Genomic DNA, 72,089 nt, shown 5'->3' with positions numbered 1-72,089 from the left:
TTGTATCAGTGTGTCATCCATATTTCCATATTTACCATCAGTATTTTTCCAGTATGGATATAGAAAGAAATAAATTACCAAGCTTCTCGTATACTGTTATTCATCACGAAAAACATATGGATGGCACGCGGATGCCATCTGTGTGTTGTACTTATTTTTCACGGACCCATAGATTTGTATTTTCCCCTTATACTCCATGCTGCAGGAGAAAAATGGACGTCTCTGTGTGTTTTGCACGGACACACGGTCCATGTAAAATCATGAGCATGTGCATAGCAGCATAGGGTATAATGAGTATATGAGTACAAAAACTGGACACCACATGTACTGGAAACATGGACATATGAAGGAGGCCTAAGGTTGTACATGGGATAAGGCCCCCATACACATAAGACTAAGGTCAACCCCTCGACCAAGCATTTCAGTGCAAAATGCACTTCTGGTGTGGTGGGTCCCCGGTTTTTGGTCTCCAGGTAAAAATAACATTGTCTGCCTTTGACCTGTACTATAGGCTCATAACTGTGCCACATCTCTCCGCCCCCCTTTATACATGCATACATTCCATCCTATTATTGCAACTGTGCCGTTATGTTAAAAGATGCTTTGGCGGTGGTTCCTTTCCCTCTGCCTGTTGTCTGCAGACATGCTGAAGATTTCCTCTTCTATTTTAGAGATGGTTATTAGACTATGAGATCAGAGTAAGGCTGAACAAACTTAATGTATGAAAACCTTGGATATTTATTGTGATTAAGTGTACATGATGGTAGGCTATAATTATTCTAAGGAGACCTTTACCCTTTAAATTGTTTAACTTATCCCAAGTGTACCCACCTATTTTTCTTGCACCTGTGGTATATTGTATCTACTGTTACTTTGTTTTTAGATTATCTACTATACAATTGTCTAAGGGTCACTTCCGCCTGTCCTTCTGTCTTTCTGTCTGTCACGGATATTCATTGGTCGCGGCCTCTGTCTATCATGGAAATCTAAGTCGCTGATTGGTCGCGGAGAAACAGCCACGACCAATCAGCGACAGGCACAGTCTGGAAGAAAATGGCCGCTTCTTCCTCCCTGCAGTCAGTGCCCGGTGCCCGCATACTCCCCTTCCGTCAGCGCTCACACAGGGATAATGGCAGCGTTGACTGCGGTGTAACGCACTCGGTTAACGCTGCTATTAACCCTGTGTGACCAACTTTTTACTATTCTTGCTGCCTATGCAGCATGAATAATAAAAAGATCTAGTGTTAAAAATAATAAAAAAATAGTTATATACTCATCCTCCGGTGGCCTCCCGGATCAGGAACCGGCCTTTCCTGCTCTTCGCGACGCCCCGGTGACCACTCCATGCATTGCGGTCTCGCGAGATGATGACGTGCGGTCTGGCAAGACCGCTACGTCATCAACTCACGAGACCGCAATGCACTCTTCAGACCGGAGCGCACAATATACAACGTGGGCTGCGCAATATACTACTTGGGCTGCGCAATATACTACGTGGGCTGTGCAATATACTACGTGGGCTTTGCAATATACTACGTGGGCTGAACAATACACTACGTGGGGTTTGCAATATACTATGTGGGCTGCACAATATACTACGTGGGCTGGGCAATGTACTACGTGGGCTGGGCAATGTACTATGTGGGCTGCGCAATGTACTACGTGGGCTGCGCAATGTACTACATGGGCTGCGCAATGTACTATGTGGGCTGCGCAATGTACTACGTGGGCTGCGCAATGTACTGCGTGTGCTGCACAATGTACTGCGTGTGCTGCGCAATGTACTGCGTGGGCTGCGCAATGTACTGCGTGGGCTGTGCAATTTACTACGTGGGCTGTGCTATACACTACACATACATATTCTAGAATACCCAATTCGTTAGAATCGGGCTGCCATCTAGTGTTGTTAATAAAAGTGTTTACATTTTTACTGGATTTTATGACAGAACGTAAAGCGTATTTTTTAGAGTCTTAAAAGACTAACATCTGCCAAACTTACCATTATTGATGGGTTCGTCCCACAGTCTAATGTATTTTGGAGCCTCAGACAGATGACCTTTGGGAGAGTTAAGGATCCGATATGTCCAATTTTGTGCTTCTGATCCTTTTGCTCTCCCTAGTATAAGTGGGAACATAGGATAACTTGACCAAGTGAGTACCCCTGTTTATGGTAGAAATGGCAGCTCAAAAAATGATCATCCAAACTATCAGACAAATAAAGAGCACTGGAGAATTAATTTGCACACACCTACCATTTATGAGGGGGTGGTAAATTGGTATTATATTTTCATGTAGATAAGTCTTCTAGAGGGTGCTAATCACGCTGCTGATTGCACTGCACCATATTGGTTGTCACCTGTGAAATGACATCTTACTAAATTGTCACAGTTGATAAAGCATGCTGAGTCTGATAACAAAATATCAACTTATCACCATTTTTATGAAAAGTTGCAAGCAGTACAAAAAATCTTAATATTTCAATAAGTTAAAGATAATATGAACATCATTGAACTTTGCTGCTGTAATTTTTTATACACTAATACATTTTATGTTTTGGATGAAAATGCTATTCTGCAAAGTAATCATTCTTGAGATGTTCCGATAACATTGTTTAATATCTTTCCTTTTGATTTTCATATCCCAACACAGAACTAGTAACTAGGTAACGGTGTTAAAGGATGTCAAGTGGGAGAAATCAAGATACAGATTATTCCTGTTCCAACTCATCATTTCCTATTCCACGTTTCAGGATGTTTCCGAGTGAAATCTCAGCAGATTTATTTTATCAAAACCTTGCACTGATCCACATTTCATTCAGGTATGCAACATGATAACATTTATATGAATCCTGACCTTCTGGTCCAAAAGCTTGATATTTGCTTTACCACTACTCTCTCTACATGCTGGGTTGGGGCGGAACGTAACATTGTCATTTTTAGAACTTCACAGTGTGAAACAGATCATGATGGAAAATACAGATTCTCACATACTGGTGGAGTCATCTACAAATGGACAAACGTCACAAAAGAGAATCAAATGTTAGATTTAGTTCATAATGCACAGAATTTGGATTTACATTACAGTAAAGCACAAACATTTTGCTATTCCATCATCGGTATCTGTAAACAATATTTTATAACTATTGCAAATGAAGTGGAGATGTTGTCCACAGCAAGCAAGTAGGTTAAAGCTTTAATTCAATAAAACAATTAAAAGGTGCCTCCAACAAATAAGTGCTCCACTTTCCTTTGCATCAGTTTTTGTCACTTTTTCTTGTAGAATTTTTCCATAAACAAGAATACAATACAATAGGTGCCAGTTTATTCGCAAGTGAGATTAACAACAGTGCCCCCTACAGGATGAACAAAAACAGCAATAAAATAAGACGAGAGTTAAAAAGTAGTGATGAGCGAATATACTCGTTACTCGAGATTTCCTGAGCATGCTCGGGGGTCCTCCGAGTATTGTTTAGTGCTCGGAGATTTAGTTATTCTTGCCGCAGCTGAATGATTTACATCTGTTAGCCAGCATAAGTACATGTGGGGATTCCCTAGCAACCAGGTAACCCCCACATGTACTTATGATGGCTAACAGATGTAAATCATCCAGCTGCGGCAAGAAAAACTAAATCTCCAAGCACTAAAAAATACTCGGAGGACCCTGGAGCGTGATCAAGAAATCTCGAGTAACGAGTATATTCGCTCATCACTATTAAAGAGCTTAGTTGTAATGAAGAGAACTCTGAAAAAAATGCAGAGCTTTAGAGCACCAGAAAAGAAAGTGAGAGTTCTGACAGTTTCATATCTGTAGCATGTCAATGCTTGCAGCGTTTTTGCAGCATTTTTCACACATTCAAATAAATGAGAAAAAAAGTACATATTTTATGCAGCGTTATTGCGGCCAACTGTCCAGCATTTTTAGCAGATTCTTCTGCTGCAAATACTTGTGTGTACGTACCCTTAAACGTTCATTGCAACAGTTTTAGTAAATCTGCCTTGTGTTTAAAGACTCGCACCTAAGGTTTAATAATAGTGATGAGCGAGCACTAAAATGCTCGGGTGCTCGTTGCTCAGGTCGAGCAAATTGGAATACTCGGGTACTCGGCCAGAACAACGAGCCCAATGTAAGTCTATGGGAGACCCGAGTATTTTTACCGTGATCGCCCCGAAGGTCCTTTTAAGGTCTAAAAGCGTCTGAAAATGATGGAAACACTGCTCAAATGACACAGGGACCTCATGGGGATCGCCCCTGGAAGCATTCCTGACTCCTACTTCACAGCCTTAATCATTTTTTTTCTAGATTCATGCCATGTTTCCCGGTTTCACAAAAAACACATAAAAAAGAAACCAAAACGGATTTTGCCTGGAAATATGTCAAGGTACATCCTTTGCAGGTTAATGACTTGCCTGTAAAGCCAAATATTTTACCCCAGACCGAAAATTTCCTCCCCCACTTAGGCTTAGTTCAGACGCAGCATTTTTGAAGCGTTTTTCAACATTAACCCCTTCATGACCCAGCCTATTTTGACCTTATTGACCTTGCCATTTTTTGCAATTCTGAACAGTGTCCCTTTATGAGGTAATAACTCAGGAATGCTTCAACGGATCCTAGCAATTCTGAGACTGTTTTTTTTTTTACATATTGGGCTTCATGTTAGTGGTAAACTTAGGTCGATAATTTTTGCATTTATTTGTGAAAAAAATGGAAATTTGGCAAAAAAATTGAAAATTTTGCAATTTTCAAATTTTTAATTTTTATTCTGTTAAGTGAGAGAGTTTTGCGACACAAAATAGTTAATAAATAACATTACCCTCATGTCTACTTTACATCAGCACAATTTTGGAAACACAATTTTTTTTTGCTAGGAAGTTATAAGGATCAAAATTTGACCATAGATTTCTCATTTTTACAACAAAATTTACAAAACCATTTTTTTTAGGGACCACCTCACATTTGAAGTCAGTTTGAGGGGTCTATATGGCTGAAAATACCCCAAAGTGACACCATTCTAAAAACTGCACCCCTCAAGGTACCCTCAAGGTACTCAAAACCACATTCAAGAAGTATATTAACCCTTCAGGTGCTTCACAGCAGCAGAAGCAACATGGAGGGAAAAAATGAACATTTCACTTTTTAGTCACAAAAATGATCTTTTAGCAACAATTTTTTACTTTCACCGCGTGCACATAGCCTAATTCTAAACCTAACCCTAGTTCTAACCCTAATTCTATCCCTAGCCCTAACCCTAGCCCTAACCCTAGCCCTAACCCTAACCCTAGTGGAAAAAAATATATATATTTTCTTTATTTTATTATTGTCCTTACCTATGGGTGTGATAAAGGGGGAGTTCATTTACTATTTTTTTTATTTTGATCACTGTTATTTTATCACAGTGATCAAAATGTACCCGGACCGAATCTGCCGGCCGGCAGATTCAGCGGGCTCACTGCGCATGCGCCCGCCATTTTGAAAGATGGCGGCACCCATGGAGAAGACGGACGGACATCGGGAGGCTCGGTAAGTATGAGTAGGTGGGATCGGAGCATGGGGCGTAGATCGAAGCATGGGGGTGGACAGGAGGATGGGGGGAGCAGACAGAAGCAGACCACAGTATGGGACAGAACTGGGGAGGAGATCGGTAGCGATGGCGGGGGGCACATCAGGATTTCCAGCCATGGCCAATGATATTAAAGCATTGGCCATGGCTAGATTGTAATATTTCACCACTTTTCATAGGTGAAATATTACAAATTGCTCTGATTGGCTGTTTCACTTTCAACAGCCAATCAGAGCGATCGTAGCCACGGGGGGGGGGGGGCGAAGCCCCCCCCCTGGGCTGAAGTACCACTCCCCCTGTCCCTGCAGATCATGTGAAATTGGAGGTAACCCTTTCACCCGATCTGCATGGACACGATCATTCTGTGACACAGCATATGCGTCACAGGTTGGATTTGCACCAACTTTCATGAAGCATACACTGTGTCACAGGTCGGGAAGGGGTTAACATTGCTTTCAACCACTACAAATGCATTCACTGGGAAATGTCATTGTAACATTTAACACCCCTAGCTGGCCATGTGGTGTGTGACACATAAGCAGACCCATCTTGTTTCATTTACGAAGGAGGGACTCTTAACATCACAGAGCCTATTTTTACTGGTGCATCAGGGGGTATTAATCTTCTTAAAGGGCCATTATGAAACAGTGGGTTTCCTAAAGGTACCTTCACACATAACGATATTGTTAACGATATCGTTGCTATTTGTGACGTAGCAACGATATCGTTAATGAAATCGTTATGTGTGACAGCGACCAACGATCAGGCCCCTGCTGGGAGATCGTTGGTCGCTGAATAAAGTCCAGAACTTTATTTCGTCGCTGGACTCCCTGGAGACATCGCTGGATCGGCGTGTGTGACACCGATCCAGCGATGTCTTCACTGGTAACCAGGGTAAACATCGGGTAACTAAGCGCAGGGCCGCGCTTAGTAACCCGATGTTTACCCTGGTTACCATGCTAAAAGTAAAAAAAAACAAACACTACATACTTACCTACAGCCGTCTGTCCTCCAGCGCTGTGCTCTGCACTCCTCCTGTACTGGCTGTGAGCCGGAAAGCAGAGCGGTGACGTCACCGCTCTGCTTTCCGGCTCCCAGACAGTACAGGAGGAGAGCAGAGAAGCAGAGCGCAGCGCTGGAGGACAGACGGCTGTAGGTAAGTATGTACTGTTTGTTTTTTTTACTTTTAGGATGGTAACCAGGGTAAACATCGGGTTACTAAGCGCGGCCCTGCGCTTAGTTACCCGATGTTTACCCTGGTTACCGGCATCGTTGGTCGCTGGAGAGCGGTCTGTGTGACAGCTCTCCAGCGACCAAACAGCGACGCTGCAGCGATTCGGATCGTTGTCGGTATCGCTGCAGCGTCGCTAAATGTGAAGGGGCCTTAAGCTGTTGTAGCCTAGTCTGTTAGTGGACGGGCTGCCAAGAATTACAATGCACCACAATACCCCTGTCATAAGATGTCCAGGGGGGACTCCTGAAAAAGTGTTGCATTGAATTCAAGGCCTGCCCTGCTACCAATTCATATGCACCCTAATAAGCCTTTGAACCCACATAGTGGATGGACCCCTGAAAATCCACTTCACAATATGCATTTTGTACTCCATACTCCTTTGTTTTACACATTGGCAGCAAGGCCAGCCCTGCGGCATAGTCAGTCATATGCACCCTATTAGGCCTTGGAACCCACATACTGGATGTGCCCATGAAAATCCACTTTACAATATAATAATAATAATAATTTTTATTTATATAGCGCCAACATATTACGCAGCGCTTTACAAATTATAGAGGGGACTTGTACAGACAATAGACATTACAGCATAACAGAAATACAGTTCAAAACAGATACCAGGAGGAGTGAGGGCCCTGCTCGCAAGCTTACAAACTATGGGGAAAAGGGGAGACACGAGAGGTGGATGGTAACAATTGCTTTAGTTATTCGGACCAGCTATAGTGTAAGGCTCAGGTGTTCATGTAAAGCTGCATGAACCAGTATGTAGCAGTACAGACACAGAGGGCTAATACTGCATAAAGTGTATGAGAACATGATGCGAGGAACCTTTTTTTTTTTTTTTTTTATCATCTAATATATAATTGCCTAGAATACTACTTCCTGCAATTTGTGCCAACTTCCGTGGCTTTGTCCGGAGCTAATGTCCGGAGCTAATGTCCGGAGCTAATGTCCGGAGCTAATGTCCGGAGCTAATGTCCGGAGATTAATTGCCTAGAATACTACTTCCTGCAATTTCTGCCAACTTCCGTGGCTTTGTCCGGAGCTAATGTCCGGAGCTAATGTCCGGAGCTAATGTGCGGAGATAATGTCCGGAGATAATGTCCGGAGCTAATGTCCGGAGCTAATGTCCGGAGATAAGTGACGTCAACAGTGTCCAGTGTCTGATTGGTTGCCGCCTGCTGCGAGCGACCAATCAGAAACGTGCCGTACTGTGACACACTCCGCCCGCAATTTTGGTGTGATTTTTGAATTTTTACCTCACAGCAAGTTTCTACTGCATGGAGGCGGGCCCAGTGACGTTGCTCTTCAAGCTCCTGCCGAATTTCGTCAAAAATATGATAATACCATTTACCAAAACTATATATATTTAGTTGTGAAGTGGTTCAGTGACATTTTCACACCAATTTTGAACTTTTGTTTGGTGTTTTCTCCATATACTGCCTATTATTTTTGTTCTTTCTTACTATTATTTATTAATTGTATTATTCTTACATTTGAATAAATAAAGTATATATGGATTCTAGACTCCCGATTCTTTAGAATCGGGCTGCCATCTAGTTATAAATAAAAATATATATATATATATGCATTTTTTACTCCGTACTCCTTTGTTTTACACATTGGCGGCAAGGCCAGCCCTGCTGTATAGTCATATACACCCCATTAGGCCTTGGAACCCACATAGTGGATGTGCCCATGAAAATCCACTTCACATTGTCAGGAAGGCGAGCCCTGCTGCATAGTCAGTCATAGACACTCCATTACGCCTTGGAACCTACATACTGGATAGGCCCATGAAAATCCACTCGCATTTTTTAATGGTATGATGGTTCGTTGTTTGCATAATTATTTACAGGAGAATTTGACCATTCTGTTTGCCATGTTTTTAACACTAAGGTTCAGATGCGGCTTTAAAAAAGTCTATTCCTTGCAATACAAAGCAATTTCATTGCAAACTACAAAATTCAAGGAATATTAAGATTGGATAGTGTGAGTGCATACATTTTTGTATATGTTAACAATAACTTACAAAGGTTAATAAGTACATTTAATAATTACATAAATATTCTAATTACATATATATGAAGATTAACTTCATACAGTCTACTTAGATCATCACCAAGAGGCTGTTAAATATCATCCGTCTGGAATATCCGAGAAGCAATACCAAAACAGAGAACCCCTGGGAGATTACCTACACTGCATGGGCATCCCCAATTATGCACAGATGTGAAGTGTTTGCCATGAAGGATGTGGTTTCAACAATGGAGGGGTACCTTTTTTAAAAATATACTATTGCCATCACAGCCCCCCTTGCCCAAATTTCCCGGGCCTATAACAGTACAAAGCATGTTCACTCAGGTCATGTCATCGGAGATAAGGAAGAGAACATTGCAGGAGACCGAGTTAAGAATTAGGGCCAATGTAGTGGTGTGGGTCTCTGAGATTTGTAATGCAGTGCATGATCTGCCAAACAATTCCCCAATGGGGGTACCTTTTTAAAAATACACTAGGGCCATCGCATGCACCTAGCCCAAACTTTAACGGCCTATAACAGTACTGAGCACGTTCACCCTGGTGATCTAGTGGCAGGTACATTTCATATTGCAGGAGACCGAGTTAAGAAGTTGGCGCAATGGAATGTCATGTCCAATTCACCATTGTGGAGTCCATTTTTTTAAAAAGTAAAAGAGTGCCATCACAGCCCCCTTGCCCAAAATGCAGCGTACAGAGCACGTTAACCCTGGTGATCTAGTGGCAGTTAAAGGACACATTGCAGAAACAGAATGAAGAAGTAGGCCCAATGTAATGTCATGTCCAATTCCCCAATGTGTTGTCCTTTTTGGACTTAAAAAAATACTGCCATCACAGCCCCCTTGCCCAAAATTCACTGGACTATAACAGTACAGAGCACGTTCACCTTGGTGATCTACTGACAGGTGCAGGACAGATTGCAGGAGACAGAGTTAAAAAGTCGACCCAATGTAATGTCATGCCCAATTCCCCAATGTAAAATCCTTTTTTTTTTCAATAAAAGAGTGCCATCACAGCCCCGTTGGCCAACATACACCGTAAAGAGCATGTTCACCCTGGTGATCTACTGGCAGGTACAGGACAGATTGCAGGAGACAGAGTTAAGAAGTCGGACTAGGGTTGAGCGAAACGGATCGGACAATTTCAAAAATCGCCGACTTTGGTAAAGTCGGGTTTCGTGAAACGCTTTCAGTGCCATTTCTCAATGAAGGAGGCAGCGTGATGACATAGGTCTCGGTCCCCACCATCTTAGAGAAGGGCATGACAGTGATTGGCTTGCTTTCTGCGGCGTCACAGGGGCTATAAAGGGGCGTGCACGCCGAACGCCATCTTACTTCTACCGATCTTAGCATAGGGAGAGGTTGCCGCAGCTTCATCAGAAGAAAGGATATAATTAGGGAGGGAAGATTAACCCCGTAATTGCTTGTGCTGTAGTGATTTCCACTGTCCAACACCACCTTTTCTTTGCAGGGACAGTGGATTTTTTTTTTGTGTATCAGCTCTGTAGCTAATTAGGCTGCCTTATAAGGCTTCCTGATAGCTGCATTGCTGTGCAAACAAACTGCTTTTTTAAAAGCAAAAATCCTGTTGCTCCTTTCTGCACAGTTCTCTTGTTTCTTTGTCCACACTTTTGCGTGCAGCAGTCCTTTTTATTGCTGCTATACTTGTCCTTTGATCATTGTAGGGAGATTGAAATTGTACTACAGCGCTTGTATTTTTTACTATATCTGCCAGCCACGTTCTGCCACAGACATTGTGTAGTGTAATACACAGGGCCTGTTTTTTGCTGCAGTCTCCCCACTAGGGTTGAGCGACCTTGACCTTTTTAGAGTCGAGTCGTGTTTCGCGAAACCCGACTATCTTAGAAGTCGAGTCGAGTGGAATCGGCCGATTATGGCGAAAAGTCGGGTATCGCCCGAAACACGAAACCCAATGCAAGTCAATGGGGGAGCATAGTCGGCAGTGAGTGGAGGCCAGGAAAACACCTACACTGCCCATTTTAATGGCAAAAACATCCATTCTTGTTACAGAAGCTTGTCAATCGTAATTTAGCTTATAATAATTGGAAGGCATTTGAAATTGGGGGTCATTTGGCTAAAGTTGTGGGGGGTAGGGCTGGTTCAAGTAATTAGTGGGCCCAGTAAATCTGGACCACGTCACGGCAGTGGAGCAGGGAGAGGTAAGTATTTCAACTTTGCAAGTGCTGTGATCCTGAGCAAGCAGGGGGGGCCCACTCGTTGGCATTGGCACTGGCACAGGGCCCCTCAAAGTACAGCGGTGTGTTTGCACGGCGGGGGCGCCTCCCACCGGCAGCAACACTTTTGCGTACTATGAGAGGCCCTGTGCCAGTGACGTCGCCAACTAGTATTCCTCCCCCCACCTGATGAAGGAACCTGCACTTTCATTTGCACCTTCCTCTTTGTCCCCGTGTAAGGTGGTATGGTATGCAGGAAGAGGAACCTGACTTTCAGCAGGGTCACAATCTTGCTGTGTAGCGTGCACGGGGAATTTTGCGTTATGGGTCAATGTACCAGCAGACTCATCTATCACTGGCTGGGCAATGGGCAGGATGAGGAGGAAACACAGATATAGGCCCAAAGAATAAAGTTGGCTAAATGCAGTTCAAAATTGGTAACACAGGACTAACCAGGGGGCATTGCAGTGGAGGACAACTGGAATGAGAGGCTGACACAGAGAGTAGGCCCAAATCAGTAAGTAGTCGAAATGCAGTTCAAAATTGGCAACCGTAGTAAACAGGCGGCACAGCTTTGTTCAGTGGAGGAGAACAGCAAGGAGTGGCAGACACCGATAGTAGGCCCCAACCCAACTAGTAGGCCAAATGCAGTCTAACATTAACAACTACTTAACGAGAGCCTGAAAATGGAATTTCAGGACAGGAAACCAGGAGAACAGCAAGGAGTGGCAGACACCGATAGTAGGCCCCAAATCAACTAGTACGCCAAATGCAGTTGTTCCATTTAACCACAATTTAATGAGAGCCTGAAGATAGAAGTTCAGGAAAGGCAACCTGGAGAACACCTTGGAGTGTAACACACCATCTCTCTACACCCCATACCCAATTTGTAGGCCTAATGCAGTGTAGTTTTCAACAACTACTAAACGAGAGTCGGAAGATCGAAGCAATGTGGACGAAACCTGGGGAACACCTTGGAGTGTAACACACCGTCTCTCTACACCCCATACCCAATTTGTAGGCCTAATGCAGTGTAGTTTTCAACAACTACTAAACGAGAGTCGGAAGACCGAAGCAATGTGGACGAAACCTGGGGAACACCTTGGAGTGGAACACACCATCTCTCTACACCCCATACCCAATTTGTAGGCCTAATGCAGTGTAGTTTCCAACAACTACTAAACGAGAGCATGAAGATCGAAGCAATGGACAGGAAACCTGGGGAACACCTTGGAGTGGAACACACCATCTCTCTACACCCCATACCCAATTTGTAGGCCTAATGCAGTGTAGTTTCCAACAACTACTAAACGAGAGCATGAAGATCGAAGCATTGGCGAGGAAACCTGGGGAACACCTTGGAGTGGAACACACCATCTCTCTACACCCCATACCCAATTTGTAGGCCTAATGCAGTGTAGTTTCCAACAACTAGTAAACGAGAGCATGAAGATCGAAGCAATGGAGAGGAAACCTGGGGAACACCTTGGAGTGTAACACACCATCTCTCTACACCCCATACCCAATTTGTAGGCCTAATGCAGTGTAGTTTCCAACAACTACTAAACGAGAGCATGAAGATCGAAGCATTGGCGAGGAAACCTGGGGAACACCTTGGAGTGGAACACACCATCTCTCTACACCCCATACCCAATTTGTAGGCCTAATGCAGTGTAGTTTCCAACAACTACTAAACGAGAGCATGAAGATCGAAGCAATGGAGAGGAAACCTGGGGAACACCTTGGAGTGGAACACACCATCTCGCTACACCCCATATCCAATTTGTAGGCCTAATGCAGTGTAGTTTCCAACAACTACTAAACGAGAGCATGAAGATCGAAGCAATGGAGAGGAAACCTGGGGAACACCTTGGAGTGGAACACACCATCTCTCTACACCCCATACCCAATTTGTAGGCCTAATGCAGTGTAGTTTCCAACAACTACTAAACGAGAGCATTAAGATCGAAGCAATGGCGAGGAAACCTGGGGCACACCTTGGGGAGGCAGACACCGTTAGTAGGCCCTACCAAAGTTGTACCCCCAATGCAGTTTTAAAATTCCTAGAGGCTGAAAACAAGACTATTGACGCTCAGCTTTTTTCAAAGGAACACAGCTGAATTGAGTGGCGCAGACAGACACAGGTAGTAGGACTTAAACCAAAAATGTGGCTCACTGCAGCTTAAAAAAGTTACAGGGGTACACAAGCAGCAGTGCTCTGGGCAGTGGAGGACAATTTCAATAGTGGACCGCAGACAGACTTTGTACGCCTACTATTAAAAAAAGGATGCTCTATGCAATTAAAAATAGGTTCCAGGGGTCCACGGGCAGCAGTGGTGTAGTCAGTGGACGAGTATTGGAAGGAGGGACCGCAGACAGGCGTAGTAGGCCTAACAAAATTAGGCTGTAGACACTGTAAAATTGGTTCCAGGGGTACACGGGCAGCAGTGGTGTGGTCAGCGGAGGAAAATTGGAATTAGGGACTGCAGACAGACTTTGTAGGCTGTCCCCTGTGGACCATGCATCCAACACATTAACCCAGTGCGCCGTAATGGACACGTAACTTTTTGTGGATATGCCTACTGGTCCATGCGTCTCTTGTCAGGTGCACCTTTCTACTGTTTGATTGCCTGAGTGCTATGACAATGCAGACTTTTTCATGCCGCTGGAGGGCTGGGATGGCTTTTCTCGCAAAAGAAATGTCGACTGGGTAGCTTGAACCGTTGCACAGCGTAGTTCATCTGGGCTTTCTAAATATAAAACAATGAAAAAAAGGAGGCTACATGCACTTTCAGCTGGGTTCCAGGGGTACACGGCCAACATTGGTCTGGTCAGTGGAGAACTATTGGAAGGAAGGACCGCAGACAGGCTTCGAAGGCCTAACATAATAACAGATGGCTGTAGGCAATTTTAAATTGGTTCCAGGGGTACACGGGCAGCAGTGGTGTGGTCAGTGGAGGCCTAGTGGAAGGAGTGACCGCAAACAGGCATCGAAGGCCTAACATAATAACAGATGGCTGTAGGCAATTTTAAATTGGTTCCAGGGGAACACGGACAGCAGTGGCCTGGTCAGTGTAGTAGTAGTAGAAAGAACGGACCGCAGACAGGCTTCGAAGGCCTAACATAAAAAAATTGGGCTGGCTGTAGGCAATTTTAAATTGGTTCCAGGGGTACACGGGCAGCAGTGGTGTGGTCAGTGGAGGCCTAGTGGAAGGAGTGACCGCAGACAAGCATCGAAGGCCTAACATAATAACACATGGCTGTAGGCAATTTTAAATTGGTTCCAGGGGAACACGGGCAGCAGTGGCCTGGTCAGTGTAGTAGTAGTAGAAAGAACGGACTGCAGACAGGCTTCGAAGGCCTAACATAATAAAATTGGGCTGGCTGTAGGCAATTTTAAATTGGTTCCAGGGGTACACGGGCAGCAGTGGTGTGGTCAGTGGAGGCCTAGTGGAAGGAGTGACCGCAGACAGGCATCGAAGGCCTAACATAATAACACATGGCTGTAGGCAATTTTAAATTGGTTCCAGAGGAACACGGGCAGCAGTGGCCTGGTCAGTGTAGTAGTAGTAGAAAGAACGGACCGCAGACAGGCATCGAAGGCCTAAAATAAAAAAATTGGGCTGGCTGTAGGCAATTTTAAATTGGTTCCAGGGGTACATGGGCAGCAGTGGTGTGGTCAGTGGAGGCCTAGTGGAAGGAGTGACCGCAGACAGGCATCGAAGGCCTAACATAAAAAAATAGGGCTGTTGGCAATTTAAAATTGGTTCCAGGGGTACACGGGCAGCAGTACAATGGTCAGTGGAGGCCTAGTGGAAGGAGGGACCGCAGTCAGGCTTCGAAGGCCTAACATAAAAAAATAGGGCTGTTGGCAATTTAAAATTGGTTCCAGTGGTACAAGGGCAGCAGTACAATGGTCAGTGGAGGCCTAGTGGAAGGAGGGACCGCAGACAGGCTTTGAAGGCCTAACATAAAAAAATAGGGCTGTTGGCAATTTAAAATTGGTTCCAGTGGTACAAGGGCAGCAGTACAATGGTCAGTGGAGGCCTAGTGGAAGGAGGGACGGCAGACAGGCTTCGAAGGCCTAACATAAAAAAATAGGGCTGTTGGCAATTTAAAATTGGTTCCAGGGGTACACGGGCAGCAGTACAATGGTCAGTGGAGGCCTAGTGGAAGGAGGGACCGCAGACAGGCTTCGAAGGCCTAACATAACAAAAATGTCAATACAATGGTATTGTCAGTGCCAGGCATTGAAGGATGTCAGCACATAGACTAAACATTGGTGGAGCTGTGAGAGATAATTTTGCAAGTGGTAGAGCACTGTTTGAGCTGGGGGGGGGAAATTTTTTGTGGCCGGCGGTACAGGCCCAGGGCCCCTCATATTACAACGGTGTGTCTGACGTTGGGTGCGCACCACCACCGCCAGAGACACTTTATTGTACTATGAGGGACCCAGTGGCAGTGCCGTCGACCAAAAGCGGGCACACCCACCTCTTCAGACAAACAGCACTCTCACGGGTGCTGGCGCCAAGTGGCGATACCACGGCCCCGTGTGGGGAGTTTGGCCATTTAGTGAGGTGTAAACATGTCGTATGCTGGACAATCAGGTGCAGAAAATTACGAGATTGGAAAAGTCATTCAGAATAGTCCACAGGCAAGACCTTTTCATAGGAAAGCTAGGTGTCAGCCGGGCAAGGTGGGGCAAAAGATTTCGAAATCCAGTTGTGGTTCATTTTAATGAAGGTTAGATCATCTACATTTTGGGAAGCCAGACGAGTCCTTTTTTCTGTTAGTATTGAACCTGCAGCACTGAATACTCTTTCTGATAGGACACTAGCTGCCAGGCAAGCAAGCTCCTGCAATGCATATTCTGCCAATTCTGGCCAGGTGTCTAATTTGGATGCCCAGTAATCAAATGGGAATGACGGTTGAGGGAGAACGTCGATAAGGGATGAAAAATAGTTTGTAACCATACTGGACAAATGTTGTCTCCTGTCACTTTGAATTGATGCTGCAGTACCTGTCCTGTCTGCGGTCATAGCAAAATCACTCCACAACCTGGTCAGAAAACCCCTCTGGCCAACGCCACTTCTGATTTCTGCCCCTCTAACACCTCTGGTCTGCTGGCCCCTGCAGCTCGTGTGAGAACGATCACGGGCGCTGTGTGCAGGGAATGCCAGAAGCAAACGGTCAACAAGAGTTGATTGTTTGGTTGCTAATATTATTTCCAAGTTGTCATGTGGCATTATATTTTGCAATTTGCCTATATAGCGAGGATCAAGGAGGCAGGCCAACCAGTAATCGTCATCGTTCATCATTTTAGTAATGCGTGTGTCCCTTTTGAGGATACGTAAGGCATAATCCGCCATGTGGGCCAAAGTTCCAGTTCTCAAATCTGCGGTTGTGCTTGGTTGAGGGGCAGTTTCAGGCAAATCCACGTCACTTGTGTCCCTCCAAACACCAGAACCCGGCCTTGCCGCGCCAACAATTTCTAGTGGCCCCGGAAAAGCTTCCTCATTAAAAATATAATCATCCCCATCATCCTCCTCGTCCTCCTCCTCCTCTTCGCCCGCTACCTCGTCCTGTACACTGCCCTGGCCAGACAATGGCTGACTGTCATCAAGGCTTTCCTCTTCCTCAGCTGCAGACGCCTGATCCTTTATGTGCGTCAAACTTTGCATCAGCAGACGCATTAGGGGGATGCTCATGCTTATTATGGCGTTGTCTGCACTAACCAGCCGTGTGCATTCCTCAAAACACTGAAGGACTTGACACATGTCTTGAATCTTCGACCACTGCACACCTGACAACTCCATGTCTGCCATCCTACTGCCTGCCCGTGTATGTGTATCCTCCCACAAAAACATAACAGCCCGCCTCTGTTCGCACAGTCTCTGAAGCATGTGCAGTGTTGAGTTCCACCTTGTTGCAAAGTCTATGATTAGGCGATGCTGGGGAAGGTTCAAAGAACGCTGATAGGTCTGCATACGGCTGGAGTGTACGGGCGAACGGCGGATATGTGAGCAAAGTCCACGCACTTTGAGGAGCAGGTCGGATAACCCCGGATAACTTTTCAGGAAGCACTGCACCACCAGGTTTAAGGTGTGAGCCAGGCAAGGAATGTGTTTCAGTTGGGAAAGGGAGATGGCAGCCATGAAATTCCTTCCGTTATCACTCACTACCTTGCCTGCCTCAAGATCTACAGTGCCCAGCCATGACTGCGTTTCTTTCTGCAAGAACTCGGACAGAACTTCCGCGGTGTGTCTGTTGTCGCCCAAACACTGCATAGCCAATACAGCCTGCTGACGTTTGCCAGTAGCTGCCCCATAATGGGAGACCTGGTGTGCAACAGTGGCAGCTGCGGATGGAGTGGTTGTGCGACTGCGGTCTGTGGACGAGCTCTCGCTTCTGCAGGAGGACGAAGAGGAGGAGGAGGGGGTGCGAACGGCTACAGCCAACTGTTTCCTAGACCGTGGGCTAGGCAGAACTGTCCCAAACTTGCTGTCCCCTGTGGACCCTGCATCCACAACATTCACCCAGTGTGCCGTGATGGACACGTAACGTCCCTGGCCATGCCTACTGGTCCATGCATCTGTTGTCAGGTGCACCTTTGTGCTCACAGATTGCCTGAGTGCATGGACGATGCGCTCTTTAACATGCTGAACAACAACAAAAGCCCTATGTATGGAAGTAAAACCGTAAATGACTTAAAAAGATAACCAAATGAAAAACCCAAGATAGTAATAGAAAACACAAGTAAAATAAGGTAAAATGCCTTTATTATGAAAAAATACACACTGGGCAATAAATGGCAACAGTCGTACTGTGCCTGTAACTAGAGGAAAGGATGTATAATAAACCAAATATACAGCAAAATCACAAAAATATATTAAAAATGGACATAAAAAAGGAAGTAAGGTATGTATAGTATAAAATATATATTTAAAGCAGTGGTCGTATAATGGCTAGAAAACAGCACTCCATATATATAGTACTTATAGATAGTAGTTCCCAAATATGCTGTAATGTAACGATATATAAATAGTAATGCTGCTGCAGAGATATAGTGACAATTAGAACAAAAATAGAAAAAATATATATAGAGAAAACTATATATAAAAATGAGTGAGAAAAATATATTATATATGAAAAATTAACACAAAAAGAAATGGTAATACTGAGACTCCAACCAACTCATAGAATATATATATCACAAGTGCTGTGCAAAAAGTGTATCCAATGTGTAAAAATTATATATATGAAATAATAATAGTGCACAAAACCTATAACGTATTATAACGTCTTAAACTTGCACAAAAAAGTGTATTATACGTGTATGTGAATACAGCAGCAAAAACTGGAGTTTGATGTAAAATATATTAATATGTCGACATATATGCAATAATTAAAGTAGCATGTGGGACTTAGAGCAAAAAAGCTCTGATGTGAGACCAAACACCACAGATAAAAAAGTGCAGAGTGCTATATAAGGATACCGCTGACCAATGCAGCGTTCAAAATACACAGCCACAATGTTATTACCTCCTCCTAAGAAATGCCCGTCCAATCCTCCAGGTACAGAGCACCCCGACGCGCGTTTCGGACCGTGTCCTTCGTCAGGGGGTGATGTACAGGAGAAACCGGAGGTGTATATATATGCAGAGATCCCCAAAACAATGAAGGAGCCGTAGCGTAACGGCGCATGCGCCACCAGGAGGACCCGGAAGTGCGCGGAAACCACGTCATGTGACCCGGCACACTGCCATAGCAACAGTGACGCGGGATGCGCAGTCACCGGGACGCAGTGACTGCATATATATACACCTCCGGTTTCTCCTGTACATCACCCCCTGACGAAGGACACGGTCCGAAACGCGCGTCGGGGTGCTCTGTACCTGGGGGATTGGACGGGCATTTCTTAGGAGGAGGTAATAACATTGTGGCTGTGTATTTTGAACGCTGCATTGGTCAGCGGTATCCTTATATAGCACTCTGCACTTTTTTATCTGTGGTGTTTGGTCTCACATCAGAGCTTTTTTGCTCTAAGTCCCACATGCTACTTTAATTATTGCATATATGTCGACATATTAATATATTTTACATCAAACTCCAGTTTTTGCTGCTGTATTCACATACACGTATAATACACTTTTTTGTGCAAGTTTAAGACGTTATAATACGTTATAGGTTTTGTGCACTATTATTATTTCATATATATAATTTTTACACATTGGATACACTTTTTGCACAGCACTTGTGATATATATATTCTATGAGTTGGTTGGAGTCTCAGTATTACCATTTCTTTTTGTGTTAATTTTTCATATATAATATATTTTTCTCACTCATTTTTATATATAGTTTTCTCTATATATATTTTTTCTATTTTTGTTCTAATTGTCACTATATCTCTGCAGCAGCATTACTATTTATATATCGTTACATTACAGCATATTTGGGAACTACTATCTATAAGTACTATATATATGGAGTGCTGTTTTCTAGCCATTATACGACCACTGCTTTAAATATATATTTTATACTATACATACCTTACTTCCTTTTTTATGTCCATTTTTAATATATTTTTGTGATTTTGCTGTATATTTGGTTTATTATACATCCTTTCCTCTAGTTACAGGCACAGTACGACTGTTGCCATTTATTGCCCAGTGTGTATTTTTTCATAATAAAGGCATTTTACCTTATTTTACTTGTGTTTTCTATTACTATCTTGGGTTTTTCATTTGGTTATCTTTTTAAGTCATTTACGGTTTTACTTCCATACATAGGGCTTTTGTTGTTGTCTTTACCGAATGGTATGCCATTCATTTTTTAGTAGCAGGCTTCTTTTACGGATTAGATATATTTACATATTTCCTCATTTGGGTAGTTATATATATTATTTTTATTATTATTATATTATTTTATATCCATTTGAGCTATTTGTCCTCGTCCGCTGCTTTCTCTTTACTTCTTTAACATGCTGGTGGAGGGCTGGGATGGCTTTTCTGGAAAAAAAGTGTCGACTGGGTAGCTCGTAGTGTGGTACAGCGTAGTTCATCAGGGCTTTGAAAGCTTCGCTTTCAACTAACCGGTAGGGCATCATCTCTAACGAGATTAGTCTAGCTATGTGGGCGTTCAAACCCTGTGTACGCGGATGCGAGGCTAAGTACTTCCTTTTTCTAACCATAGTCTCATGTAGGGTGAGCTGGACTTGAGAGCTGGAGATCGTGGAACTAGCGGGGGTGCCGGTGGACATGGCAGACTGAGAGACGGTGGGAGATGGTATTGTTGCCGCCGGTGCCCTAGATGCAGTGTTTCCTACTACGAAACTGGTGATTCCCTGACCCTGACTGCTTTGGCCTGGCAAAGAAACCTGCACAGATACTGCAGGTGGTGCGGAAAATGGTGGCCCTACACTGCCGGAAGGGATGTTGCGTTGATGACTAGCTTCATTGGCCGAGGGTGCTACAACCTTAAAGGACGTTTGGTAGTTAGTCCAAGCTTGCAAATGCATGGTGGTTAAATGTCTATGCATGCAACTTGTATTGAGACTTTTCAGATTCTGCCCTCTGCTTAAGGTAGTTGAACATTTTTGACAGATGACTTTGCGCTGATCAATTGGATGTTGTTTAAAAAAATGCCAGACTGCACTCTTTCTAGCATCGGATTCCTTTTCAGGCATTGCAGACTGAGCTTTAACCGGATGGCCACGCTGTCCTCCAACAGGTTTTGGCTTTGCCACGCGTTTTGGGCAAGATACGGGCCCGGCAGATGGAACCTGTTGCGATGTTGATGCCTGCTGCGGCCCCTCCTCCTCCGCTTCAGAACTGCTGCCGCCTGCACCCTGTTCCCCCAATGGCTGCCAATCGGGGTCAAGAACTGGGTCATCTATTACCTCTTCTTGTAGCTTGTGTGCAACTTCGTCTGTGTCACCGTGTCGGTCGGTGGTATAGCGTTCGTGATGGGGCAACATAGTCTCATCAGGGTCTAATTCTTGATCATTACCCTGCGAGGGCAATGTTGTGGTCTGAGTCAAAGGACCAGCATAGTAGTCTGGCTGTGGCTGTGCATCAGTGCACTCCATGTCAGATTCAACTTGTAATGGGCATGGACTGTTAACTGCTTCACTTTCTAAGCCAGGGACGGTATGTGTAAAGAGCTCCATGGAGTAACCCGTTGTGTCGCCTGCTGCATTCTTCTCTGTTGTTGTTTTTGCTGAAGAGGACAAGGAAGCGACTTGTCCCTGACCGTGAACATCCACTAACGACGCGCTGCTTTTACATTTACCAGTTTCACGAGAGGAGGCAAAAGAGCTAGAGGCTGAGTCAGCAAGATAAGCCAAAACTTGCTCTTGCTGCTCCGGCTTTAAAAGCGGTTTTCCTACTCCCAGAAAAGGGAGCGTTCGAGGCCTTGTGTAGCCAGACGACGAACCTGGCTCCACAGCTCCAGACTTAGGTGCAATATTTTTTTTCCCACGACCACCTGGTGCTCCACCACTACCACTACCCTCATTACCAGCTGACAATGAACGCCCCCGGCCACGACCTCTTCCACCAGACTTCCTCATTGTTTTAAAAACGTAACCAAACTAACGGTATTTGTTGCTGTCACACAACTTACATGGTGAGCTATAACTTCAGTATGATTTAGCTACCCCTTTACAGGTGGGTGAGACCACAACGAAAATCAGGCACAATGTTACACACTCTGTTTTTGGTGGCACCAAATGAGAGAGATGCCACACACGCAGGACTGTCACTGAAGCACAAATGTTAATATTAATCTCCCACTGTTTTTTTTTATTTTTTTTTTATTTTTTCAGGGAGACTTTAGAAACCAAATAAAATAAAATGATTTTTTCAGGAAGAATTTAGAAACCAAATAAAATAAAATGATTTTTTCAAGGACAATTTAGAAACCAAATAAAAAAAAAAAAAAAAAGGCTTTCTATGCCCCACTGAGTGAGAGATACCACACACAGGAGTCAGGAGTGGCACACAAGTCCAGAGGCCAATATTTTTCTCCCAATGATTGATGTAGTGATTTTTTCAGGTAAATTTTGGAACCCAAATCAAGCAAAAAAAATAATAGGCTTTCTATGGCCCACAATTGGAGAGAGAGAGAGAGAGAGATGGCACACCCAGGAGTCAAGACTGCCACACAAGCAGAAAGGGCAATATTAATCTCCCACTGATTTTTTTTTTTTTTTCAGGGAGACTTTAGAAAAAAAAAATAATAGAATGAAATGATTTTTTCAGGAAGAATTTAGAAACCAAATAAAATAAAATGATTTCTTCAGGGAGAATTTAGAAAACAAATAAAACAAAAAATAGGCTTTCTATGGCCCACTGAGTGAGAGATGACGCACACAGGAGTCAGGAGTGGCACACAAGCCCAGAGGCCAATATTGTTCTCCCAATGATTGATGTAGTGATTTTTTCAGGTAGATTTTGGAACCCAAATCAAGCTAAAAAAATAATAGGCTTTCTATGGCCCACAATTGGAGAGAGAGAGAGAGATGGCACACCCAGGAGTCAAGACTGGCACACAAGCAGAAAGGGCAATATTAATCTCCCACTGATTTGATTTTTTTTTTTTCAGGGAGACTTTAGAAAAAAAAAATAATAAAAAAAAATGATTTTTTCAGGAAGAATTTAGAAACCAAATAAAATAAAATGATTTTTTCAGGGAGAATTTAGAAAACAAATAAAACAAAAAATAGGCTTTCTATGGCCCACTGACTGAGAGATGGCACACACAGGAGTCAGGAGTGGCACACAAGCCCAGAGGCCAATATTAATTTCCCTCATTTTTTTTTTTTCAGGGAAAATTTATAAACCCAATAAAAAAAATTATAAATAGGCTTTCTATGGCCCACTATCTGAGAGAGAGAGATGGCACGCTCAGGACTGGCACACAAGCCCAGAGGCCAATATTAATCTCCCACTTTTTTTTTTTTTCAGGGAAAATTTATAAACCCAATAAAAAAAATAATAAATAGGCTTTCTATGGCCCACTATCTGAGAGAGAGATGGCACGCTCAGGACTGGCACACAAGCCCAGAGGCCAATATTAATCTCCCACTTTTTTTTTTTTTTCAGGGAAAATTTATAAACCCAATAAAAAAAATAATAAATAGGCTTTCTATGGCCCACTATCTGAGAGAGAGAGATGGCACGCTTAGGACTGGCACACAAGCCCAAAGGCCAATATTAATCTCCCTTTATTTTTCAGGGAGAATTTATGAAACCAAAAAATAAAAAATAAATAGGCTTTCTATGGCCCACTATTTGTGAGAGAGATGGCACGCTTAGGACTGGCACACAAGCCCAAAGGCCAATATTAATCTCCCACTGATTGATTTATTGATTTTTTCAGGTAGAATTTAGAACCCAAATAAAGCAAAAAAAAAAAAAAAGGCTTTCTATGGCCCACTGACTGAGAGATGGCACACACAGGAGTCAGGAGTGGCACACAAGCCTTGAGGCCAATATTTTTCTCCCACTGATTGATGTAGTGATTTTTTCAGGTAGATTTTGGAACCCAAATCAAGCAAAAAAATAAATAGGCTTTCTATGGCCCACTGACTGAGAGATGGCACACACAGGAGTCAGGAGTGGCACACAAGCCCTGAGGCCAATATTTTTCTCCCACTGATTGATGTAGTGATTTTTTCAGGTAGATTTTTTTAACCCAAATCAAGCAAAAAAATAAATAGTCTTTCTATGGCCCACTGAGTGAGAGATGGCACAGACAGGGATGGCACTCTAGCAGAAATGCCAATCTCAATCTCCCACAAAAAAAAAAAAAAAAAAAAGGAACTGTCCTTCAATTACTATCTCCCTGCAGTAATCTCAGCCAGGTATGGCAGGCAGCAATAAGGAGTGGACTGATGTACAAATTAAATAAAAAGTGTGGACAAACAAACAAGATAGCTGTGCAGAAAGGAAGGAACAAGAGGATTTGTGCTTTGAAAAAAGCAGTTGGTTTGCACAGCGGCGTACACACAGCAATGCAGCTATCAGGGAGCCTTCTAGGGCAGCCCAATGAGCTACAGCGCTGAGGAAAAAAAAAAAATGTAGCTTCCACTGTCCCTGCACACCGAAGGTGGTGTTGGACAGTGCAAATCGCTACAGCACAAGCGGTTTGGTGGTTAATGGACCCTGCCTAACGCTATCCCTGCTTCTGACGAAGCGGCAGCAACCTCTCCCTAAGCTCAGATCAGCAGCAGTAACATGGCGGTCGGCGGGAACGCCCCTTTATAGCCCCTGTGACGCCGCAGACAGCAAGCCAATCACTGCAATGCCCTTCTCTAAGATGGTGGGGACCAGGACCTATGTCATCACGCTGCCCACACTCTGCGTTTACCTTCATTGGCTGAGAAATGGCACTTTTCGCGTCATTGAAACGCGACTTTGGCGCGAAAGTCGCGTACCGCATGGCCGACCCCGCACAGGGGTCGGATCGGGTTTCATGAAACCCGACTTTGCCAAAAGTCGGCGACTTTTGAAAATGAACGACCCGTTTCGCTCAACCCTACTCCCCACCAAAAAAGTGAGATTTAAATTGACAACAAGTTTCTATACGTCAGTTCTGTTAGTCGTATATCTGGCAGCCACGTTCTGCCACTTACATTGTGTAGTGTAATACACAGGGCCTGTTTTTTGCTGCAGTCTCCTCCCAAAAAAGTGAGATTTAAATTGACAACAAGCTTCTATACGTCAGTTCTGTTTGTCATATATCTGCCAGCCACGTTCTGCCACTTACATTGTGTAGTGTAATACACTGGGCCTGTTTCTTGCTGCAGTCTCCTCCCAAAAAAGTGAGATTTAAATTGACAACAAGCTTCTATACGTCAGTTCTGTTTGTCGTATATCTGCCAGCCACGTTGTGCCACTTACATTGTGCAGTGTAATACACAGGGCCTGTTTTTTGCCGCAGTCTCTCCCTCAAAAAAGTGAGATTTAAATTGACAACAAGTTTCTATATGTCAGTTCTATTTGTCGTATATCTGCCAGCCACATTCTGCCACTTACATTGTGTAGTGTAGTACACAGGGCCTGTTTTTTGCAATCTCCCCCCCAAAAAAGGGAGATTTAAATTGCCAACAAGTTTATATACACATTCTACCTTGTTTTACAGCAACATATAATGGTTGTTATTTTGGTTAGATTTTAACAAAAAATGAGGAAGTCTGGTGGAAGAGGCCGTGGGCGGTCGTTGAGAGCTGGTACTGATGGTGGTGGTGGAGCATCTGGTGGCAGTGGGAAAAGCAAAATAGCACCTAAGGCTAGAGGTGTTGAGCCAGCGTCATCATCTGGCTACACAAGGCCTCGAAGGCTCCCTTATCTGGGAGTAGGAAAACAGCTTTTAAAGCCAGAGTAGCAGGAAAAAGTTTTGCCTTTCCTTGCTGACTCAGCCTCTAGCTCTTTCGCCTCCTCTTCCAAAAGTTCAAAATATAAAAGCAGCGAGGCGTCAGTGGATGCTCCCGGTCAGGACCAAGTCGCTTCTTGTGTCCTTCACCCAAACCAATAGTGAAGCATGCGGCAGGTGACACTACAGTTTACTCCATGGAGCTCTTTACACATACCATGCCAGGGTTAGAAAAGGAAATAGTTAACAGCCCATTACAAGATGAATCGGACATGGAGTGCACAGATGCACAGCCACAGCTAGATTATTATGCTGTTCCATTGACTCAGATCACTACATTGCCCTCGCAGTGTACTGAGCCAGAATCTGACCCTGATGAGACCATGATGCCCCGTCCCGAACGCTATAGCACCTTACATGGTGACACAAAGGAAGGTGCACATGACATTGAAGAGGAGGTGATAGATGACCCAGTTGTTGACCCAGATTGGCAGCCATTGGGGGAACAGGGTGCCGCTGCCAGTAGCTCAGAAGCGGAGGAGGATGATCCGCAGCAGGCATCTACTTCACAACAGCTTTCATCTGGCAGGCCCATATCAGGCCAAAAACGTTTGACAAAACCAAAAACACTTTTAGGACAGCGTGGCCAACTGGTGAAAGTAGCACAGCGTGCAATGCCTGAAAAGGTATCCGATAGTAGGAAGAGTGCAGTGTGGGAATTTTTTAACCAAGGTCCGAATGACCCGTGTAAAGTTATCTGTAAGAAATGCGCAAAGACCTTTAGCAGGGTGAAGAATGTCCAAAATTTAAATACAATGTGCATGCATAGACATTTAACCAGCATGCACTTGCAAGCCTGGACTAACTACCAAACGTCCCGTACCATTGGTGCACCCGCTCAGATGGAAGGTTGTCAGCAACGCAACATTGCTTCCCTCACTGTAAGCCCACCGGTTAGGACACCACCAACAGCAAATGTGGAGGTATCGTCGCAAGGCCAAAGCAGTCAGGGAATCATAAGGTTCTTGGTAGGAAACACTGTAGGTAGGCCAACATCAAGAATACCATCACCAACCCTCTCTCAATCTGTCATGTCCACCACCACCCCCGCTAGTTCCACCATATGCAGCTCTCCAGTCCAGCTCACCCTACAAGAGACTCTCGCTAGGAAAAGGAAGTACTCATTGTCAGGAATCCCCGACCGCTGCCACCAATTTGTCACGATTCACACCGTGACCGTCACCCCTACGTCACGGGTCGGGGTGGCTTTGGGCCAACAGACGGCTATCACATGTGCAGGGGGGTTTATCTTAGTTATCCCTCCACTGCTAACAATGTGATGAGAAAACACAGCTCAGCTGTGGCATTGGGTGCGCGTCGGAGGCTGTGATGGCGTTGAGCCCCCTGTAGTCCACCCAGAACCGGGTGGTCCGGTCCTTCTTTGGCACGAGAACTACAGGTGATGCCCACGCGCTCTTTGAAGGTTGAATCACCCCCAGCTGTAACATCTCATCGATCTCTTGGTGCATAATCTGCTGCACCTGGTCAGAGATTCGATAGGGTGTTCTCCGTAGTGGGGCGTGATTCCCGGTGTCCACCTCGTGGACGGCTAACTCAGTCCTCCCAGGTCGGTTGGAGAACACGACCCGGAAGGGTTCCAGTGTGGTTTGCAACTGCAACCGCTGGGGTTCAGTTAACGAGGCGCTTACCTCCACGTCCTCGATGGACCCCTTGGCCTTGGCTTGGGCCAGCATGTCCAGGAGGGTGTCTTCCTCACCGTCTTCGGGCAAGCTGCAGACCGGTAGGACGAAAGGTTCACGTTCGTGATGAGCCTTCATCATGTTGACGTGAAAGGCCTTTCGCCTACCCCGAGCGTGGTCAAGCGTGACCACGTAAGTGACCGGGTTGAGCTGTTGGCAGACGACGTACGGGCCCTCCCAGGCTGCCTGAAGCTTATCTGTTGGTACGGGGACCAGCACCCACACCTTTTGACCCACGTGGTAGGTCCGCTCCCGGGCGTTCTGGTCGTACCAGTGCTTCTGATCAGCCTGAGCCTGCGTCATGTTGTCATGCACCAACTGCGTCAAGGTCTGCATCTTGTCACGGAAGCGCATGACATACTCCACTATGTACACTTCAGAAGGGTTCGGCTCCTCTTCCCAGGATTCTCTTACCAACCCAAGGGGTCCCCGGACTCACCTGCCATACAGGAGCTCGAAGGGGGAGAACCCCGTCGAGGCCTGCGGAACCTCTCGGTAAGGGAACAGCAGGTGTGGGAGGTACCGCTCCCAGTCGCGCCCTTGAGTCTCAACCAGCATGCGTAGCATCTGTTTGAGGGTACCATTGAAGCGTTCACACAAGCCATTGGTCTGTGGGTGATACGCACTCGATACCAGGTGCTTCACCTGCATTCTCTTACAGAGAGCCTCCATTAGGCGAGACATAAATTGGGTCCCTTGATCAGTAAGCATTTCCCTGGGAAATCCTACACGTGAAAAGATGGCCAACAGGGCATCCACCACCTTATCTAGTTGACGACAGAACTACTGCCTCTGGGTACCGGGTAGCATAGTCTACCACAGTAAGGATGTATTGCTTTCCAGAGCTGCTGGGGATGGCCAGCGGGCCCACAATGTCCACCGCGATCCTCTGGAAAGGCTCTTCTATCACTGGCAAAGGGATCAAGGGAGCCTTAAGAGCAGGCCCTGCCTTCCCCACTCTTTGACAAGTGATACAGGAGCGGCAGTAGTTTGACACATCTGTCCCCATCTTAGGCCAATAGAAGTGTTGAGACAGCCGGGCCTTAGTTTCGCTGATCCCCAAGTGTCCAGCTAGCGGGATCTCATGGGCAATCCGCAACAACTCACCCCGGAATTGCTGCAGGACGACCAGCTGTCTTTCCCTCAACCACTCCTTTTGTGATTCTCCGGGTACAGTCTCCCAGTATAACCTTCCTCGTTCCCAGAACACCTTCTCCTTATCAGCCTCGGAGAAGTGCGTCCCGGCAAGTTGTCTCAAACTCTCTAGGCTCACATCTGTGTGCAGAGCGGCCTGAAATTCCTGGCTAGGGGAAGCCAAAAGCGACGTCAGGGTCCCTTCCCCACGGGAACCCTCTTGGACCTGCTCTGGGTCCACCTCTGGTTCAGTCACAGTGGTGACTGAGGAGGGTCTGGAAGGCTGACCGTTATCTGCGTTCCGGGCACTCTGACTGCGGGTGACAGCAACTACGTAGGCTGTCTCCCCGGGGGTTTCTACAGGCCCATCAGCCGGTGCTGCTTTGGGCTCTACCTCCCCATCCACCCCCAACACTGCAGGGGCAGTGCTACTTATGGGCCAGTTACCTTCCTCGGTGGCACTGGTCACTTTCATGGTGTCACCTTCCTCATGGTTCCCATGCATCTCCCCATTTCCTGTAGCACCGACACTTGCCCCTGTTAGGGGTTCCTCAGCCGTCTCACTCCGCAGAGCGACGTGACTGGGCATGCCTGTACCTATGGACACATTAACCTTCACAGAAAAATCATTATCAAGATCAGCTGGCACAGGTACAACATTTTCACCATCAATCCTAGGAAAAAATGGTTATTAGATGCATCATTACAAGATAAAGCATGGTCAGGTAACACATGCGATTTCCCATCATCATCATCAGGGTTAACTTTACCCTCATTAGTAGATTGGGGAGGGGTGTCAGGGACATAGTATGCAACCATCCTCCTCAAATCAGTCCCCAACAAAACATCAGTGGGCAAATTATCAGACAGCCCCACTTCCTTCACCCCGCTCCCGGCACCCCAATCAATAAAAACCCGGGCCATCGGTAAGGGACAGCTGATGCCCCCAATCCCAGTGACAGTTAGGGTTTTCCCCGGAATGATTTCTTCAGGGGCCGCCAGTTCGGGTCGGATGAGGGTTCGTTCAGCCCCGGTGTCCTTGAGGCCTGTAGCAACATGGCCTCCCACAGTGACGTGCTGTACGTTGTCACACACCCTCCAAACCACACCACCCACCAAAAGAACTGCTGCATTAGGCCCTGGGGCCTTGGCTGGGGGGGTTTTTCGGCCTGTCTGGACAGAAGGCACTGATATGCCCAGGCCGCTTGCAGTAGTAACACTGGCGAGGTTTGGTGGTGGGTCTGGTGTTGTTGGCCACAGGGCCAGGACCTCTGGTGTGTTTGCTGGCAGGGGTACTGGCGTTAGGTGCAGGCTTACCCCCTCTCCAGCTGGTGGTGACTGGCTTCCGCGCTTCTGATCTACGGTTGGCCTCATAGGCATTGGCAATCTGCGCTGCTTTCGTCACGTCTTTGGGTTCTCTGTCCATCATGAACTGCCGCACCTCAGCTGGGCAAAGATGAAAGAACTGGTCTTTGATCATCAGGTCTCGCAGCTGTGCAAAGGTGGTCACTGACAGTCCTTGGGTCCACTGGTCAAAGTGGGTCCCCAGTCCATGCACCACATCACTGTAACTGTCGTGTGGGCCACGTTGGAGGGTCAAGAACTTTCTACGGTACACCTCGGGAGTAAGCTGGTACTTTGCTATCAGGGCCTGCTTGATGGCTTCATAGTCTCCATCTTGTTCTTGAGGGAGGGCAGCAAACGCCTCCAGAGCTTTACCTCTCAGCCCTGGTGTCAGGTATCGTGCCCATTCATCTGTAGGCAGCCGGTACTGTCTGCAGGCTTTCTCAAAGGCCCGCAGAAAAGTGTCCAAGTCTCCGTCCTTCTCCATAACAGGAAAGTGATCAGGCCAGGGCTTCGGTGTCTGAGCGCTGCTGGGCTCACGGTTGGTCTGGGACAACCCCTGCATTTGCAGTCGGGCCATCTGCAGCTGGTACTCCCGCTCCGCTTGGGCCTCTCGCTCGGCTCGCTGGGCCTGGGCCTCTCGCTCGGTTCTCTCCTGGTATTGCTGGATCAGCTGCAGACGTCTCTCTAGGTCATCTGCGGAGCATTGTTGCAGAGCCAGCTGCAGGAGGAGGTCTGCGCCCCCCTGGTTGCCAGTAGGGCCCGTATTCAGTGGTTGGACCTCTGCTGCAGCACCATGTTCGCTTGTGCTGGCTTCTGCGGCCTCTGGGCTCTGTGGCCTGGCTTGGTCGGCTTCCCATTGCACCAGAACTGCGACCAGTTGGGCTTTGTTTTTGCCCGCAAAGTCAATGTGTTGTGACTTGCATAAGGCAACAAGGGTGTCTCTCGTCTGCTGCTCATAGAAGGTTTCTTCCCGCACAACCATGGTTGCCAAATAAAAGATAGGATAGAAAAACGAAGAGAAAGGGAGGGGATAATTACCAGTACACAATTGTCTCACAACTAAAAAAGCATTGAGTTCGTTCTCCAAACTTATTTGCGCAGAGTCCTCGCAAGAACTTTCTGCAAGTTTTTAGTGAGAGGAATGATTGCTCAAACCAAATCACTAATGCTCTAATATCCCACCGCCTTGCCACCAATTTGTCAGGAATCCCCGACCGCTGCCACCAATTCGTCACGATTCACACCGTGACCGTCACCCCTACGTCACGGGTCGGGGTGGCTTTGGGCCAACAGACGGCTATCACATGTGCAGGGGGGCTTATCTTAGTTATCCCTCCACTGCTAACAATGTGATGAGAAAACACACACAAGGCTATTGACCTCTTAGTTTACAGCAGGGGCTTATTCTAGGTATCCCACTGCTTTCAATATACCACAAACTGCAGGGATTTATGTATATCCCGCTTACAGTTCCACTTAACACTTGCAGCTCTCTGGCGCCCTCTTTACTCTCAGGTCAGATTAGGTACTGCACCCTGGGTAATTAGTCGCCAGAAAGGCTGCCTGCAATGTACTGGCTATTGGGCACGCTGCAGCGTCGCGATAAACTACTCCCACTCAGGCAGGAACAATAATTATCAACGCCGCAGTCGCTTCAGCATAACCCAAAAGTCAGCACACTCTCGCTGTCACCAGCTTTGATTAAATGGGTCCGAAGCTAACCCAACACAACAGTAGCGTATTTCCCTTCAGAAGACTTAGGGTACGGTTTAGAACAGGAGAACTAACTAATATTAAATATTATATTCCATAAAAATTAGGCAGTGCTTTATCAAAAATATTTTATAAAGATGTTACAAATGAGACAATTGCAAATATGTACACGGGTAATTATAACATAAAGGGAATAAAGGAGAAAAGATAACACTCACATGTTCAAAGCATGGCAGGCACCCAGGCTAGTGCAGTTTTCCATACGTCCCAGCTCATGGGATGTGCTCAGCTCTTCCAGGAAAATAGGACAAGAAAGAGCTGGGGATGTGTGCAGACAGTTATAGCCAAGCCTGTAACATCCCAGAAAGGGGTTGGATCACCTCGTCCCTCCTACCTCTTCAGTTAACTCATTTTATTCTAATCTATATCTAATTTCGATAACTCCGCTACAAAACATGTCATAGTCCTAACAGACCCATCATTCATCTCGGATTAACGTGAGCATTCTAATGAGATCAAATATGTCCTATCTGGGATACATATTTACAGAGAAAACCCTACTTCTTTACCAGACGGAGTTAGAAGCCCGAGTTTCAAGGGATGGGTAGATACACCGAGTGGGAATACGAATATATATTTTCGTGTTCTTAACGTAAACATTGTGCATAATATCGTACAAAAACCAAACAAAGAATCTTTCATGAATTTTGGAGCCATTTTTCCAGTTCCAGCTTGAGGAAGATTCTAACCTGGTCGTAAATACCTTTCGGCCATAAAACTCCCCCCAGTACATTGGCAAAGCAGCTCTTGGCTGAGTGAAAGGGAAGGGGGGGGGGGGGGCTTTTTAAACCCCAGCCTGCTGCAAGAGAAACTACTTATATGATATTTCATACCATATCGTGACACTCATCTTCTCATCCGCGTACACCGGGTTTGAATGCCCACATGGCCTAAGCATTACCACGCTATGACCTACCCAGTTGACACTTCGTTGCAAGAAAAGCCATCCCAGCTCTCCACCAGCATGTCAAAGACCGCATTGTCCATGCACTCAGGCAATCAGTCAGTAGAAAGGTGCACCTCACAACTAATGAATGGACCAGTAGGCATGGCCAGAGAGGTTATGTGTCCATCATGTCGCACTGGGTTAATGTGGTGGATGCAGGGTCCACAGGGGACAGCCATAGTGGGACAGTTCTGCCTAGCCCATGGTCTAGGAAACAGTTGGCAGTAGGTGTTCGACACCCCTCCTCCTCCTCCAGAAGCAAAAGCTCATCCACAGAACGCAGTCGCCTGTCCACTCCATCCGCAGCTGCCAGTGTTGCACACAAGGTGTCACATTATGGAACAGCAAGTGGTAAGCGTCAGCAGGCTGTGTTGGAAATGAAGTGATTGGGCGACAACAGACACACCGCGGAAGTACTGGCCGAGTACTTGCGACAAGAAACTCAGTCATGGCTGGGCAGTGTACATCTTGAGGCAGGCAAGGTAGTCAGTGATAACGGTAGGAATTTTATGGCTGCTATAGCCCATTCAGAACTGAAACACATTCCTTGCCTGGCTCACACCTTAATCCTGGTGGTGCAGTGTTTCCTGAAAAATTATCCGGGGTTACCAGCCCTGCTCCTGAAGGTGCGAAGACTTTGCTCGCACATCCGCCGGTTGCCCATACACTCCAGCCTTATGCTGAACCATCAGCGATCGCTGAAGCTTCCCCAGCACTGCCTAATAATCGACGTTGCAACAAGTTGGAACTCCACACTGCACATGCTTCAGAGACTGTGTGAACAGAGGCGTGCTGTAATGTATTTGTGGGAGGATACACATACACGGGCAGGCAGTTGGATGGCAGACATGGAGTTGTCTGGTGTGCAGTGGTCGAAGCTCCAGGACCTCTGTCAAGTCCTTCAGTGTTTTGAGGAATGCACATGGCTGGTAAGTGCAGACGACGCCATCATAAGCATGAGCATCCCACTAATGTGTCTGCTGATGTAAAGTTTGACGCACATTAAGGAGCAGGCGTCTGCGACCAAGGAGGAGGGAAGGCTTGATGACAGTCAGCCATTGTCTGCTCAGGGAACTCTCCTGGACAAGGTGGTGGACGAAGAGGAGGAGGAGGAGGAGGAGGATGATGATGGGGATGAATATTTATGGGAGGAGGATGCTTCTCAGGGGGCAATAGAAACTGGTGGCATTGCAAGGTCAGGTTCAGGGTTTTTGCTGGACACAAGTGATGTTGATTTGCAAGAAAGTGATCCTCAACCCAGCACAAGCAGTGAATTGACACCTGGAACATTGGCCCACATGGCTGAGTATGCATTGCATATCCTAAAAACGGACCCCCGCATTATCAAAATGATGACCGATGACGATTACTGGTTGGCCTGCCTCCTGGATCCTTGATATAAAGGAAAAGTACAAAATATCATGCCACATGAGAACCTTGAGCAAATATTGGCTACCAAACAAGCAACTCTTGTAGACCGTTTGGTTCAGACATTCCCAGCACACAGCGGCGGTGATGGTTCTCACACGAGCTGTAGGGGCAACATGGCAGAGGTGTTAGAGGTGCACAAATCTGAAGTGGCGTTGGACAGAGGGGTTTTCTGACCAGGTTGTGGAGTGATTTCGCAATGACCGAAAACACGACAGGTACTGCTGCATCGATTCAAAGTGACAGGACACAGCATTTGTCCAGTATGGTTACAAACTATTTTTCCTCCCTTATCGATGTTCTCCCTCACAGGTCATTCCCCTTTGATTACTGGGCATAAAAAATAGACACCTGGCCTGAATTGGCAGAATATGCATTACAGGAGCTCGCTTGCCCAGCTGCTAGTGTGCTATCAGAAAGAGTCTTCAGTGCTGCTGGTTCAATACTGACCGAGAAAAGGACTCGTCTGGCTACCCGAAATGTTGATGATCTAACCTTCATTAAAATGAACCAATCATGGATTTCTAATTATTTTGCCCCACCTTCCCCTGCTGACACGTAGCTTGCCTGAAAAATGTCTTGCTTTTGGCCTCCTCTTACCGACTGCTCCAATTCCTCCATTTGCAGCTGCTGAATGTTCACCATAGGCCATTTTTATACCTCCCTAAATGGGCCGACTCCCCCCATAGGGCTGTGGTCACTACTTGGCGCAAGCACCCGTGCGAGTGCCATTTGCCTGGACAGGTGGGTGAGCCCACTTTTGGGCGACGACACTGGCAAAGGGTCCCTCATAGTTCAATGAAGTGTCTCTGACGGTGGTGGTGCACACCCAACGTCAGACACAACATCGTAATATGAGGGGCCCTGTGCCAGTACCGCCGCCCACGAGAGAGTGTTCCCCCCAGCTTGAACAGTGCTCTACCACTTGCAAAACTTACCTCTCCCTGCTCCACCACTGTGTAGTCTGTGCTGTTGAATCCTTCAATGGCGCTGCCAATACAAATTTGTTGAAATGATAGATGATAGTAAAAATATACAGGGGCCCTGGCCTCCATTTAGACCAGTTAATACTTTGCGCCAACTTCCACTGTCTACTACTCAGCAGAGGAGCCCACCCCTGTACCTAGCTATGCCACCAGTTTATTTATGAACATTTTTTGGGCTGACATATAGCCCACTTTATTATTTTGGCCTACTAACTGTGTGAGCCACTTATTACAGTTGTCCTCCACTGAAAAAAGCTATGCCGCCTGTGTACTCCTCTTACCAATTTTGAACTGCATTTAGCCTACTTTTTTATTTTAGGCCTACTAAGTCTGTGTGAGCCTCTCATAACAGTTGTCCTCCTCCGCTGAAAAAAGTTATGCTGCCTGTGTACTCCTTTTACCAATTTTGAACTGCATTTAGCCTACTTAATTAGCTCCACATATGTCTGAGACAACATTAGAGAGTGCACTTCACAATATTATGTATAACTAATCCCACACTAATACTGGTGGGAAGAAAGAAGAGATCCCATTATAAAAACCAATGTTTATTAGTATAATTTTAAAAAATAGTAAACAATAAAAAAGCAAAATAATCAGAGTAGACACCAAAAGACAAAGAATAACAAAAGTAATCTGTTCTCAATAAACACTCAGATTATGCCAGTAGATATTACACTCCAGAATACTAAAATGAAAATATTCACGCAGTGGTTTAATACATACAATACAAATACCGCTTCCAGATCCCCACCTACCCACCATAAGACAACCTCACAATCACTGGCACAGTGGCTTTGTTATAGAGTATCGGTGGTGATAGGAAATCCTGAGCTGACCGCACTGAAGCAATTAACTGACCAAAAGTATCCATAACTGCAAAGAGGGGTGGTATTACCTTGTACAGATGGTGTCCCCTCACCCCGACGCACATTTCGCCTCCTGCTTCTTCCGGGGGCATGCCGAGGTGAGGGGCAACCGTGCTTTATATACGAGAAGTGAGTATCCAAGAAACACCGGCAGCTGGCGGCGCATCGTGTGTGGCTCCGCCCCCAAGATGACGCGCTTCCCTTCGCCGCTCAGTGACACGCAAGCGTAAGCTATGCGTGTCAGTGTGTGAGCGTTTCAGGGAGCGATGGTGAGCTGGAGCCACTGCGCATGCGCACCTACCTGGTGTGGAGAAAAGAAGAATATTTCAGCCCAGCAGCAAAAGAAGAGGAAATCAGAGAAATAGTGAGTGCAACCATGCCCAGATCTACCAGGAAGTAGCCTAATACATCGAGATCTAAGGGAAAACCGGGTATATAAATAATTTTACCCATAAGGTGCTCGTGACACGTAAAAGTCGCTCAACTCTAAGTCGGACCAATTTAATGTCATGCCCAATTCTCCAATGCAAAATCCTTTTTTTTAAATAAAAGAGTGCTATCACAGCCCCCTTGGCCAACATGCACAACACAGAGCTACCAGGTGCATTATCTACCGTGTTTAGTACCTGGCAATTTAAATCCCTGGTGTATTTGTGCAGAGCAGGAGGTATCGGGCGCCTCTCTAGCGTTATGGTTGCCTGGCAACCTGTACTTCCAGCACATTTGTACTGAACAGGAAGTACTAGAGGTGCCATTAGCGCTTGGCGTGGCGCCCGTGACAACGCCGGTCTCGGCGTTTGGTTTTTTTATTTAGCATCGCTCGGGTGCCTGGCAACCCTGACTTCCGGTGCGCACGTACCAACAGGAAGTATTGCCGGCGCCATTTTTCTGACACGCGGTGCCTCTGGCTTTGGGACGCCATGGTTAGTTCCTTCACCCGTTACAGTAAGTTTGATAATTTTTACAGATCAGGGTCTGTATCCGCTTTGCTAATTTATTTTAAATGTGGTTTGTCATGCGGAGCCCTTACTTTGTATATTACAGTACACAGTTTACATACCACATAGGTTTGTGTTGGTTTTGTCATCACCATGGTTACTGCCAGCTGCCATATGACTCCCTAAAGGGAAGTGGTCATGCAAGATTGCATCTGCCACCTCCCCTTTTTGCTATTTAAACACAAGCCCTACGCCTTTACCACTCTCTGCAGGACAGCATTGAGGGTAGCAGGACTCTTTGTCCTTCCTTTTTAGCATTTTGGCACTCTAGTTCCATGTACAAGCAAGTCCCCTGAAGAATTGGCTTGGATGAAACGCGTCGGGACGGACGATATAGGGAGAGTGCAGGGCATGTTTATACAGGGGTAGCTGTGGACTGCCCTTGTAAGGGCAGGAGCATTGGGGATAGTATACTGATAGCCCCATAGGGACTGACATAGGGATTGTCGTCCCCTTGAATCACCGGATTAACCTCCAATTAGAGATCATCCGGCGCTCCTGTACCTACACCGTGGAACTGGTGAGATTGTTCCATTTTTATACTATTTATATAGCCATTGTTTATACTATATGCTAGTTCTGATGGCTTTTTTCTATAGTCTGCTCATATAACTAGGTTGGACGCTGTGTGCTGTATGTGGTTTTTCCACTCCAGCTCCTTTAGTCATTTCCTAGTTTCAATTTGATTTCTCTTGATATGTCATAGAGGAATCATTGAGTCCTATGAGGAGATAATTAGTCTCTGTGGTCACCACACCATGTTATTGAGACTTACCCCTGTTTTTATCCACTTGGGTGTTTGATTTAGTTTAGTTTTTGTGTGGCTTTAGTTTCAATAAAAGTTACGTTTTATATTTTCCACTTATGCTTTGTTCAAAGACTCTTTAGAGTGGTACCGTCTATGCGATTGGCAGTCAACATATAGATTTTGCATTTTTCTATTTTATTATTTAGGATATGGCTGGCTTCTTGACTGTGGGCCTTAATACTGAAAGTTGGATATCAGAGGCTAAGGAGGTGTTCTCAGAACAAGCGTTCATACAAAAAAAGTACCTTCCCACCTATAATGTAGCCTTTAAGGAACTCCAACAAATCTACCGGGACCAAATCACCTCGTGGTGGGAGGTCCAAAGTTTGGAGAGTTACTTAAAGGCCAGAATTGTTCCACGAGGCTTGCGTATTAATCTGTCAGCAGGTAATCGGCATAAAAGCCCTACGTTTACACACAAGTGGGAAAAAGAGGCAACAGACAGTTCTCTCCGCTTTATGCAGTTATTACTTGAAGAGGAGAAGTTGTCTCTAGCCTCACTGAACGACAAACTTAGGGAACAAATAGAGATTACCAAAAAATTCTCTACAGAAACTGACTTCGCGTTAAAGGAGGCTAAGTTACAGACACATATTAAGCGTTTCCAATATCATCTAAAGGAAAGGAAACATTGTCAGTACATGCGAGATACGCAGGATTTTAAGGATAACAAGGCTTATCTTGTACTGACCCCCAGACCTACCCCCCCTGATCGTGATACTGAATTATCCTCTACAGACACTGATTTTTCAGAGCCAGAAAATAGGAGTAAATCCAATAGGGGCAGAAATCGGGGGAGAGGAAAAGGCCGAGGAGCCAAGAATCACTCAGATAGATCAGAAAATACCTCCGGTGGGGGTTTTTTAGACCAGGTTTACGCCTTAAGAAACAGACCCCTCCAAGCGAGAAAGTGATCCCAGGGGCATACCCTATAGTTGATCCCCCTGATGATTCAGGTGCTCACGTAATCAATAAAAACATCCAGATCATTAATCTCTCGTGTAGAGATATTGATGTGGATGAAGTGTCTGTACTAAAGGGTCTCTCCTTTGTCCCTAACAGTGATTTTGACCTGTTTAGAGCCGTAAAGGATTTAAACCTTTTTTTACGCAAGGTGAGGTGGAAAAAACACTTTCACAAGCAGGAATCTCGTACCTGCTCTGAACTTGGCATTCCTTTAGACATGTTAACTGATGTAAGACTGCTACATAGCATTGGTGAGAGTGACCCTAATTTACAAGGCAGGGGTCCCTTTACAGAATTAAAGGAAAAGAGCCATAGAATGCCCCCACCAACTGGTGACCTCTCAGCCATCGATATTTTTTCCAACCTTGTCACATCAGATTTGATAAATCTGTCTCATTCTCTTATATCGTGCAAATTCAACTGTACAAAGAGAGAGATAGAAGCAATCAAACGCCTTGAACAAGATGACTCCATTTCCATTAAGCCCTCGGACAAGGGCGGCAATGTAGTCATCTTAGACACAACCCACTACCAACAGATGTGTGAACTCATCCTTTCGGATAGAAGCTCCTATGAAATTCTTACACAGGATCCAAGTATGGGTTATCGGGAAGAACTTCGTCTCATCTTGCAGGAGGGTTTGGAAAAAGGCGTCATAAGTAAAACTGAGCTTGACTTCATGTTCCCGGACCATCCTATTATGGCAACTTTCTACTGTCTCCCCAAGGTACACAAGGGCCTGAGCCCATTAAAAGGCAGGCCCATTGTGTCTGGGGTAGGCAGTTTGTGTCAAAATGCAGACATTTATTTGGACCGTGTATTGTCCCCTTTTGTGTCTGCATTGCAATCCTTTGTTAAGGATACTCCTGATCTCCTTCGACGCTTGGAGGGTCTTTCCATTGAGCCGGAGGCCTTCTTAGCAAGCATAGACGTGGAGGCCCTCTACTCCTCCATCCCCCACGACAAGGGTTTGGAGGCTGTGAATTACTTTTTACAAACAAGAGGCTGCCAATTTCGGGAACACAACCATTTTATCTTAAAACTTCTGAGGTTTTGTCTTACACACAATGTCATCATCTTTGACCCAAGGACCTTCCACGAGCTGAGGGGGACGGCCATGGGCAGCCCTTGTGCCCCGGCCTACGCTAACCTCTTCCTCGGCTGGTGGGAGGAGACTGTGGTCTGGAATGACGACCCTGGAGGTGATCTCTCTATGTATCGTGTCCCTGACATTTGGACACGATACATAGATGATGTTTTCCTGATTTGGACCAGCTCCATTAAAGATTTTGAGACCTTTGTAGATAGACTCAATCACAATGACATTGGGTTATTTTTTACGTTCGTGATTGAGCCCTCATCTTTACCCTTTTTAGACATTCTAATTACCAAGGGGGCTAATGGTAATTTAGTTACTGCTAATTACAAAAAACCGACAGCCACAAATGCCCTACTCCACTGGAATAGTCATCATAAAGATCATCTAAAAAGGGGGATCCCTAAAGGACAGTACTTTAGGGTTCGGAGGAATTGCTCGGATGATGCAACCTTCGAGGTCCATGCTAGGGAACTGAGGAGTAATTTTCTCGATAGAGGGTATCCATCCACAGTCTAAAAAAAGGCCTATCACGAAGCGAGGAGCAGAGATAGAACAACACTGCTTAACCCTATAACAAAGACGCAGGAAGGGGACACAGTACGCTTTATCACTACTTTTGACAATGGGGCCACACATGTAAGGGAGATAATTAAAAAACACTGGTCCATTCTTCAAATGGACTCTGATATCTCCAATTACCTCAGTGACACCCCCGCCATCACCTATCGTAAGGCCCGCTCGCTCAACGATAGACTGGTTCACAGTCATTTTGTTAGCCCGAGGCGTGAGACTTGGTTGAAAAGCAATGTGATGGGCTGTTACAAATGTGGCCATTGCACAGCCTGCCAGTATATTGGTACAGGTGCCAATTTTGTGAGCAACGTTATGGGAAAAAGTTACAAAATCAATCAATTTATGAACTGTAGCACCAGGGGGGTGGTTTACAAGATTTCCTGTGCCTGTGGTATTGAATATGTCGGAAAGACAATCAGGGAGTTTAAAAGAAGAGTTCTAGAACATATTGGTGATGTGGAACATGGGAGAGACACCTCTGTCTCGAGGCATGTCAATACCGTACACAATGGTCGGACCAGCCAATTGAAATTTACGGCCATTGAAAAGGTTACTAAACCTGTACGGGGAGGTGACTGGGATCAACTGTTGTTACAACGGGAGGCCAAATGGACTTTCTACCTAAATACAGTGAGTCCACAAGGGCTGAAAGATCAAATCAATTACAGCTGTTTTATCTGATGTGCTCCCCTATGCCTCTGTTTTGTGCCCTTCTTTTGGTATGACACAGTCAGTATTATTTCATCATGCCTAAGTCCTCATTACTTCCACCCATTTTCATCATGGGATTCTCATGATCAACAATTATCTTTACAGTATATACCGTAGTCATTCTCGGTATGGGTTTTTATATGGCATTTCATCTCTCTGGTTAAGTAGGTCAAACATGTGGTATTTCAATCATTCTGTGTTTACTGTTTTTTACCGTATTCCTGTTCACGTTTTCTGGGGGGTAGGGTGTAGCCACGCCGTAGCATATTTGCCTAGTGCCGTATATTGCTCTGCTATTCTCACGGTTAGTACTTTCATTAGTGACACTAGTGGCTTTCAGCGCGGCGCCCCCCCCCCCTTTTTCTTTGGGACATACGCCGGCGTCAATTGTAGTTCTCACGTTTTTGTGACCTGGTGACGTCATTTGTGCTGGGCAGGTTATCCCCGCTCTCTTGTTGGTAACGCTGGTATCAGCTATCAGGTTTATTACCTAGTGTCTCTTGGTACCCGGCAGGCTTTATCTCCGGTGTGTTTGGGCTGAGCAGGAGATATCGGGCGCCTCTTTAGCGTTTTATGGTTGCCCGGCAACTCGTACTTCCGGTACATTTGTACTGAACAAGAGGTACTAGAGGCGCCTTTAGCGCGTCGTATGGCGTCCATGACAACGCCGTCCTTGGCGTTATGTCCTTTCATTCAGCATCGCTCTGGTTTATTAACTGCCGTCCTCACGTTTTATGTTACCTGGTAATTCTCCCCTAGCGCATTAGTGACGTCATATGTGCTGGGCGGGGTTGTCCCCGTTTTACTGTTGGTAACGCTTGCATCAGCTACCAGGTGCATTATCTACCGTGTTTAGTACCTGGCAATTTAAATCCCCGGTGTATTTGTGCAGAGCAGGAGGTATCGGGCGCCTCTCTAGCATTATGGTTGCCTGGCAACCTGTACTTCCGGCACATTTGTACTGAACAGGAAGTACTAGAGGCGCCATTAGCGCTTGGCGTGGCACCAGTGACAACGCCGGTCTCGGCGTTTGTTTGTTTTATTTAGCATCGCTCGGGTGCCTGGCAACCCTGACTTCCGGTGCGCACGTACCAACAGGAAGTATTGCCGGCGCCATTTTTCTGACACGCGGTGCCTCTGGCTTCGGGACGCCATGGTTAGTTCCTTCACCCGTTACAGTAAGTTTGATAATTTTTACAGATCAGGGTCTGTATCCGCATTGCTAATTTATTTTAAATGCGGTTTGTCATGCGGAGCCCTTACTTTGTATATTACAGTACACAGTTTACATACCACATAGGTTTGTGTTGGTTTTGTCATCACCATGGTTACTGCCAGCTGCCATATGACTCCCTAAAGGGAAGTGGTCATGCAAGATTGCATCTGCCACCTCCCCTTTTTGCTATTTAAACACAAGCCCTACGCCTTTATCACTCTCTGCAGGACAGCATTGAGGGTAGCAGGACTCTTTGTCCTTCCTTTTTTAGCATTTTGGCACTCTAGTTCCATGTACAAGCAAGTCCCCTGAAGAATTGGCTTGGATGAAACGCGTCGGGACGGACGATATAGGGAGAGTGCAGGGCATGTTTATACAGGGGTAGCTGTGGACTGCCCTTGTAAGGGCAGGAGCATTGGGGATAGTATACTGATAGCCCCATAGGGACTGACATAGGGATTGTCATCCCCTTGAATCACCGGATTAACCTCCAATTAGAGATCATCCGGCGCTCCTGTACCTACACCATGGAACTGGTGAGATTGTTCCATTTTTATACTATTTATATAGCCATTGTTTATACTATATGCTAGTTCTGATGGCTTTTTTCTATTGTCTGCTCATATAACTAGGTTGGACGCTGTGTGCTGTATGTGGTTTTTCCACTCCAGCTCCTTTAGTCATTTCCTAGTTTCAATTTGATTTCTCTTGATATGTCATAGAGGAATCATTGAGTCCTATGAGGGGATAAGTAGTCTCTGTGGTCACCACACCATGTTATTGAGACTTACCCCTGTTTTTATCCACTTGGGTGTTTGATTTAGTTTAGTTTTTGTGTGGCTTTAGTTTCAATAAAAGTTACGTTTTATATTTTCCACTTATGCTTTGTTCAAACACCATTAGAGAGGGCACTTCACAATATTATGTATAACTAATCCCACACTAATACTGGTGGGAAGAAAGAAGAGATCCCATTATAAAAACCAATGTTTATTAGTATAATTTTAAAAAATAGTAAACAATAAAAAAGCAAAATAACCAGAGTAGACACCAAAAGACAAAGAATAACAAAAGTAATCTGTTCTCAATAAACACTCAGATTATGCCAGTAAATATTACACTCCAGAATACTAAAATGAAAATATTCAAGCAGTGGTTTAATACATACAATACAAATACCGCTTCCAGATCCCCACCTACCCACCATAAGACAACCTCACAATCACTGGCACAGTGGCTTTGTTATAGAGTATCGGTGGTGATAGGAAATCCTGAGCTGACCGCACTGAAGCAATTAACTGACCAAAAGTATCCATAACTGCAAAGAGGGGTGGTATTACCTTGTACAGATGGCGTCCCCTCACCCCGACGCACATTTCGCCTCCTGCTTCTTTTGGGGGCATGCTGAGGTGAGGGGCAACCGTGCTTTATATACGAGAAGTGAGTATCCAAGAAACACCGGCAGCTGGCGGCGCATCGCGTGTGGCTCCGCCCCCAAGATGACGCGCTTCCCTTCGCCGCTCAGTGACACGCAAGCGTAAGCTATGCGTGTCAGTGTGTGAGCGTTTCAGGGAGCGATGGTGAGCTGGAGCCACTGCGCATGCGCACCTACCTGGTGTGGAGAAAAGGAGAATATTTCAGCCCAGCAGCAAAAGAAGAGGAAATCAGAGAAATAGTGAGTGCAACCATGCCCAGATCTACCAGGAAGTAGCCTAATACATCGAGATCTAAGGGAAAACCGGGTATATAAATAATTTTACCCATAAGGTGCTCGTGACACGTAAAAGTCGCTCAACTCTAAGTCGGACCAATGTAATGTCATGCCCAATTCTCCAATGCAAAATCCTTTTTTTTTAAATAAAAGAGTGCTATCACAGCCCCCTTGGCCAACATGCACCATACAGAGCACGTTCACCCTGGTGATCTACTGGCAGATACAGGACAGATTGCAGGAGACAGAGTTAAGAAGTCGGCCCAATGTAATGTCATGCCCAATTTCCCAATGTGGGGTCCATTAAAAAATAAAAAAGTACCATCACAGCCCCCTTGCCCAAAATTCACTGCCCTAAAACAGTACAGAGCACGTTCTCCCTGGTGATCTACTGACAGGTACAGGACAGGTTGCAGGCGACCGAGTTAAGAAGTAGGCCCAATGTAATATCATGCCCAATTCCCCAATGTTTTGTCCTTTTTGGACTTAAAAAAATAGTGCTATCACAGCCCCTTGCCCAAAATTCACTGGACTATAACAGTACAGAGCACGTTTACCCTGATGATCTACGGGCAGGTACAGGACAGATTGCAAGAGACAGAGTTAAAAAGTAGGTTCAATGTAATGCCATGCCCAATTCCCCAATGTAAAATCCTTCTTTTAAAAAATAAAAGAGTGCCATCACAGCACCCTTGGCCAAAATGCACCTTACAGACCACGTTCACCCTGGTGATATAGTGGTTCTGGATGAGGAGGATGAGAATAAGGAGGAGGATAAGAAAAGACAGACCAAATTTGGAAGCGTATACCCATGTGTGGTTGTGAAGAGGTGCATGAGAATACACCTCCCCAAAAGACAGAATGTATTTGAGGTTATGTTTCGCTGTTTTCAATTGGTGGCATACAGAAGTCTTTCCCAATCCAGGCCTTGTTCATTTTTATAAGAGTCAGCCTGTCAGCATTTTCAGTTGACAGGCAGATGCGTTGATCTGTTATAATTCCACCAGTGGCAATAAAACCCTCTCTGACAGAATGCTAGCAGCAAGGCAGGCCAGGACCTCCAAGGCGTAGAGAGCCAGTTCATGCCACGTGTCCAGCTTGGATACACAATAATTAAAAGGCACATAGGAATCACAGAGAGCGTTTGTACAATCTGCAAGGTACTCCATCACCATCTTCCCAAACATTGCACTTCTTGTGACAGCACCCCTTCCCTCTGTGCTGCCACGATGGAAGAATCTCAGAAAACTAGCCATTCTTCCCCTGCCTGAGTTGGATTGTATTTCTGTCTCTCTCTCTTGGAGTACTTGGTTGTGCAACAAATTCTGACGTCTGCTGCCAGCTTTCTCACATGGGAATTTTCTAAGTAATTCTGCTACAAGGGCCCTGTGGTACTGCAACATTTTAGTACACCTCTCTGTCTCAGGCAGAAGAGATTGAAAGTTCTCCTTGTCTAGAAGTGTCACCAACCAGTAATGAGTGTCACACAAAATTTTGATAATCCGAGGGTTACGTGAAATGCAGCGCGACATAAAGTTGGCCATGCGTGCCAGACTGCTAACAGGCAAGACATCCGTGTCCTCACCAACAGGTCGACTGACCATGCTGTACTCCTCATCCTCATCCTCCTCCTCCCTGTTCTCAAGCCATCCCCGCTGAACAGAAGCTAACACAGATGTATTTGTAGTACCGTCTATAGCGCATGAAAGTAGCTTCTCTTCTTCTTCCTCCTCATTGCCTACCAATCCACGTTGAGAAGACATGAGGCTGGACTGAGTGTAATCCCTCTGTATGTTTCCTTGTTCCATGTCCTCGTGCTCTGCCTGCAATGCATCCTCTTTGATTGTGAGCAGAGAGTTATTCAGAATGCTGAGAAGAGGGATGGTAATGCTATTTATGGCATCATCGCTGCTCACCATCTTGGTGCAGTCCTCAAAGTTTTGGAGGATGTTACATATGTCTGACATCCATGTCCACTCCACAAATCCTTTCCAATATATGCAGTGTAGAGTTCCAGCGCATGGAGACAACACACAACAGTCGGTGAGCTGGAAGCTGAAAATGCTGCTGAAGCAGAGCAAGGGTGGCTGAAGCTGTAGCTGACTTTCTAAAATGGGCAGACAGATGGCGTACTTTCACTAGCAGATCTGGCAGCTCCGGGTAGCTTTTCAGAAAAGTTGAACCACAAGGTTAAGCACAAGGGCAAAGCAAGGTACATGTGTGCGCTCACCTTGCCTCAGAGCCGCCACCAGGTTACAGCCATAGTCACACACAACCATGCCTGGCTGTAGGTTCAGCGGTGTCATCCAGACATCTGACTGCTCTTTCAGTGCTATCCACAACTCTTCTGCATTGTGCGGTTTGTCACCTATGCAGATTAGCTTCAGCACAGCCTGTTGCCACTTGGCTGAGGCAGTGCTGCAGTACTTCCAGCTTCTGACTGATGTGTTGATTTCAGAGATGGAGGATGAAGAGAAGGAGGAGGAGGGAGCTGTAGATTGTGGGGGCAAACCTGATTGACGTAGGGCCCGCAATCCTCAGCATGGGGAGGATGTGTTCTATCCCAAGGTCCGACTGGGTCCCAGCTTCCACTATGTTAACCCAGTGTGCCTTCATTGAGATATACCATCCCTGCCCACAAGCACTTGTCCACATGTCCGTGGTTAGGTGGACTTTCCCATTAACAGTATAGTTGGGGGCACGGGTAATGTTGTGGGACACATGCTGGTGTAATGCCGGTATGGCACACTGGGAGAAATAGTGGCGACTGGGGACCGAATACTTTAGGACGGCCGCCAAAATCAGGTTGCAGAAAGCTTCTGTCTCAACAAGGTAAAAGGCAGCATTTCTAGCACAAGCAGAAGAGAAATATTAGAATTGAGGACTGTGGCCTGTGGGGCTTTGGCTGAGTATTTCCACTTGCATTCCAAAGACTGGGTTATAAACAACTGAACGCTGTGTTGGGACAAGGACGTGGAAGCGCTTAATGATGGTGCTGCTTGACTGTGGGCCACAACAGGTGAAGGGCTAGAGGCATCTTCACATGCACAGTGTACTGGGGATTGGCTTCTACGCAAAACAGTGGAAGAAGCAATAGTGTGACCAGCAGGCAGTGGTCCTGGAGCCTGGGGTTCGGCCCACAAAGTTGGGTGCTTTGCTTGCATGTGCCTGATCATGCTGGTGGTTGTCACGCTGGTTGTTTCGCTACCCCTGCTGATGCAGGCATGGCAGGTGCTGCAAATTGCCTGTTTGGGGTTATTGGCACAGTCTTTAAAAAATTACCAGACTTGGGAAGATCTAACAGTTGGAATGGCAACTTCCCTCATGTTGGTGTTACTGGGAACAGATGCACGCCTTCTGTCAGTGGCCACCACACTGCTTCTTCCTGCCTGTTGGGGAATATGCCTCCTTCCTCATTTATACTGCTGTACTCACTATGCATGTCCTCCTGCCAGGTTGGGTCAGTCACTATGTCATCCACCACCTCGTCTTCCACATCCGCACCCCTGCTCCTCCTCCTGACTTTCTGGCAATTGCGTCTCATCATTGTCCACCTCTTATGACATTTTCCCACCATCGTCAGGCGGCACGGTGGTACAGTGGTTAGCACAGCAGCCTTGCAGAGCTGGAGTCCTGGGTTCAAACCCCACCAAGGACAACATCTGCAAAGAGTTTGTATGTTCTCTCCATGTTTGCATGGGTTTCCTCCGGGCACTCCGGCTTCCTCCCACATTCTAAAGACATACTGATAGGGAATTGAGAATGTGAGCCCCATCAGGGACAGTGATGATAATTTGTGCAAAATGTAAAGCGCTGCGGAATATGTTAGCGCTATATAAAAGTAAATATTAGTATTATTATCGCCTTCATGTGACTGAGCTGGTCAAAGGTTTGGGCAGCTCCACATGCGATCTCATCTTTCCCCACTTCAAGTTGACCTGCAGAAATTTCTGAATCTTGAAATGGAAAACTGAAAAGCTCTTCAGAGTGTCCAAGTGTGGGATCAGTTGGCATGGTGGGAGGAAGGAGGATCAGGGTGAGGAATATCCTGGCCACACTCATAGCTACTCAGACTTGACCATGTGGAAGACAAGGTGGTGGTGGCAAAGTGACTCGAAGCATTATCAGCTATCCAACCAACAACCGTTTCACACTGCTCTGGCTTCAATAGTGGTGTGCTGCGGTCCCCTAGAAACTGGGACAGGCAGGTCGAGCGAGAAGATGTGGGTCTTTGTTGTTGCCCACTTTTTGCTCGTCCTCTGGATTCACCATCAGCATCACGTCCACTTCCCCGTACCTTGCCCCTTGCCTTAACCATTTTAAATGGACTACTACACTATTTCAAATGCTCAACACAGATGTCTTTATTAGTAGCGAAATAATATATGATCAGTATGCCTGCAAATCTCTGATTTTTCAAACCCAAACACCAGGCAGGCCTCGGCCTGACCTAACAGACTGTATTCAAATTTTTTTTTAAGTTAATATATTCGAAATAGTGCTGTATGGAATTTGAATATCACACAGCCAAAAAATAAGTACACCAGTACTCCAATGCCCAAACTTGGAGCACAGAGATATATGACACTGAAACGGAAATACCACACTGGCAAATCTGTGGCCTTGGAATTTTTTTTTATGCTAAATAGTGCTGTATAGAATTTGAGTATCACCCAGCCAAAAAATAAGTACACCGGCCTCCAATGCCCAAACTTGGAGCACAGAGATATATGACTGCTGTAGAGGAAATACCACACTGGCAAATGTTTGGCCTTTCAATTTTTTTATGGGAAACAGTGCTGTATAGAATTTGAGTATCAGACAGGGAAAAAATAAGTCCACCGGCCTCCAATGACCAAACTTGGAGCACGCAGATATAGTAACATAGTAACATAGTTAGTAAGGCCGAAAAAAGACATTTGTCCATCCAGTTCAGCCTATATTCCATCATAATAAATACCCAGATCTACGTCCTTCTACAGAACCTAATAATTGTATGATACAATATTGTTCTGCTCCAGGAAGACATCCAGGCCTCTCTTGAACCCCTCGACTGAGTTCGCCATCACCACCTCCTCAGGCAAGCAATTCCAGATTCTCACTGCCCTAACAGTAAAGAATCCTCTTCTATGTTGGTGGAAAAACCTTCTCTCCTCCAGACACAAAGAATGCCCCCTTCTGCCCGTCACCTTCCTTGGTATAAACAGATCCTCAGCGAGATATTTGTATTGTCCCCTTATATACTTATACATGGTTATTAGATCGCCCCTCAGTCGTCTTTTTTCTAGACTAAATAATCCTAATTTCGCTAATCTATCTGGGTATTGTAGTTCTCCCATCCCCTTTATTAATTTTGTTGCCCTCCTTTGTACTCTCTCTAGTTCCATTATATCCTTCCTGAGCACCGGTGCCCAAAACTGGACACAGTACTCCATGTGCGGTCTAACTAGGGATTTGTACAGAGGCAGTATAATGCTCTCATCATGTGTATCCAGACCTCTTTTAATGCACCCCATGATCCTGTTTGCCTTGGCAGCTGCTGCCTGGCACTGGCTGCTCCAGGTAAGTTTATCATTATCTAGGATCCCCAAGTCCTTCTCCCTGTCAGATTTACCCAGTGGTTTCCCGTTCAGTGTGTAATGGTGATATTGATTCCCTCTTCCCATGTGTATAACCTTACATTTATCATTGTTAAACCTCATCTGCCACCTTTCAGCCCAAGTTTCCAACTTATCCAGATCCATCTGTAGCAGAATACTATCTTCTCTTGTATTAACTGCTTTACATAGTTTTGTATCATCTGCAAATATCGATATTTTACTGTGTAAACCTTCTACCAGATCATTAATGAATATGTTGAAGAGAACAGGTCCCAATACTGACCCCTGCGGTACCCCACTGGTCACAGCGACCCAGTTAGAGACTATACCATTTATAACCACCCTCTGCTTTCTATCACTAAGCCAGTTACTAACCCATTTACACACATTTTCCCCCAGACCAAGCATTCTCATTTTGTGTACCAACCTCTTGTGCGGCACGGTATCAAATGCTTTGGAAAAATCGAGATATACCACGTCCAATGACTCACCGTGGTCCAGTCTATAGCTTACCTCTTCATAAAAACTGATTAGATTGGTTTGACAGGAGCGATTTCTCATAAACCCATGCTGATATGGAGTTAAACAGTTATTCTCATTGAGATAATCCAGAATAACATCCCTCAGAAACCCTTCAAATATTTTACCAACAATAGAGGTTAGACTTACTGGCCTATAATTTCCAGGTTCACTTTTAGAGCCCTTTTTGAATATTGGCACCACATTTGCTATGCGCCAGTCCTGCGGAACAGACCCTGTCGCTATAGAGTCACTAAAAATAAGAAATAATGGTTTATCTATTACATTACTTAGTTCTCTTAGTACTCGTGGGTGTATGCCATCCGGACCCGGAGATTTATCTATTTTAATCTTATTTAGCCGGTTTCGCACCTCTTCTTGGGTTAGATTGGTGAACCTTAATATAGGGTTTTCATTGTTTCTTGGGATTTCACCTAGCATTTCATTTTCCACCGTGAATACCGTGGAGAAGAAGGTGTTTAATATGTTAGCTTTTTCCTCGTCATCTACAACCATTCTTTCCTCACTATTTTTTAAGGGGCCTACATTTTCAGTTTTTATTCTTTTACTATTGATATAGTTGAAGAACAGTTTGGGATTAGTTTTACTCTCCTTAGCAATGTGCTTCTCTGTTTCCTTTTTGGCAGCTTTAATTAGTTTTTTAGATAAAGTATTTTTCTCCCTATAGTTTTTTAGAGCTTCAATGGTGCCATCCTGCTTTAGTAGTGCAAATGCTTTCTTTTTACTGTTAATTGCCTGTCTTACTTCTTTGTTTAGCCACATTGGGTTTTTCCTATTTCTAGTCCTTTTATTCCCACAAGGTATAAACCGCTTACACTGCCTATTTAGGATGTTCTTAAACATTTCCCATTTATTATCTGTATTCTCATTTCTGAGGATATTGTCCCAGTCTACCAGATTAAGGGCATCTCTAAGCTGTTCAAACTTTGCCTTCCTAAAGTTCAATGTTTTTGTGACTCCCTGACAAGTCCCCCTAGTGAAAGACAGGTGAAACTGCACAATATTGTGGTCGCTATTTCCTAAATGCCCAACCACCTGCAGATTTGTTATTCTGTCAGGTCTATTAGATAGTATTAGGTCTAAAAGTGCTGCTCCTCTGGTTGGATTCTGCACCAATTGTGAAAGATAATTTTTCTTGGTTATTAGCAGAAACCTGTTGCCTTTATGGGTTTCACAGGTTTCTGTTTCCCAGTTAATATCCGGGTAGTTAAAGTCCCCCATAACCAGGACCTCATTATGGGTTGCAGCTTCATCTATCTGCTTTAGAAGTAGACTTTCCATGCTTTCTGTTATATTTGGGGGTTTGTAACAGACCCCAATGAGAATTTTGTTACCATTTTTCCCTCCATGAATTTCAACCCATATGGACTCGACATCCTCATTCCCTTCGCTAATATCCTCCCTTAAAGTGGACTTTAGACAAGACTTTACATAGAGACAAACCCCTCCTCCTCTCGGATTTTTACGATCCTTTCTAAACAGACTGTAACCCTGTAAGTTAACTGCCCAGTCATAGCTTTCATCTAACCATGTCTCGGTTATTCCCACTATGTCAAAGTTACCTGTAGATATTTCTGCTTCTAGTTCTTCCATCTTGTTTGTCAGGCTTCTGGCGTTTGCGAGCATGCAGTTTAGAGGATTTTGTTTTGTTCCAATCTCCTCACTGTGGATTGTTTTAGAAATGTTCTTACCTCCCTTCTGAGTATGTTTTCCTGGGTCGTCTTTGTTCGAGTCTAATGTTTTTCTTCCCGTCCCCTCTTCTTCTAGTTTAACGCCCTCCTGATGAGTGTAGCGAGTCTTCTGGCGAATGTGTGTTTCCCAGGTTTGTTGAGGTGTAGTCCGTCTCTGGCGAGGAGTCCATCATACCAGTAATTCACACCGTGGTCCAGGAATCCAAATCCTTGTTGTCTGCACCATCGTCTTAGCCAGTTGTTTGCATCAAGGATCCTGTTCCATCTCCTGGTGCCATGCCCGTCTACTGGAAGGATAGAAGAAAAAACTACCTGTGCATCCAGTTCCTTTACTTTCTTCCCCAACTCTTCAAAGTCCTTGCAGATTGTCGGTAGGTCCTTCCTTGCCGTGTCATTGGTGCCAACATGTATCAGAAGAAATGGGTGGACGTCCTTGGAGCTGAAGAGCTTTGGTATCCTATCGGTCACATCCTTGATCATCGCACCTGGAAGGCAGCATACTTCTCTTGCAGTTATGTCCGGTCTGCAGATGGCTGCTTCGGTGCCTCTCAGTAGTGAGTCTCCCACCACCACCACTCTTCGTTGCTTCTTGGCTGTACTTTTTGCTGTCACTTGTTGCTGTGTGCCCTTTTCTTTTTTGCTTGCTGGTATTGCTTCATTCTTAGGTGTGCCATCTTCATCCTCTACAAAGATTTGATATCGGTTCTTCAGTTGTGTGGTTGGTGATTTCTCCATGGTCTTCTTGCTTCTTTTGGTCACATGCTTCCACTCATCTGCTTTTGGAGGTTCTCTGACACTTTTTGCACCTTCTGTGACCAGTAGAGATGCTTCTGTTCTGTCTAGAAAGTCTTCATTCTCTTTGATGAGTTTCAAAGTTGCTATTCTTTCTTCCAGACCCCGCACCTTTTCTTCTAAAAGGGCCACTAGTCTACACTTCTGACAGGTGAAATTGGATTCTTCTTCTGGTCGATCTGTGAACATGTAGCACATGCTGCAGCTCACCATGTAGGTTGTCACATCTGCCATGTTGCTCCTAGATCCTGCTGACTTGCTGTGTGTTTTCCTTCTTGTGTAATCTACTCAGCCAAGCTCTCTTGCAATAATGTCCTACAGGCAAAAAACCTGGAATATGCAAATTAGCCTCCTGAAGCTTGAATGCCTGGTTTGGTGATGCTTTCGAAGCAGCTGGTCCCGGCTGTACCCAACGATCTTCTAGCTTAGGGAGACTTCGCTTCTCCCAGAAGGCACCTGGAATATGCAAATTAGCCTCCTGAAGCTTGAATCCCTGGTTTGGTGATGCTTTCGAAGCAGCTGGTCCCGGCTGTACCCAACGATCTTCTAGCTTAGGGAGACTTCGCTTCTCCCAGAAGGCACCTGGAATATGCAAATTAGCCTCCTGAAGCTTGAATCCCTGGTTTGGTGATGCTTTCGAAGCAGCTGGTCCCGGCTGTACCCAACGATCTTCTAGCTTAGGGAGACTTCGCTTCTCCCAGAAGGCACCTGGAATATGCAAATTAGCCTCCTGAAGCTTGAATCCCTGGTTTGGTGATGCTTTCGAAGCAGCTGGTCCCGGCTGTACCCAACGATCTTCTAGCTTAGGGAGACTTCGCTTCTCCCAGAAGGCACCTGGAATATGCAAATTAGCCTCCTGAAGCTTGAATCCCTGGTTTGGTGATGCTTTCGAAGCAGCTGGTCCCGGCTGTACCCAACGATCTTCTAGCTTAGGGAGACTTCGCTTCTCCCAGAAGGCACCTGGAATATGCAAATTAGCCTCCTGAAGCTTGAATCCCTGGTTTGGTGATGCTTTCGAAGCAGCTGGTCCCGGCTGTACCCAACGATCTTCTAGCTTAGGGAGACTTCGCTTCTCCCAGAAGGCACCTGGAATATGCAAATTAGCCTCCTGAAGCTTGAATCCCTGGTTTGGTGATGCTTTCGAAGCAGCTGGTCCCGGCTGTACCCAACGATCTTCTAGCTTAGGGAGACTTCGCTTCTCCCAGAAGGCACCTGGAATATGCAAATTAGCCTCCTGAAGCTTGAATCCCTGGTTTGGTGATGCTTTCGAAGCAGCTGGTCCCGGCTGTACCCAACGATCTTCTAGCTTAGGGAGACTTCGCTTCTCCCAGAAGGCACCTGGAATATGCAAATTAGCCTCCTGAAGCTTGAATCCCTGGTTTGGTGATGCTTTCGAAGCAGCTGGTCCCGGCTGTACCCAACGATCTTCTAGCTAAGGGAGACTTCGCTTCTCCCAGAAGGCACCTGGAATATGCAAATTAGCCTCCTGAAGCTTGAATTCCTGGTTTGGTGATGCTTTCGAAGCAGCTGGTCCCGGCTGTACCCAACGATCTTCTAGCTTAGGGAGACTTCGCTTCTCCCAGAAGGCACCTGGAATATGCAAATTAGCCTCCTGAAGCTTGAATCCCTGGTTTGGTGATGCTTTCGAAGCAGCTGGTCCCGGCTGTACCCAACGATCTTCTAGCTTAGGGAGACTTCGCTTCTCCCAGAAGGCACCTGGAATATGCAAATTAGCCTCCTGAAGCTTGAATCCCTGGTTTGGTGATGCTTTCGAAGCAGCTGGTCCCGGCTGTACCCAACGATCTTCTAGCTTAGGGAGACTTCGCTTATCCCAGAAGGCACCTGGAATATGCAAATTAGCCTCCTGAAGCTTGAATCCCTGGTTTGGTGATGCTTTCGAAGCAGCTGGTCCCGGCTGTACCCAACGATCTTCTAGCTTAGGGAGACTTCGCTTCTCCCAGAAGGCACCTGGAATATGCAAATTAGCCTCCTGAAGCTTGAATCCCTGGTTTGGTGATGCTTTCGAAGCAGCTGGTCCCGGCTGTACCCAACGATCTTCTAGCTTAGGGAGACTTCACTTCTCCCAGAAGGCACCTGGAATATGCAAATTAGCCTCCTGAAGCTTGAATCCCTGGTTTGGTGATGCTTTCGAAGCAGCTGGTCCCGGCTGTACCCAACGATCTTCTAGCTTAGGGAGACTTCGCTTCTCCCAGAAGGCACCTGGAATATGCAAATTAGCCTCCTGAAGCTTGAATCCCTGGTTTGGTGATGCTTTCGAAGCAGCTGGTCCCGGCTGTACCCAACGATCTTCTAGCTTAGGGAGACTTCGCTTATCCCAGAAGGCACCTGGAATATGCAAATTAGCCTCCTGAAGCTTGAATCCCTGGTTTTGAGGGCTTTTTCGGTGAATTTAAAACACTAAAAAAAAAAAGGGGCACAAGGGTAGCAGGATCAGCTGTGGAGTATATCCACTAATAAAACATAACTTTTAATATTAAATGCTTAAAAAATGCACATCCAACAGGACACAAACGAAAAAAACATATATAAAGTGCTCAGGTGAACCAGTGCTCAATTTAAAAAGAATGGTTTGATCTCACCCAAGCTGCCGGACACTTATATACTTCCGTACGACACAGTAAAGATCCAATTAGATGAGGAGGGGCAGGGCTCAAGTGGTATGTCTACCCTGTAACCCCTGTGTAACTCCTATCCTAACAAGGACAGGCCCCAAATGGACCTTGCTAAAGGGACCAGCCCACCCAATGTGTATAAAGGCAAAGTCCCAAAACCTCTTGAAATGTAGTATCTTCCTCCCTACGCGTTTCAACTCCAGTCATGGAGAATCATCAGGGGAGTTATATGGAAAGGAGTGCCAACGGGCACAGAGATGTAAGTCCGTCTAGGTTGTGGGGCCTCCAGTGGCTAGGCAACCCAAGCTGGAAGTGACCGTCTGTGTCCACAGTCTCTGGTCACAGTCACAGTACAACCCATCTTAGTGAAGCCTCTCTATATACCCGAAACCCCTCCCCCTAGTTACTGATATACAGGGATCTGGGAAAGACCCGGAGCGGATCAAGCTACCTAGTAAACCATGTGCCAAAGGTAAAATTGCGCTGTATGTTCCAGATAAAGATAGATCGAATTAAGGCATTCATAGGGGGCATAGTTAATACCCATGTGCCCCCCCAGTAATGAATGAGACCTTATCATAGCCGCACACAGCCAGCACTAACCATATGCAGCTGCATGGTTACCAGTTTGTAAATACTAACACATGGAAAGTACAAACACCGGAAGTTACGGCGCCACCTCATGTGCACAACGTACTCATCCGGCGTCCACAGAGGGGGGCATGATTGATACCAGTATAACCCATTATCATACACAGCTGTGTGACACAAGCACTTACCATATATGTCCGCATGGTTACCGGATCATACATAATAGCGCATAGTGTGTGTGAGCATCGGTAGTTGCGGCGTCATCTCATGCGCATCACACCATGTCCGGCGCCCGCATAGTGTAGCGCTGAGTGCGTTTCAACAGTGGAACGCAAGCCGCCTCACTCAGCGTGGTGGGTGCGAAAACCGGAAGTTGCGGCGCCATCTTGTGCGCGTCACATCCTGTCCGGCGCCCACACGTTGTAATAGTAAATGCGTTTCAAGGATGACACGCAAGCCATCTCCCTTGTCGATAACAATAAAGCACCGGCCCTTGTGAGTTAGAAAGAAGGGGGGGAGGTTTGAAGTGTTCCAAAATGTGTCACAATGCCTAAATCAGCTCATGATGTTCACATATACAATTTTATACGGTACCCATACCTATGCATAATAAAAAGCAATATATTCATGCACAAGATGAAAGTACTGTTGCGGCAGTACTGGCAGAAATAAATTATAAACCCAAACATGGGGGAGGGTTAGAGGCTAAACATAAGTGGGTAAAGATGGATTAAACAAAATACCATAAAACAATTTACGTGAAACGTGGATAAAATTGGATGTACACAAGCAAAAAACAGAAGAACAAAAGCTCATACTAGGTCTAGCGGTGTCAGTAATTGAGGTCAAAATGACACCCACTGTATGATTACCTAGATGGCTATATAGAACATAGCTGTTATTCCCATAGTCCTATATATAGCAAGGGCTATAGTCACTTCGATATAGGATATCAACACATTTCCAAATGGTAGGTACCATGGAACAAATGAAGTGAGAAGGAAGTACCAGTAAAAACAATAATTTTATTCAGAACATGTTCTAAAAATTATAACAATTAAAAGTGACCAAAGACAAAAGGGGGAACGGAAAACCTCCAGATACCAAAGGAGGCGCACCACAGTACCACAGTCCAGTTAGACAGCTATATCCAAGACAGCAGAATTCTAAGTCATGAGGCTACAAATAGTATACCAATTAAAGACAGCTACTCAGATCTAGGTGTCATAATTATGTGTACTGCGCACAGAACCATATATCAGGTAACACTGTGTTGAAACAGGAAAGAGGGGGGGGAGGGGCCATTGTGACAGCCAAAGTGTACTCAGTGTATTAGCATCAAAAGTACTATTATAAACGCTAGAGAATAAGCATGTCACCGTATGCTTAGATTAGTAGTATGCTTAAGCACAAGCCTCACTATTATAAGTAGGTGATTACCTGGGAATAGTATATGTCAGGAGTCTGTGCGCACCGGGTCCGGGTGATGTGGAGGCCTCCTGCGCCCAACAAGCGCCGTTTCGCCACTAGCTTCTTCTAAATGGGGCGTGGATGGTTACATGAGTGTCAGCGGTGTTTTATATGGTATGGCTCCAGGGAGAGGGAGGTCCGTACTTGTCGGTAATAGCACACGTCAGCAGGGCCGTCCCCCTTTAGCAAAAGGGACTTCCGGATCGGCGCTACATGACACGCAGTGGAACGCACTGCGGTCATGACAGACAGCGCCTCCGGAAGTCAGAGGGGGTGTGCCGGACCCGCGCGTGCGCAGTAGACATCGGGACCATGGGTTGGGGACATGCGCAGTGGGGGACGTACTGCCGTGACTGGAAGATGGCTGGGCGGAATAGAGTCCTAGCTAGGGGAGGAGACTGGGCGGGGTTAGGAGCTGGAAGCTGTGCCTATGAATCATGGAGTGGACCGTGTGTAGTAACCAAGCATGGTGGTACATAGGGAGCGCGCAGGGGGGGGGTGGTTACTAAATCAGCAGGGAGGCAGTGATATGGATATAGAGAGTCTGAGAATGATGAAATTGAGAGTGTGTAGTGACGGTATAGAGGGTGGAAAAGAATACCTGGCAGATGATAGTGACGCTGGATTATAATCAAGAATACCTGGCAGATGATAGTGACGCTGGATGATAATCCACTGTAGGACCCGGGGATTGGGTCATGCCCGGTGATAATAGGGAATGCACACAAGAAATGTGTGGTCCTGAAGTGATAATATAAAGCTGCATGTATTTGCAGGGGGACAAAGGAGGGGAGGGGATAGGGGAAGGTGGATCGTGGGGAGTAGAATGCCTTATTCCAGGGGGAACATATTGCAGTATCCACATAGACATATTGGGTGTCTAAGGACACTCTACAAAAATTAATAAATAGTAGGTGTCAATTATAGTGACATTGGGCGGTGACATCAGCAATAAATAAAGGCGATGTTTAAAGGTTCTATTTGTAACATAGTGATGACTGTGAAAGACAGTATATATGATTAAGTATAATACAATATATTAAAAATATATATAAAAAAGTGGTAATATAAAAATGATGATATTAAGAATGTACGAAATGTAAAATAACGTGAAAATGTCTGAGAAGAAGTGGGGGAGGGTGTGCTTGTTGGCAGTGGGGGGGTTAAAAACATACGGGTTAAAAGGTGGGCCCGGGGTAGAGGCCGGGTAATGTAGGGTGGTAAGATTAACATATAAACAAATATGGTAAGTGTATTCAGTACTGCCCATGCATAAGAAGGATCCCTACAACATGGGTCAAAACAAAAATCCACCTCATAGGCATCATCATAGTCTCACAGTTTATGCCGCAAAGGCTCCAAACAAAATGTAGAAATTTGGATAGAGTCCGTAGCTGTGGTCATGTTCCTTTATCCATACGGAGATAATCCTGAAGAGGCTTCCCATCATAGCTGTGGTCCATTTCATAAGGAGAGAGGGAAGGAACCCAGTGGAAACCCGGGAACACGGAGATATCCTATATGTGGGATGCTTGATCCAGGCCATCTCCCAGATATGAGGGCAGTACCGTCGAGGAGCACATAACATCATAAGCGAACAGCAGTGTGGGTAAGTCTAAAATAAATGAGGGAAGTTAGTAAAAACATATATAAAAGAAGAAATATAAACACCAATTAAAAAACACTTTAAAAATAATCCATGAGGGAAATGGTTACAAGAAGGAAATAAAGCCGAAGTTTTCGTTCAGGCCGTGAGGGGTGACTGTGTCCAGGCGATATATCCATTTACTTTCTAATTGCGCCAAGGATTTGGCCAGATCCCCTCCACGAGAGCCTAAGCTAATTTGATCAATGGCTTTGAAAAGGAAGCTTTTAGGGTTGCAGTCATGGTGAGTTTTGAAATGACGGGGTATTGTTTTTAAGAGAGACAAGTCCGTGATAGTTTTAGCTTTTTCAATGTCGCGAATATGTTCACGAACCCGAATTTTCATTTCTCGTGTGGTTAAACCAATATAGATGAGTTTGCATGGGCATGTGGCGTGATAGATTACCCCCTGGGATGCGCATGTGAGATGTTTCCTTATTTCAAAATTTTTTGAGCCGTCAGAATTACTAAAAGAAGATGTTTTTCTCATATTGAGACATGCTTTACATCCACCACATGGGAAAAAACCGTTTTGAAAGGGCTGAGTTGGGAGTATGGGGGTGGGGTCATAGTGGCTATGTACCAGGAGATCCCTTAAATTACGGCTCCTTTTAGCTACCATAGAAGGGGAGGAAGGAAGAATTTTCCGTAATATTGGGTCCGTCATGAGAATATTCCAGTGTTTTTGGAAGGCTGATTTAATGTCTTTCCACCGGTTGTTGTATGTAGAGATGTATCTCACCTGATTACTATTCTCCCGGGGCTTTTTGACAGAATAAAGGAGTTGTTCTCTAGGCGTGTTTTTAGCTCTTCTATAACCATTTTTGATACTTCGTTTGCTGTATCCTCTGTTTAGAAATCTGTTTGTAAGGTCAGCAGCCTGATCCTCAAAATTGGAGGTTTCAGAGCATATTCTCTTAGCCCGAAGGAATTGGCCAACTGGTATGCCTTTTATGGTAACCGGTGGATGTGAAGAAGTGGCGTGGAGTAGGGAATTTGTCGCTGTAGGTTTTCTGTATAGGTTGGTATTAATTGTACCTTCTGCTGAGATTTTTATATTGATGTCTAAAAAATCCAAGTCTCTTCCATATTGGTAGGTTAGAAAAATATTGGATTTATTGTTATTGAGCTTGGCCATTAATGCATGAAGGTCCTCCACAGTTCCCTCCCATACAAACCATACATCGTCGATATTTCTAATTCAATCCTGTATACCCTGTGTTTCGGGGATGGCATCACTTTGGAAAATTTCTCTTTCCCATGCACCAAGGAAAAGGTTTGCGTATGAGGGGGCACATGAGGCCCCCATAGCTGTACCCTGTGTCTGCAAATAGATATTTTTATTAAACGTGAAAGTGTTGTGCGTAAGGACAAATTCCAAGAGGGTTAATATTAGTTTAATTAGTTCTGGGTCCAGATTGCTGGTTTCTAGGTACCATGCTACAGCTTTGAGGCCATCCTCATGTCTGATGGAAGTGTAGAGGGCCTCTACGTCTGCGGTCACCATTAGCATATGGTCTTCCAAGCAGAGATTATTTAGTTTCTGGAGGGCTGAAGTTGTATCCTGAATATAGGAGGGTAGAGTGAAGACTAGGGGTTTTAAATAAAAATCAATGAAGTCCGAAATAATTTCACATAGGCTACCGTTGCCCGAGATGATGGGTCTTCCCGGTGGTTCCAAGGGGTCTTTGTGTAATTTGGGGATTAAATACAGAGTGGGGAGTTTGGGATGGAGTTTTTGAATGGATTCCACCATTTTTTTATTAACAATACCTTTTTCAAATGCTTTTTCAATTATGTCCAGGAGCTCAGTCTGATATTTTGTGAGAGGATTGAAGTGTAGTTTTTTATAGCATTGGGGGGCATTCAGTAATTTGTGTGCTTGTTTTTCGTACATGTGAGTTGGCCAAATTACTAAATTGCCCCCTTTGTCCGCTGGTTTGAATACTACGTCATTCAGAGATTGTAAGTGGGTTAAGGCGAGTTTCTCCTCTTTTTTAAGGTTAGAGGTCCAGTATGGTTTCTTTGCTAGAGCTTCGATCTCCGTGGTTAGGACCTTGGTAAACACCTCGATGGCTGGGCATGTGTTTATAGGGGGGAATTTTTTGGATTTGCTAAATAATTTGTGTGGAAAATTACTTACAGTTGATGCTGCGTTTTCCTCCAAAAGCTCCTCCAGATTCCTTAGTGTTTCCCTTTCTTCCACTGTGGAGAAGGTGTCACTTGTATCATTTTTGAAATGTAGTTTCTTGAGGATGAGCTTCCTGGAGAAGAGGTGTAGGTCCTTCACTGCGGTGAAAGTATCCAACCGACAGGAGGGCGAAAATGTTAGACCCCTTTCCAGAAGGCTCACCTCAGCCTTAGATAGTGTGTGTTTGGACAGGTTAATTACCTTCAATTGATCACTCTGTGTGCGTAGTGCCTTGGATCTGGTGAAAATATCTGGCAGTCTTCGTGAGGTTTCACCAGCTGTATTTTCACCCTCACTAAGGGAGGTATTGTTGTCCGAGCTTGATATGGCTGAGCTCACCGAAGGGCTCCTCTCATGAGTACTCTGCGTTTTTTTCCGGTCATTCGTTTTACCTCTTCTTGGAGGATTCTGTCTCTTAATTTGCCATCGGTAGATTTTGTCCGTGTCATAGTCGTTGGTGTCTCTCTTGAACTTCTTGATTTTGCTTTGACAGATTTCATTTTCCCATCTGTCTACGTCTTTATTAATTTCGGTCATGATTTTGTCCAGGTTGTCCACTGGGACCTCTTTCACAAGCTGTGTTTCATACTCTTCGATCTGGGAATCTATTGACTGCAGAGACATAGTGTTCTTGTCTATGATAATTTGAATGAAGTCAAGCGAGCATGTGGTGGCAGCTGAGGTCCATCTCTTGATGAGAACGTCATCTTCTAGCTCAAAGGAAGGGTATAGACTCTCAATCCTCTCGGGATTATTTGTTTGTCCATGTAGTTTTCTAGAGTTGCTCTGTTCCACCAGAGTCTCATTTTTTTGTATGAAGCATTCCTGTAAACCTTGATCAAATCCTTATTATGTATAACCGTTTCACCAGTGGTATTGGAGGCCCCCTGTCTAAATATATTAGATGCCTTATTCAGCCAGGTTTTTTCCCTGGCTTTAAAGTCCATTATAATGGGTAGGAGGACAATCTGTTTATAGAATACAGAAAAAGCGATTATTCCCATAGTCCTATATATAGCACGGGCTATAGTCACTTCGACATAGGATATCAACACATTTCCAATTGGTAGGTACCATGGAACAAATGAAGTGAGAAGGAAGTACCAGTAAAAACAATAATTTTAGTCAGAACATGTTCTAAAAATTATAACAATTAAAAGTGAACAAAGACAAAAGGGGGAACGGAAAACCTCCAGATACCAAAGGAGGCGCACCACAGTACCACAGTCCAGTTAGACAGCTATATCCAAGACAGCAAAATTCTAAGTCATGAGGCTACAAATAGTATACCAATTAAAGACAGCTACTCAGATCTAGGTGTCATAATTATGTGTACTGCGTACAGAACCATATATCAGGTAACACTGTGTTGAAACAGGAAAGAGGGGGGGGAGGGGCCATTGTGACAGCCAAAGTGTACTCAGTGTATTAGCATCAAAAGTACTATTATAAATGCTAGAGAATAAGCATGTCACCGTATGCTTAGATTAGTAGTATGCTTAAGCACAAGCCTCACTATTATAAATAGGTGATTACCTGGAAATAGTAAGGAGTCTGTGCGCACCGGGTCCGGGTGATGTGGAGGCCTCCTGCGCCCAACAAGCGCCGTTTCGCCACTAGCTTCTTCTAAATGGGGCGTGGATGGTTACATGAGTGTCAGCGGTGTTTTATATGGTATGGCTCCAGGGAGGGGGAGGACCGTACTTGTCGGTAATAGCGCACATCAGCAGGGCCGTACCCCTTTAGCAAAAGGGACTTCCGGATCGGCGCTACATGACACGCAGTGGAACGCACTGCGGTCATGACAGACAGCGCCTCCGGAAGTCAGAGGGGGAGTGCCGGACCCGCGCGTGCGCATTAGACATCGGGACCATGGGTTGGGGACATGCGCAGTGGGGGACGTACTGCCGTGACTGGAAGATGGCTGGGCGGAATAGAGTCCTAGCTAGGGGAGGAGACTGGGCGGGGTTAGGAGCTGGAAGCTGTGCCTACGAATCATGGAGTGGACCGTGTGTAGTAACCAAGCATGGTGGTACATAGGGAGAGCGCAGGGGGGGGGTGGTTACTAAATTAGCAGGGAGGCAGTGATATGGATATAGAGAGTCTGAGAATGATGAAATTGAGAGTGTGTAGTGACGGTATAGAGGGTGGAAAAGAATACCTGGCAGATGATAGTGACGCTGGATGATAATCAAGAATACCTGGCAGATGATAGTGACGCTGGATGATAATCCACTGTAGGACCCGGGGATTGGGTCATGCCCGGTGATAATAGGGAATGCACACAAGAAATATGTGGTCCTGAAGTGATAATATAAAGCTGCATGTATTTGCAGGGGGGACAAAGGTGTGGAGGGGAAAGGGGAAGGTGGATCGTGGGGAGTAGAATGCCTTATTCCAGGGGGAACATATTGCAGTATCCACATAGACATATTGGGTGTCTAAGGACACTCTACAAAAATTAATAAATAGTAGGTGTCAATTATAGTGACATTGGGCGGTGACATCAGCAATAAATAAAGGCGATGTTTAAAGGTTCTATTTGTAACATAGTGATGACTGTGAAAGACAGTATATATGATTAAGTATAATACAATATATTAAAAATATATATAAAAAAGTGGTAATATAAAAATGATGATATTAAGAATGTACGAAATGTAAAATAACGTGAAAATGTCTGAGAAGAAGTGGGGGAGGGTGTGCTTGTTGGCAGTGGGGGGGTTAAATACATACGGGTTAAAAAGTGGGCCCGGGGTAGAGGCCGGGTAATGTAGGGTGGTAAGATTAACAAATAAACAAATATGGTAAGTGTATTCCGTACTGTCCATGCATAAGAAGGATCCCTACAACATGGGTCAAAACAAAAATCCACCTCATAGGCATCATCATAGTCTCACAGTTTATGCCGCAATGGCTCCAAACAAAATGTAGAAATTTGGATAGAGTCCGTAGCTGTGGTCATGTTCCTTTATCCATACGGAGATAATCCTGAAGAGGCTTCCCATCGTAGCTGTGGTCCATTTCATAAGGAGAGAGGGAAGGAACCCAGTGGAAACCCGGGAACACGGAGATATCCTATATGTGGGATGCTTGATCCAGGCCATCTCCCAGATATGAGGGCAGTACCGTCGAGGAGCACATAACATCATAAGAGAACAGCAGTGTGGGTAAGTCTAAAATAAATGAGGGAAGTTAGTAAAAACATATATAAAAGAAGAAATATAAACACCAATTAAAAAACACTTTAAAAATAATCCATGAGGGAAATGGTTACCAGAAGGAAATAAAGCCGAAGTTTTCGTTCAGGCCGTGAGGGGTGACTGTGTCCAGGCGATATATCCATTTACTTTCTAATTGCGCCAAGGATTTGGCCAGATCCCCTCCACGAGAGCCTAAGCTAATTTGATCAATGGCTTTGAAAAGGAAGCTTTCAGGGTTGCAGTCATGGTGAGTTTTGAAATGACGGGGTATTGTTTTTAAGAGAGACAAGTCCGTGATAGTTTTAGCTTTTTCAATGTTGCGAATATGTTCACGAACCCGAATTTTCATTTCTCGTGTGGTTAAACCAATATAGATGAGTTTGCATGGGCATGTGGCGTGATAGATTACCCCCTGGGATGCGCATGTGAGATGTTTCCTTATTTCAAAATTTTTTGAGCCGTCAGAATTACTAAAAGAAGATGTTTTTCTCATATTGAGACATGCTTTACATCCACCACATGGGAAAAAACCGTTTTGAAAGGGCTGAGTTGGGAGTATGGGGGTGGGGTCATAGTGGCTATGTACCAGGAGATCCCTTAAATTACGGCTCCTTTTAGCTACCATAGAAGGGGAGGAAGGAAGAATTTTCCGTAATATTGGGTCCGTCATGAGAATATTCCAGTGTTTTTGGAAGGCTGATTTAATGTCTTTCCACCGGTTGTTGTATGTAGAGATGTATCTCACCTGATTACTATTCTCCCGGGGCTTTTTGACAGAATAAAGGAGTTGTTCTCTAGGCGTGTTTTTAGCTCTTCTATAACCATTTTTGATACTTCATTTGCTGTATCCTCTGTTTAGAAATCTGTTTGTAAGGTCAGCAGCCTGATCCTCAAAATTGGAGGTTTCAGAGCATATTCTTTTAGCCCGAAGGAATTGGCCAACTGGTATGCCATTTATGGTAGCCGGTGGATGTGAAGAAGTGGCGTGGAGTAGGGAATTTGTCGCTGTAGGTTTTCTGTATAGGTTGGTATTAATTGTACCTTCTGCTGAGATTTTTATATTGATGTCTAAAAAATCCAAGTCTCTTCCATATTGGTAGGTTAGAAAAATATTGAATTTATTGTTATTGAGCTTGGCCATTAATGCATGAAGGTCCTCCACAGTTCCCTCCCATACAAACCATACATCGTCGATATATCTGATCCAATCCTGTATACCCTGTGTTTCGGGGATGGCATCACTTTGGAAAATTTCTCTTTCCCATGCACCAAGGAAAAGGTTTGCGTATGAGGGGGCACATGAGGCCCCCATAGCTGTACCCTGTGTCTGCAAATAGATATTTTTATTAAACGTGAAAGTGTTGTGCGTAAGGACAAATTCCAAGAGGGTTAAGATTAGTTTAATTAGTTCTGGGTCCAGATTGCTGGTTTCTAGGTACCATGCTACAGCTTTGAGGCCATCCTCATGTCTGATGGAAGTGTAGAGGGCCTCTACGTCTGCCGTCACCATTAGCATATGGTCTTCCAAGCAGAGATTATTTAGTTTCTGGAGGGCCGAAGTTGTATCCTGAATATAGGAGGGTAGAGTGAAGACTAGGGGTTTTAAATAAAAATCAATGAAGTCCGAAATAATTTCACATAGGCTACCGTTGCCCGAGATGATGGGTCTTCCCGGTGGGTGCAAGGGGTCTTTGTGTAATTTGGGGATTAAATACAGAGTGGGGAGTTTGGGATGGAGTTTTTGAATGGATTCCACCATTTTTTTTGTAACAATACCTTTTTCAAATGCTTTTTCAATTATGTCCAGGAGCTCAGTCTGATATTTTGTGAGGGGTGCGCCTCCTTTGGTATCTGGAGGTGTTCCGTTCCCCCTTTTGTCTTTGTTCACTTTTAATTGTTATAATTTTTAGAACATGCTCTGAATAAAATTATTGTTTTTACTGGTACTTCCTTCTCACTTCATTTGTTCCATGGTACCTACCATTTGGAAATGTGTTGATATAGAACACAGCTGTGGCAAGTTTCCAAACAGATCCAAATGGATCATAACATATCTTGCTTTCTTTGGCCTAATAACCAGAGAAGACCCATCAAACAGATAAATCACAAATAACGTTAAGCGATACACCACAGAGGGGGAGGGGAAAGGGGAAAACAGGGAACGGACAAAGAATCATGGGAAGGAGGACTAGGCAAGGGAAAGGGAGAAGGTAAAGCACTAAAAGCTTCACTGGTAGGGCGATTAAAGCCTAAAGGAAACAGCTATAATTCAGTTGTTCGTTCAAACCATGGGGTTGGCATGTATCCAGGAGAAAGATCCATCTCGCTTCTTTCTGTAGAAGCATTTTATCCAGGTCACCCCCCTTGGCGGAGGAAGCACCTTGTCAATCCCCATAAATCGCAAGACCTTGGGGTCACCCCCATGTATATCATGGACATATTTTGCAATCGGGGTATCCCTTCTGTTTCGTACATCCCCCAAGTGTTCCCCCACTCGTCGTCTGAATTCCCTAATCGTTTTTCCAATATAGGTGATTCCGCAAACACAACTTGCCCTGTATATAGGATGGTATAGGACTGCTGTGTATGCTCATTATGGAATTCCTTCCCAGTAAGGACAAAGTCACACGCCACACAGGCTCCACATTTAAAACATCCTGCTGGTCTTTGAGGAAGCCATGTCTCCTTTTTTGGTGTTGTAAAGTGGCTATGCATGAGTCTATCACCCAAACTCCTACCTCTCCGGTAGGTAATCCTTGGTTCCCTGCCAATAATGTCTCTTACGTCCTCGTCCATCCCCAAAATTCCCCAATGCTTTTTCAAAATGTCCCTCACGGGTCCTGCCCCATTATCATAGGTGCAGATCACCCTAGTCTCCTTAAGGGTCTCTTCTTCTCTATTTCGGGGTATTAGCAGGGTCCCCCTCTCACATGCATTCGCATGGCGAAATGCTTCCCTAAGAATCCAGTCTGGGTAGCCCCTGGCCCGGAACCTCTGCCGAAGATCATCCGCTTTCGTTTTAAAATCCCTTTGATTAGAACAGTTGCGACGCAACCTAAGGTACTGTCCTTTAGGGATGCCCTTTTTTAGAGAGAAGGGATGATGGCTGTCCCACCTCAACAGGGAATTGGTTGCGGTCGGCTTCCTGTACACATTGGTTTCAAGACACTCCCCATCCCTAGACTTAGAGATGAGGACATCCAGAAACGGTAGTCTCTCCTCCTGTATTTCAAAAGTAAAGCTGAGGCCAATCTCATTATCGTTAGGGGATGCCACAAAATCGGCAAAGCCCTCCCTGGTGCCCCTCCACAGTATAAAAATGTCATCTATATATCTGACCCAAAGATCCACAAGGGCCAGATAATTCTCATGAGTCTCGGAAAAGGCAATACTGTCCTCCCACCAGCCCAGGAACAAGTTTGTGTAAGTGGGCGCACAAGGGCTGCCCATAGCAGTGCCCCTGAGCTGGTGGAGGATCTTGCCATCAAAACAAAAAAAATTGTTATGGAGTACAAATTCAAGAAGGGACATGATAAATTCATTGTGAGCCCTGAACTGGCACCCCCTAGTGTTCAAAAAATATTGCACCCCCCGAACTCCACAATGGTGTGGGATTGAGGAGTACAGGGACTCTACGTCAATACTCGCCAGGAGGGTGCCAGGTTCAATGGAAATACCCTCTAATCTGCGAAGCAGATCCATGGTATCCCTAACATACGATGGAAGAGAGGTAACAAATGGTCTAAGGACATTATCGATGTAAATACCCACATTTTGTCCAACACCTCCTATCCCAGATACAATGGGTCTACCCTTTAGCGGATCCAGGCCCTTGTGGATCTTTGGAAGGGCATAGAATGTGGGCATCACTGGGTGGAGGGGCAACAGGAAGGAGAACTCATCCTCATTAATCAGTTTCTCAACCTTGGCTTTAAGTAAAATGGCCCTGAGTTCTGACACACATTTAGTAGTTGGATTCGTTGTTACATGGGCATAGGTGGTCTGGTCATTAAGGAGCGACAGACACATGTTCCTATAGCTGTCGATCCCCATAACCACCACATTGCCACCTTTATCAGATGGTTTGAAAATAAGGGATTTGTCATTTTCTAAACCCCGAAGAGCCTCCATCTGTACTCTACTAAGATTGTGACGAGACTGGCAGTGTGCTAAATTCTTGATGTCTTGAGTACTCAAATTCAGGAAGACATCAATAGCGGAGAGATCTCCACCTACCGGTGCCAACTTTTTACTAGGATTTTTGAGTTGGGTAAAGGGACCAGTTCCTTCATTTGTGGCTGGTGTGATATCCAGACCTGCCAGAAGTTGTATATCAGGTAACATATCAGGAGAGATGCCCAATTCATGACAAGTTTTTTTATCCTTTTGTTTAAAAAATTTATGCCACTTGAGTTTTCTTATGAACAAATTCAAATCCTTAACCATATCGAAGGGAACAAAATCAGAGCTGGGTATAAATGATAAACCTTTTGAAAGGACCGACATTTCAACCTCCGTCAACTGTCTATCCGATAGATTCAAAACCTGTGACTGCGGAGCTGGTATGGTCGATCTAAAAAACCAGTCCTAGGTGTATTGGTCTGAAATCTATCACCTCTTCGGTAGTTACTACCCCTCCCCCTCTGTCGGTTTTTAGGAGTAGGCCTTCTACTTTCTGTATCTGACAGGTCTGTCTCAGTAGAAGACAGATCTGTCTCTCTATCTCCTCTTTCAGACCTATCCACCACAACTTGATATATTTTGTTGTCTTTGAAGTCCTGCAGGTCCCTGAGATATTGTTTGTGCTTTCTTTCTTTGAGATTATACTGAAACTTCTCAATGGAGTTTTGTAACTCAGTCTCTTTAACAATGAAGTCTTTCTCAGATTCAAATTTCTTAGTAATCTCTATCTGTTCTTTGAGTTTAGTATTTAGTCTCTCCAAATTGATTTTTTCTTCATTGACCAGAATCTGCATGAATCTCAGGGAACTGCAGGTAGCTTCTTTCTCCCAAAGACTCATCAACTGGGGGTTTCTACACCGTGCTGCTGGGGTAAGGGAAATACGTAGTCCTCTTGGAACCATACCATTTTTGATATAGTTCTCAAGACTCTGAAGTTCCCTCCAAGAAACTATCTGTTCCCTGTACACTCTGTTCAGATCCTTAAAGACAGAAGCATAAGTAGGTGTATATTTCTTTTGAGAAAAAGCCTTCTCTGAAAAAATATCTTTGGCCTCAGTAAGCCATAGTTCTGTATCAGGGCCTGCTGCCAGAAACCCAGCCATAGCAAGAACAATCAATAGCAAAACAAGCAAATGTGTGCAGAAAACACACCATACATGTACCCTCTGGCTCAAGACAGGATCAGCTGTGGAGGATATCCACTAATAAAACATAACTTTTAATATTAAATGCTTAAAAAATGCACATCCAACAGGACACAAACGAAAAAAACATATATAAAGTGCTCAGGTAAACCAGTGCTCAATTTAAAAAGAATGGTTTGATCTCACCCAAGCTGCCGGATACTTGTATACTTCCGTACAACACAGTAAAGATCCAATTAGATGAGGAGGGGCAGGGCTCAAGTGGTATGTCTACCCTGTAACCCCTGTGTTAAGGTACCTTCACACATAACGATATTGTTAACGATATCGTTGCTATTTGTGACGTAGCAACGATATCGTTAATGAAATCGTTATGTGTGACAGCGACCAACGATCAGGCCCCTGCTGGGAGATCGTTGGTCGCTGAATAAAGTCCAGAACTTTATTTCGTCGCTGGACTCCCTGGAGACATCGCTGGATCGGCGTGTGTGACACCGATCCAGCGATGTCTTCACTGGTAACCAGGGTAAACATCGGGTAACTAAGCGCAGGGCCGCGCTTAGTAACCCGATGTTTACCCTGGTTACCATCCTAAAAGTAAAAAAAAACAAACACTAGATACTTACCTACCGCTGTCTGTCCTCCAGCGCTGCGCTCTGCTTCTCTGCACTCCTCCTGTACTGTCTGTGAGCCGGAAAGCAGAGCGGTGACGTCACCGCTCTGCTTTCCGGCTCCCAGACAGTACAGGAGGAGAGCAGAGAAGCAGAGCGCAGCGCTGGAGGACAGACAGCGGTAGGTAAGTATCTAGTGTTTGTTTTTTTTTACTTTTAGGATGGTAACCAGGGTAAACATCGGGTTACTAAGCGCGGCCCTGCGCTTAGTTACCCGATGTTTACCCTGGTTACCGGCATCGTTGGTCGCTGGAGAGCGGTCTGTGTGACAGCTCTCCAGCGACCAAACAGCGACGCTGCAGCGATCCGGATCGTTGTCGGTATCGCTGCAGCGTCGCTCAGTGTGAAGGGGCCTTAACTCCTGTCCTAACAAGGACAGGCCCCAAATGGACCTTGCTAAAGGGACCAGCCCACCCAATGTGTATAAAGGCAAAGTCCCAAAACCTCTTGAAATGTAGTATCTTCCTCCCTACGCGTTTCAACTCCAGTCATGGAGAATCATTAGGGGAGTCATATGGAAAGGAGTGCCAACGGGCACAGAGATGTAAGTCCGTCTAGGTTGTGGGGCCTGCAGTGGCTAGGCAACCCAAGCTGGAAGTGACCGTCTGTGTCCACAGTCTCTGGTAGAGTACAACCCATCTTAGTGAAGCCTCTCTATATACCCGAAACCCCTCCCCCTAGTTACTGATATACAGGGATCTGGGAAAGACCCGGAGCGGATCAAGCTACCTAGTAAACCATGTGCCAAAGGTAAAATTGCGCTGTATGTTCCAGATAAAGATAGATCGAATTAAGGCATTCATAGGGGGCATAGTTAATACCCATGTGCCCCCCCAGTAATGAATGAGACCTTATCATAGCCGCACACAGCCAGCACTAACCATATGCGGCTGCATGGTTACCAGTTTGTAAATACTGACACATGGAAAGTACAAACACCGGAAGTTACGGCGCCACCTCATGTGCACAACGTACTCATCCGGCGTCCACAGAGGGGGGCATGATTGATACCAGTATAACCCCATTATCATACACAGCCGTGTGACACAAGCACTTACCATATATGTCCGCATGGTTACCGGATCATACATAATAGCGCATAGTGTGCGTGAGCATCGGTAGTTGCGGCGTCATCTCATGCGCATCACACCATGTCCGGCGCCCGCATAGTGTAGCGCTGAGTGCGTTTCAACAGTGGAACGCAAGCCGCCTCACTCAGCGTGGTGGGTGCGAAAACCGGAAGTTGCGGCGCCATCTTGTGCGCGTCACATCCTGTCCGGCGCCCACACGTTGTAATAGTAAATGCGTTTCAAGGATGACACGCAAGCCATCTCCCTCGTCGATAACAATAAAGCACCGGCCCTTGTGAGTTAGAAAGAAGGGGGGGGTGGTTTGAAGTGTTCCAAAATGTGTCACAATGCCTAAATCAGCTCATGATGTTCACATATACAATTTTATACGGTACCCATACCTATGCATAATAAAAAGCAAACTGGCAGAAATAAATTATAAACCCAAACATGGGGGAGGGTTAGAGGCTAAACATAAGTGGGTAAAGATGGATTAAACAAAATACCATAAAACAATTTACGTGAAACGTGGATAAAATTGGATGTACACAAGCAAAAAACAGAAGAACAGAAGCTCATACTAGGTCTAGCGGTGTCAGTAATTGAGGTCAAAATGACACCCACTGTATGATTACCTAGATGGCTATATAGAACATAGCTGTGGCTAGTTTCCAAACAGATCCAAATGGATCATAACATATCTTGCTTTCTTTGGCCTAATAACCAGAGAAGACCCATCAAACAGATAAATCACAAATAACGTTAAGCGATACACCACAGAGGGTATACATAGGTATGGGTACCGTATAAAATTGTATATGTGAACATCATGAGCTGATTTAGGCATTGTGACACATTTTGGAACACTTCAAACCTCCCCCCCCTTCTTTCTAACTCACAAGGGCCGGTGCTTTATTGTTATCGACGAGGGAGATGGCT

This window comes from Ranitomeya imitator, chromosome 3 (genome assembly GCF_032444005.1).
Source record: "Ranitomeya imitator isolate aRanImi1 chromosome 3, aRanImi1.pri, whole genome shotgun sequence".
In the NCBI taxonomy this organism is placed as follows: Eukaryota; Metazoa; Chordata; class Amphibia; order Anura; family Dendrobatidae; genus Ranitomeya; species Ranitomeya imitator.
This window is presented reverse-complemented; position numbering follows the sequence as displayed.